Source organism: Emydura macquarii, unplaced genomic scaffold, assembly GCF_026122565.2.
Source record: "Emydura macquarii macquarii isolate MOO-44397 ecotype Brisbane River unplaced genomic scaffold, CSIRO-AGI_Emac_v2 contig_3314, whole genome shotgun sequence".
NCBI lineage: Eukaryota > Metazoa > Chordata > Testudines > Chelidae > Emydura > Emydura macquarii.
Genome location: NW_027133451.1, coordinates 15,374 through 82,221, shown reverse-complemented (window position 1 = coordinate 82,221; position 66,848 = coordinate 15,374). Strand labels below are relative to the sequence as shown.

Here is a 66,848-nt window from a genome sequence, read left to right as displayed (position 1 = left end):
CATAGCAATCCAGGGGGTTTGTGTGTCAGGTTTCTGATCTGGAAGTAGAGCACAAGAAAAGAAAGGCTAAAGAGGTGGAAGGAATTGCTGTGGAGTGTTTGCTGATGGCTTGTAGCACACTTGGGTGGACATTGAATAAGGAAAAAGAGTTACTCAGAAGAGCCCAGCAAACTTTGGAGGAGAAAGAGAAGACTATTCGGAAGATAGTAAATCAGCTAAGTGAGGTTTCAGAGACCAATTGGTGATTGTTAAAAAAGGACAGGAGTTGGAGAAAAAGTTAGAGCGAAGTCAGTATCAGGTGCAGGAAGCAGATGAGAAAACTCGATGTGGGCAGGAACGGGCAGCTGCCAGCGTAGAATCGCTGGAGGGCTATAAATCAGACACGGTCAGTTGTTAGTTCCCATCAGTGAGTTGGAAAGGCTTTGCAGTTGAAGAAGACAACTAAGGTGGGTCCTGTACCAGCGTGGAGACGCCTTAAGCGGGGACGTAGACATTTTATGGAAAGCTACCCTGACCGTCCAAACCTAGAATTGTGTTCAGAGGAAAGTTCTGATGAAAGAAATACTAATCAGGATAGGAGAAGAACCCCATCTCCTGATTTGGGGGAGTCAAACCCCAGAAATCATCAATTCAGATTCAGTCCTGTGGCAGTAGTTACAGATATTAAGACCCTTTATTCGGTAGCTAACCAAGTAGGAATGATGGAGGATTCTTCTGTTGCAATACATGCACAATGTGTACGAGAAATGGCAAAAGTGTTTGGTTTACCAGGGAAGATTGGGTTAAAATCCTACGGTCCACGGTAGATGGAGCGTTATGGAGTATCTTACCCCCTGAGTATAGGGTGGGTGAGAAATCTTTTAAAGAAACGGCAGCTCTATTGGAACGAAATCAGCACTCATGGCAAGCTGGAGTGGCCGTCCTGTCAAATTTAAAGCAAAGATTAATGAGTCTCCACATCAGTTTCATTTGCGGTTAAGTGCAGTTTGGCCCAGTCACATGAGGACGTAGACGGGCCACAATAGGTTAGTTTGTTGATTAATAATTCTCTTCCCCATCTGCAGGAAAAGGTTAACATGCTTGTCAATGATGACACTTCCTTGAAGGACGCATTGGCCTTACTGGATGCAGGGATCCAGATCACCACATTCCCGCCGAAATGAGGACTTGGTCGGGACGATGCTTAAAGCAGCGCAGCAGAATCTGGAAGCTCAACGCCAGGATATCTGGGAATTTCGGGCACGCCTAACAGAGCTGATGTTGGAAAGCCAAGGCCCGGTAACTTGGACCGTCCCATGACTCCGCAGAATACTCAGCATGATGCCATCAGGCCCCGAGTGAAATCCTGGCCCCTTTAGGCAGGGATGCAAGCGGGAGAGCCATCGTATCTGCAGTGGTAGGAGACCACCACATGAATTTTATTATAGATACTGGGGCAGCGATTAGCATTATCGACGTCAAAGACCCTAAATCCTCTCCTCTGTCTTCAGGGCGTACAAAGACACTATCAGTGTCCATCTACTGCTCAACTGGATGAAAGGGGGGAGTTGGAAAAGCTTTACAATACAATATGCAGGTTCCTTCAAGGGGTGCCATTTTTTGTAGATGGCTCTAATTACTGTCATGAAGGGAAACCTTATATTGGGTTTGGAATCTATACAGTTCCACTGGAAGAAGAAGGAGAACCTTGGGAGAAAGCAATTCATGCACCCCACATTCAGCCCAATTTGCTAAATTAGCAGCAGTAGCTTGTGTATTGCAGTACAGCGTGCAGTTTTCCATCACCACTGCAAATCAAAATATCTCTCTGTTTTCAGATGCATCATGGGTATGCAGTTCTCTTACAGAGCTTCTACCATGTTAGGAAACTAATGGGTGCCCATCTTTGGACGGGTCACCTACTAAGTATGCAATGCTCTTAAAATACATCCAATGGTTAGCAGCAAAACTCACCACTCCAGGAAGGCCAATTAGAGAGAAAAAGATACGGGCCCACTGTAAATTAGAACCCTTTGCTATGGAAAATGGGAAGGCCGACAAATTGGCCCGAGAAGGAGCCCGATCAGGGAAATCCTGGAGTGAAAAAGACCAGGAGTATCCCGGTACTATCTCTGGTCCAGTGTGCCCAATTACCAGAACTAAGGTTGCAAAGACTAAGATACCTGACTTAAGAGAGATGCAGAAATCAGCTGAGGACAGAGTGTGAGTAACCCAAGAGCTTTCCAGAGCAGAAGGAGAATGGTCACTCACAGATTCCTTATATCCCGCATCTAGCGGCTGGTGAATCGTTCGAGCGGGCAGCTCCCTTTCGTTAGGGGCAGCACGTGTAAGCTGGTGGCACAGTCCAGCTGGGGTGTCGCGACCCCTCCTTGGGCCCAGCTCCGAGGAAGGCCACACTTGATCTAGGGAAATAAGTTCCCGGCTTAGGAGTCTTTAGCCCCGTCCCCCAGGCGGGGCAGGCTTTCCTGGCAGTCTGTATCCCTCTGGCCCTGACGTAGGGCAGGGCTGGTACGGCACCCACGACCCGCGGTCTTCCAACAGGCAGGGCGGGTGAGCAGTCTATGGCCCCCAGTCCTCAGGCAGGGCGGGGAAGGCAGAGTGGTCTTTAGCTCCCGGCTCTCAAGCGGGGCTAGCAAGCACACACAGTCAATAGCCCCCGGCCCTCAAGCCGGGCGGGGCAGACAAGCAGTCTGTTGCACTCGACCCTCAAGCAGTCAGGCAAGGTACACAGTTTACAGACCTCGAGCCGGGCAGGGCTGGTGCAATAGTCAATAGCCCCCGGCCCTCAAAGGGGCGGGGCAGGAAGGATAATCTAGAGCCCCCGACCTTGTAGGCAGGCAGGGCCAGTAAAAGTCGAGGTCCTCTGGGAATGCTCAGAGGAGCCAAGCACTGCCGGGGTGTCTAGGGAAGGCGGCGGGGGACGCAGGCCCACCCGACTCCACTGCGTCCCAGCCCAGGGCCCTAGCAGTGGCAGACTGGTTTGTCACTGGGTCAGCGGAGCTCCAGCTGCGACAGGCTGACTGGTTCCACTGCAGAGTCAGCCACTCTCTATCAGCTGTCCCTGCGCGACTTCCTCCCACCAGCACCGGGTACCCGCGGCCAGTCGTCTCCCTCTGGGTCGTGGGGGTAGATGGCGAGCGGGAGTCCCACGAGTCCCTCACCATCGACTGGCGGCAGGTCCGGAAACTCCTCGGGCTCGTCAGCGCAGGGCAGCTCCTCCAGGTCCCAGAGTCCCAGGGGTCCCCCCGGCACACCAGGCTCCGGCAGCTCCAGGGGGTCCCCGACGTCGGGCAGCTCCTCGAGGTCAAGACCAGCCCCAGGGGGTTTCTCCCACCCAGCAGTCTCAGGTAGCTTTTCTCAGTCGCTCGGGTCCGGCAGTCCAGGCAGGTTTGGAGGCTCTGGTCTGTGGGGCGGTTGCTCTGAGCAGCCGCAGGGCCTGGGGCAGGCCTAGACCGCAGCCTCTGGGAAGACACGTCTGCCTCCGGCGGCAGCTTCCCCCCGACTGAGCTGTGGGGCCGGCCTTTTATACTTCCCTCCCCTGACCCGGCTCTGCCCCTCTGCTTCCGGTGGTTTGGCCTGCAGGGCCTGGTTCTGTCCGGCCAGGGCGTCGTGACCCTTCCTTGGAGCCCAGCGAGGAAGGCCACAGCGCCTTGTTACAGTCAGAGCCGATGACTAGGTCTGCTCTGGTCCCAAGCACCACGAGTCTCTTGATCTTACACCGTTATCTCCATTTACAGCTGGTCTGGGAAAGACAGAGCCTGGCACGGCTGCAGGAAAGGCTCAGTGGTCTCAGGGCTGAACTACGGCTCTGCTATGTCGGAGATCTGGGCCCTGTTTCCAGCTCCAACCCCATCTTCCCGAAGCATGCCCAGCCAGCCCTGTGCCCCTGTCACTTAGGGCTGGTCTACACTAGAGAGTTTTGTCGACAAAGCGGTGTGAGTGTGCACACTGCAGTCACCCCGGACCGAGAAAACCGCCCTGTTATTTCGACAGAATACAGCCAGCTCGACGAGAGGTGCAGGGCTGTTGTCAGCTTAGTCAGGGCAATGCAGCGTCAGTGCAGACACTCTGTCCCCTTCGACTGGTGGTGGGGCCGTCATCTCCATTGCACCCCCAGCTGACAAGGCCAAGGCCTGGCTGCTGCAAGTTCTCCGCTCCGCTCGCACCCCGCCAGGAGCCGGCCCGGGCTCTCAGCTCGCACACGGCCCCTCTCAGGCCAGTGGAAGTGCGCCTGGTGAGGACACGCTCCACTCACCTCATGAGTGCGGTGCCTGTAAGTCGATATATCTGATTGTCGACTTATTGCTTTAGTGTAGACAAGGCCTTACAGCGTCTGGAAAAGGCTGTGTAGGCGGGACACGTGGGGGGCGGGGACAGGCCATTGCACCCCCCAATTTCCTTTCACTTTGCAAAGGAGCCCTGGCCACTTCAGAAGTTGCCGATGGAAATATTCTGCATCAGCAGGTTCTTTTCTCCACCAGCGTCCCAGAAAGGGACGTGTGTCGAGGATTCAGGGGGTGTCAGTGTCGTGTGTAAGCAAGGTCTGAGTGGGCCTCCCCTGCTCAGCGTCTGAAAAGGGGGGGCACTTGATTTGCATGGGCTCGGTATTTGTGTGAGTACACCTAGGCGCTGAGCATGATGGGAAACCATCCGTCTGGCTGGTGCTGGGCACACATCACCTGAGTGGTAATTGCAGGGCAATGAAATGTTGTCCCGCTGTGTGAACAAACGGCAGCAGAGCTGTGCTGAGCCCGGCTGATGAACGATTCACTCTCCTGCCAACAGACTGAACAACGGAGGCGTTCGGGTGCCAGAGCGCGGTGAGGGCAGCGGTGAGGGGGGGGTGTCTTCCTGCTGAGGCTGCACCAGCTCTGAGCGAGGGCTGCCCTCAGGCATGGATTGAGCATCTCCCCCCCCTTACCAGGTAGAATGAACGATTGCTCTTGGAGTCGTTTGTTTTGTTAAAAGCAGGGACAGTGCTCCTGTGTGGGCCGGGGGCACTTCCCATGGACTGAGAGCTGAAACTCCCTAGAACTGACCTCGCTGGGGGGACTGGGAAACTTGAAGGGACTGACAGCCGGGGGGCAGATGAGCCCACATCTGGCAGGAGGCGGAAGGCAGCAGAGGGGACTGGCTGAGCCCCACAACCAAGAGGTGGCTAGTGGTTCTACGATGCTCAGTAGGGCAGGGGACAGCGAGCAGGGAGAGGCGAAGGACACGCCCCATGTGCTCTGGGATGGGGTGGGTTCTGCTCCTTGTTTTATGAAATCTCTTTGCACTGTTTCCCCAAACCAGTGCTGTGTAACTTCCTGCCTTTTATTAAAAGGTTTATTTTCTACCCACAGACGGTGGGAAATTCGCTACCGTCAGATCGATTTTCCAGATCAATTGAGCGGCAGTCACAACCTCTCAATCAATCCGGCAGTCGATCTCGTGAAACCACCTCCAAAAGAAGTGTAGCGCTGCATCGCCGGGAAGGCATTTCTGCTCGGCGCAGTGCCGTGCAGATGGCGTGTTAAAGGGAAGTAACAAAGTCAACAGGAGTTACACAAACTACTCTGCAGAGCTTGCATAACTCCTGTCGACTGCTGCCAATCCTTGCTGTCAATGTAGACCTGCCCTAGGACTCTGTGCTTGCGAGAGGGGCAGTATTGCCCTTTGGGTGCACACAGCGGACAGTGTGTGATTTCCCAGGTGCCTGAGTGGGGGCTCAAGCCAGTTTGGTGTTGTATCAATGACAGGAACCCCTAAATCTAGAACCCGGACCTCGCTGGCGCCCGGTTCAGGAAGGGCGTGTTCCTGACTCGTCTTACAGAGCAGCTCCCACAGCTCGGTGGCAGGGCCGGGCTGAAGGTCTCTGGGTCACTCCCTGTTGCTGGCTGGCCCATGGCCAGGGAGTCATGGCACAGCACCTGAGGGTGGGGGTGGGTCCCCGTGTATGGCTGTGTGGGGTGCTGGGTGCACGTGGATGTTACCGTGGGGCTGGAAGGTCCCTGTGCTCGTGCTCTGAGGGACGGGCGGACTGTGGTGTCTGTTGTCCCGCTCTGTCTGTCCCGGCAATGCTGTGTCGCTCTTGCTCTGCCCTGTTGCTAGTGTGGGAGCAGTTGCTCCAGGTGTGCACAGAAGAGGGGCAGGTAACAGACCCATCACCCAGCAGGCCTGTGCCCGGGCTGTGGGGACGGGGCAAGGCCGTCGGCCGGGATCTCAGCTCGGAGCCACGGAAGGTTCCTCTCCACATGGAGCCGGGAGAGGGGAAACCCCCTTAGCAGGGCGTGTCTGGCTGGGCAGGCAGCTGACCCAGAGACAGCGCCTCCCCAGGGCAGCTGTTATGCTGAACCCCGGCTGCGTCTCCATCTGAAGCTGGCCTGGAAGGAGGGACAGTCAGAAACCTTCTAGCTTTCCTGCGAGTCTCCCTGTGCGAGGCAGGCTTTCCCGACCTCGGGTCGATCTTGGAGCTCCTTTCTGCCCCTCTCCAATTTGCCATCGTCCTGTCCAAGGAGTGGGCCCCAGAACAGGACACGGTGCCAGTGCTGGTCTCACGAATGCCGTGTACACACGCATCACCACCTCCCTGCTCCGCGCCGATAGTCCGAGGGTTGCACATTCTCAGCCAGGATGCCACGTGGACAAGCCCCCGAGCGCCTTCCACAGCCCAAGCCACTTGGCTCAGCACAGTGACCTTTGTCAGCCACGCCGGGATGACCGGACAGCACGTGGGGAAAACCTGGACAGGGTGGGGGAAGACGGAGGGAGGCAGTTCTACCCACTCCCTCATTGGTGCTGGGGGTGGGAGGAGGCGCTGACCCGGGACCTGTCTTCACAGCCCTTGCTGCCGGGGGAGGCAGCGTACAGAGCAGGGCTGGACTGTCTCCCGTTGCAATGGGGTAACTGGCTTGTCTCTTCTTGTCCCAGGCTGAGTGCCAGCACCACGGGCATGGGGCCCATCTCGCCTCCATTCACAGTGCTGGAGAAAATGATATTCTGGCCCGTTATGTCAAGTGGCAACACAAGAAGCGCAGTCACGTCTGAATCAGACTCTGGGATCCTGAGGAGGTGAGTGCCCCGAGCCCGCTCTGCTCTGCGCCTGGCAGCCGCTTCTCCCCACACCCCTGGATTCTGTTTCTCTGCTCGGTGCTGTTCTGTGGGCGCGGGGCCACAAGAGAGGATTTCCATTGCACGGGGGTGAGAACGGGCTACAACCGTCCGTGTGTCCGTCCCAGGATCAGCCCCACACGCCCGGGGCAGGGCACAAACCGCTATTATTAATGTGCGTGTTTGTTCTGCTAGCGACACGCGACCCACCCAACCGGCCCCTGTGCTCAGACCGGGCAGGCCCAGTACTAGAGCCGGCACCGGCCCCACGCAGAACAGACACCCTTTGATAGAGAGGAGAGACCCAGGCCCTGCACAATAAGGGGACGCTCGGAGAGAGGCTGTCTGAGGGCGGGGGGCAGAGAACACCCTGCGAGTCAGTGACAGATATAAACACAAGGAAGAGAAGAAGAGATGTTCCTGGCTGATGCAGGAAAACTCCAGCAGAGCTGGGAATGAACCCAGGAGTCCTGGCTCAGTCTGTTTTGTTTTCTGCTCTTGTTCTACAAGGTGTGCGTGGTGCATTGCAGGCAGGTTGGACACGTCCCTCCCTGGAGTGCTGGGATGGGGACAGGAGGGGGCAGCGCACAGGGAGAGGCAGAGGGAGCCGTATGAACGGGCCCTGCCTCGGGTACCAGTTCCCCCTGCTATTACCAGAAGGCCAGGCCCTCCTCATTCCTCGTTTGTTCCCTTTCCTCCCCCTGGAGGTGCTGAGGCCGGAGTCAGGCGACCCATGGACCTGTCCCTGCCAGAGTCAGGAACAAGAGAGAGGAGACACACACAGAGCTGAATGCTGCAGGGAAAGTTTATTGTCAGGTCACTGTGCTGGGATGGATGAGAAGAGGAGAGGGTGGGTGCGACAGAGAGCGACAGGGGTGGAGCGGAGCGGCAGTGACAGGGATTAACACAGCGATGCTTTGCAGAATGGACTTTGCACCCGGGGACACAGGAGCTGGTCTGCCAGGGAGCTGGCAGGACCCGATTCACTCACAGCCCAGGCGCTGGGAGCCGCCAGGTGCGGGCGAGCTGCCTTTCCTAGGGGCTGTGCTTACAAAGGAAAGAGAACTTGTCTTCACAGGGATAATCGTGCCATTTCTGGAAACCTAGAAAGAAAACCAGAAAAGACCCGTGGGGTGGGGCAGGCTGGGCTGTTCCTGCCATGCAGTGACCCCTCCCCTGCCCCGTTCCAGCCCCTCGGAGAAGATCCCAGCTCTGGTGCAGGGCCCCGAGGCAGAGGAGGGTGGGTTGAGCCCTGAGCACCCCAGGTGGGGGCAGCCCCATCCTGCAAAGAGACGCCGAGGCTCAGTGTGAAAGGGGAGACGGCTGGTCCATGTGCTACTGCTCTTACCTCCCCCGCCTCACATGCCCCCCACACCAGCCAGCGGGCAGAGGAGAGCAAGAACCCGGGACCGGGGGCACCCGCTCAGGAACTGGGCTGCTGCCTCCCTCCGTGCTGAGTGAGCTGGTCCCACAGCCAGGCACCCCTCCAGGTCCTGCACGCCGGGGTCTGGCTACATCCACAGCAAAATCTGTCCCGGGCAGGCTCAGCCGCCAGTCACAGTGTGTGTGAATGCTTGTGAGTAACACAACCCCGTGAGAGGGAGCAAATGCAGCTCCAGTCCCCAAATCAGTGTGTGGATCCCTGTTTGCACAGTTCTGCCTGCTCGACACCCTGCTGCCGTGGAGTTGGGGTGCAACAGCCGCTCAGATCTGTTCAAAGCTCAGCAGAGCCCCCATCTGGGCCAGGGTGTGCGTGTGTGTGAGTGTGTTTGTGTGTGTGACTGTCTGTTCTGCCTGTCACTGGGGCAGGCACAGACTGAGCCAGGATCTGGGAAGCAGGACGTTTCCCAGCTGAGAGAAGGGGTTCTCTCCTGACTGCCCCCCCAGGATGGGGCTGGGGAGAGGGAGGAGCAAGGATCTGCACTGCAGAGCGCGCTGGGGCCAGCCCGGATCAGTATCTCAGCCCCTGTGAGGTCGGAGGCTGCCAGGGACCCCCTGGAAGGAACATGTGGGGCTGAGCTGCCTGGTTACCTGGATCTTGAGATAACCCTACGCAGTGCTCCTTTTTCGTCAGATTGTTAGGCTGTCCTTTATCCCAAGCAATGAAGCTCATCTGGGATTCATCTGTCCATGTCCAGGTTAGATTCTGCAGAGACAAGGAGAGGAGAGACCCTGTAAACCCCAGATTACACAGCTCGAGAGATGCGCTGGAGACAGAGGGGCCATGGGCAGGGCCTGGGGAGAGGCTGGCCCAGCTCACACTGACCAGAGCGGGCACCGGGTGCTCACCTTGTTAGTATACTTGAGTCCGATCCAGACAGGACGGCTCTTCTTGTGGTGCCTCTTGATATAATGGGCCAGAATATCATTTTCTTCAGCGCTGTGAATGGAGGCGAGATGGGCCCCATGCCCCTGGTGCCGGCACTCAGCCTGGGACAAGAAGAGACAAGCCATTTACCCCATTGCTCCACTGCAGGGAGCAGCAGGAGAGAGTCCAGCCCTGCTCTGGGGCGCTGCCTCCCCCGGCAGCAAGGGCTGTGAGGACAGGACCCCGGTTCAGCGCCTCTCCTCACCCCCAGCACAAATGGGGGAGTGGGTAAAGCTGCCTCCCTCCCTCTGCACCGCCACGCGCCCCACTGCACCCGGCCCAGACACACACACACCCTGGGCCCTGCTGGGTGATGGGTCTGTTACCTGCCCCTCTTCTATGCACACCTGGAGCAACTGCTCCCACACTAGCGACAGGGCAGAGCAAGAGCGACACAGCATTGCAGGGACAGACAGAGCGGGAGAACAGAAACCACAGTCCACCCGACCCCAGAGCACGAGCACAGGGACCTCCCAGCCCCACGGTTACATCCACGTGCACCCAGCACCCCACACAGCAATACACGGGGACCCCCCACCCTCAGGTGCTGTGCCATGACGCCCTGGCCACGGGCCAGCCAGCATCAGGGAGCGACCCAGAGACCTTCGGCCCGGCCCTGCCACCGGAGCTGTGGGAGCTGCTCTGTAAGACGAGTCAGGAACACGCCCTTCCTGAGCCGGCGCCAGAGGGAGACGTGACCCCACCTTGGCCAGGCCGTCCCTGCTGGCGTCCCAGTGAGACCCGGCTCGTGCCAAGCGTGTCAGGTCCAGAGGAGATCGTGCCCGCACTGATGTAGGCGAGGTTTGATTGGCTCCCCCTGCTCAGGGCACGTGATTTGCACAGGCTCCGTATCTGCAGGAGCACACCTAGGTGCTGAGCATGATGGGAAACCATCCGTCTGGCTGGTGCTGGGCACACATCACCTGAGTGGTAATTGTAGGGCAATGAAATGTTGTCCCGCTGTGTGAACAAACGGCAGCAGAGCTGTGCTGAGCCTGGCTGATGAAAGATTCACTCTCCTGCCAACAGACTGAACAACGGAGGCGTTTGTCTGCTAGACGCTGGCAGAGCTGGGCCGGGGGGTCTCCTGGTCAGGCTGCACCAGCTGGGACGGGGCTGCTCTCCAGCCTGGCTTGACTGACTGAGAGCTGAAAACTCAGTGCCTGCGAGAGGGGCAGTGTTGCCTTTGGGGCGCCCAGGGACAGTGTGTGATTTCCCAGCTGACTGAGGGGGCTCGAGCCGGTTTGGTTGCAGCAATGACAGGAACCCCTAGACCTAGAACCCGGCCCTGGCTGCTGCCGGCTCTGTCTGGCAGAGGGTGACATTTACATTATATTCTGCCCTGCAGCCTGGCCAGGGCAGGGCCGTGCCCTCAGCAGCTGGTTCCCAGGGCTCTGCCCGGGGCAGGGTTAAATGTGCCAGCGCTCGGCTCCAGCCCAGCCCAGCCCAGCTCACTTACTCCCATAGTCAGCCTAAACCTCCCCATCCCACAGCCTCCAGCTGCAGCCAGAGCCCCTGAGCCCCGCTGCCCCCAGCCTCTCACCTCAGCATCCCTCCAGGTTTTCTCTTGGGAGAAGTATCCATGGAAGCTGCCTTGGAAGGAGAGCCATTCCCTGGGACAGGACGCCACTTGTGCCTGGACTGAGAGAGCAGGTGCTAGGGGGCAATGGTGGGGACCGGCCGGCGCGGTTAGCGGCTGTTTCAGAAGCACAGCCTTGGCTTTCCCATTAGGATTAATAACACGGTGGCCCGTTTGGGGCTGTGTCTCGCTGGCAAGACCCTCCAGACGCTAGTGATGCAGGCTAAAGCTGGGTTTCCCCAGGTATCCCATCAGTACCACATCAGCAGAACGAAGCCCCCAGAATCCAGCCCTGAGCCGGAGATCCCAGCAGGGCAGGGCCTCTGGGTTTGAATGGGGCATGGGCTCCTTTCCCCATGGCGCCCAGGGCCAGGGCAGGAGCCAGTGCACTGGAAGGGACCTCAGGAAGTATCTAGTCCAACCCCCTGCTCAGAGCAGGACCAACCCTAACTAAATCATCCCAGCCAGGGCTTTGTCAAGCTGAGCCTTAAATAACTCTAAGGATGAAGATCTCTTCATCAGTGATTTAGAGTGTGGCATAAATAGTACACTTAAAACGTTTGCAGATGATACCGAGCTGGGAGGACAGGATTAAAATTCAAAATGATCTGGACACACTGGAGAAATGGTCTGAAGTAAATAGGATGAAATTCAAAACGGGCAAATGCAAAATCCTCCACTTAGGAAGGAACAACCAGCTGCACACACACTGCGTGGGACATGACTGCCGAGGAAGGAGATCTGTGGAAAGGGATCTGGGGTTAGTGGATCACAAGCTAAATACGAGTCAAGAGTGTAAAACTACTGCATAAAAAGCAGACATCCTTCTGGGATGTATGAGCTGGAGTGTTGTACGCAAGACACCAGAAATAATTCTTCCGCTCTGCTCTGCACTGATTAGGCCTCAGCTGGAGTTTTGTGTCCAGTGCTGGAGCCACATTTCAGGAAAGATGTGGAGAAACTGGAAATAGTCCAGAGAAGAGCAACGAGAATGATTAAAGGTCTAGAAAACACGGCCCGTGAGGGAAGATTGAAAAAATTGGCTTTGTTTGGTCTGGAGAAGAGAAGACGGGCGGAGGTGGGGCCATGAGAACAGTTTCCAAGGACATAAGAAGTGGTTACAAGGAGGAGGGAGAAGAATTGTCTGCTTAACCTCTACAGGACAAGAAGCAATGGGCTTAAACTGCAGCAAGGGCGGTTTGGGCTGGGCATTAGGAGAAACTTCCTACCTGTCAGGCAGTGAAGCGCTGGAACAAATTGCTGGGGAGGTTGTGGAATCTCTGTCCCGGGGGTTTAAGAGCAGCTTAGACAAACCCCTGCCAGGGCTGGGCTAGTTATCACTAAGACCTGCCTCATCTGCAGGGGCCTGGACTAGACGAGCTAACGAGGTCCCTTCCAGCCCTACAGCTCTGTGATGCTCAGGGCAGGGGCACAGCGAGTCGGGCTCCCCCCAGGGCAGTGACCCCAGCAGCAGGAGATGTGCCGTGACTCTGGGAGTGCTGAGGGAAATGAATTCACTTCCCAATTCCCACCACGGCCAACAGCGCCCGGGGCTCCAGCTCCGAGGGGCCGGGCAGGGACTCACCTGTCAGCGAGGGGTTAAAGATCAGGCAGCCGAGGAGGCAGAGGCTGACGTAGGCGACTGGCCCCATCTCGCTTCTCCTGGAGGGAAACACACACGGGAGATGGGGCCAGGAGAGCCAGAACGACCCCCAGAGCGACCCCCCCATCACCCCAGGGGGCATTTCCCAGGGGAGGAGCTTCAGAGCTGGGCTGGTTGCTAAGGGGCCTAGCTCAGCTGGAAAGGCCCCGAGAGGGATCCTGTCCCCCAGCTCAGAGCCCCTGTGGGGCAGGGGAGCTGCCCGAGGAAGGACTGGGACAGAGATGGCCCCAGGGACTCACACAGGGCAAGGCCGGCCATGGGTCCCGTCCCAGGGCTGGGCTGCCCCCGAGTGCCCAGCACCCAGCACAGAGGGAGGAATGTGGGGCGGGGACAGGAACTCACATGTCTGTCTGTGTCTGTCTGTCTGTGTCTGTCTATGTGTCTGTGTCTGTGTGTCTGGGCGGCTGATCCAAAGCGCTGGGGATTGCAGTTCAGCCTGTGCTGGGAGCTGGTCCCCGGAGGGGGTTTATAGCCCTGCAGTGGGAGGGGTCGGGGGAGGAAGAAGGCGGAGGGTGAATGTGGAAATGGGACCCCATGTGACAATTCAGTCCCATGCTGACACAGCACAGAGATGCAATCTGCCCCCTGCTTCTGCACAGCTTCCTGCTGCCCCTGAGCTCCCTGGGGGGTGGCCGGGCGAGCGTCACTGCTGCAGAGTCCCAGCCTGGCTCTGGGGAGGGGGGGGCTGGGGCAGGCGCTGGGGCAGACGGACGGCCCAGAGGGCACATGGGGCAGGGTTCCTGCAGACAGGGCGTGAGGGGGGGTCACAGCAACGGTTTAACTCCCTGCCAGTGACACCCCAGCACCACCCATCTCTCTGCCTGAGCAGCCAGCCAGCTGTGAGCAACCTGCACCCCCAGCCCTGCCCTGGGCCCCTGCCCCGAGTGCTCCTGCGACAGGAATCGGTCTGACGCCATGTGCTGTAAATTGGGGTCTCTCCCCGTTCACTTGACTTCGCTGACGACGGCAGGTGGGGAGTGGGCGGGTGACCCAAACCGTGCAGTAATGGCACCAGGCAGCCCCTGGGTGCCAACGGGCCGTGAGCCAGGGCTGCTGTTACAGACCGTGCTGGGAAGAGGCCTGTGGACTCAGGGTCTGTTACCCAGGGACTCGCACACCAGGCTCAATGGCGCTGAGCCAAAGGCCTGCCAGGGGCTGGGGCACGCGGGGAGCTGGGTTTTCACAGCGTCACAGCAGGTAAAGCCAGAAGGACCATGGTGATCATCTAGTCTGACCCCTGCGTCACGTGGGGCAGAGACCCACCCAGGGAGATCTGAGTGCGCGCCCCCGTTGGGGTTCAATGACCTCTCTTCCAGCACGCCCAGAGCTTCTGGATTCACTAGAGCAGAGCTGTAGAATGGAGCAGCCCCACCGTCACTGACCTGCCACCAATTCTTCTGCCACTGCTAACGTCTCTGGCAATGGTTTTAGATTTTCTTCCAGATCAGTGATAAAGACACTGGCTGTCATTGGGCTGAGAACTGATGGGAAGCCCCCGTAGAAACACCCTGCAGGAGGCTGATTCCCCTTGACAATTCCCTTGTGAGATCTACCAGTGAACCAGTTCTTGCTGTGTTCAGTGTGGGCTGCATGGACGGTTTGATGTTGTGGGAGGTTTTCAATGAGAACGTCCAGCAGGACTGAGCCGATCGCCGTACACAGTCTGAGTCCAGCACGTCAGTGCAGTTACCATTATCAACCACACCTGTCGTCTTAGCAACACCCCAGGGCTGAGCGCCAGGAATTGTGCTGCCAGGCCTTGCTTGGTTACCAATGGCAACCCAGACCAGCCTTTCCATGATGTGCCCATGACCAGTGTCAGGCTCACTGGTGTCTAGTTACCCAGGGCACCCATCTCCCTCCCTAAATATTGGTACAACCTTCGCTTTCCTCCAGGAGGTTTCCCAGTGTTTCAACATTTCTTAAAAATCAACGTTAATGCTTCAGACAGCTCCTCGGCCATGTCTTTTAGTACTCTTGGGTGCCAATTATCCAGCCCTGCTGGATTAGAAACGATTCTCGTTCACAGCTGCGATTGAACACTGTATCCAGTAACTGCTGGAATAGAAGCATTTCAACAGCACTGTGAGATGTGAGTATATCTGGGCTCTGACTGGCTGAGACATTCCACCCGCAGGCTGGCTCATGACCGCAGTGTGGTGCCTACGGCTCACAAAGGGGACGTGGGAAAGTTCCCGTCCCAGGGGTCAGCTGCTGTAACATCCTGCTGCCCCAGGGGTGCTGCTGAAAACCTTTTCCTCCCCACACACTCGCCCTGGCTCTGGCTCTGCTCCGCGTGGAGCTGTGGTTCCTTTGCCGGCTGTGTGGCGCTCAGGTCTCCTTGCACTGCGTTGGCAATTCCCCGTCCCCACGTTGTGTTACAGAGCAAGTGTCACCCACCCTCCTCACCCGTAACACCAGGGATCCATTCCCGGCACAGCCACTCTGTGAGCTGCTGAGGCGACTGGAGGGTCCCGGTTACTGATGGGAACAACCCAGCCCCCAGAAGTCAGGGGCTGATTGAATTATCCAGACAGGCCAGGCCCTGCCGCGTGGCACTGGGGGCTCTGAGGGCCGATCTCTGGGGCAGGCTCAAGGGCCGGCCAGCCACACTCAGGCTGCTGAAAAGCACCAGGTACGACTGACCACAGGGTCCTACTGTCCCAGCTCCCAGACGTAGCAGGGGGCAGGGGATTGCGTCAGGCTTGGCCGACGGCTGCTGTGTGGGGTGAGGCTGCTGCTGGCTTCTGCCTTTATGTGTAGTTGTGCAGTTAAACAATTCTGCAAGGCACCCAGGGTTTAGGAAAAGCAAATATTCTGCTAAGGGTTGTGATGCTGGCAGAGCAGGTGCCAGCCCGTGCCAAGGCCCCAGGCCTCACTGGACACTGAGAAATGCAGAGCTGGAACCGTCAGGTTCACCGTGTCTCAGTGTTGTTAACGTAAGTGTTAGATGTATAAGAATGTGTTCAGTGTTTAGACTTCATGAGATGCTGGGAGGATGCTGCATAGATTAATCTTACCTCCAGCACCGGAACCCCATGGGACCAGCCTGTATAAATTGTTCGCACTGTAATCCTCTGTGATTGCATAAGGGCCAGTCTACACTACAAAATTAAGTCGACCTAAATTACATCGACATCGACAGTGGGAGCTGACCTGGTGTGTGAAGACAGAGGCAAAAAAGCATTGAATACTTCAGCTTTTTCCACCTCATCTGTCTCCAGGTTGTCTCCCCCATTCTGTAAGGGGCCCACACTTTCCATGACTTTCTTCTTGTTCCTAACATACCTGCAGAAACCCTTCACGTCCCTTGCTAGCTGCAACTCCAATTGTGCCTTGGCCTTCCTGATTTCACTTCTGCATGGTCGAATGGTATTTTTATTCTCCTCCCTAGTCATCTGACCAAGCTTCCACTTCTTGTAAGCTTCCTTTTTGTCTTTAAGTTCACTGAAGACTTCTTTGTGAAGCCAAGCTGGTCGCCTCCCATATTTGCTATTCTTTCTGCACATCGGGATGGTTTGTTCCTGCGTCCTCAATAAGATTTCTTTAAAATACAGCCAGCTCTCTTAGATTCCTTTCCCCCTCATATTAGCCTCTCAGGGGATCCTGCCCATCAGCTCCCTGAGAGAGTCAAAGTCTGCTTTTCTGAAGTCCATGGTCCGTATCCTGCTGTTCTCCTTCCTTCCTTTTGTCAGGATCCTGAACTCGACCATCTCATGGTCACTGCTGCCTAGGTTGCCACCCACTTCTACTTCCCCTACCAAATCTTCCCTGTTTGTGAGCAGCAGGTCAAGAGAAGCACGGCCCCTAGTTGGTTGCTCCAGCACTTGCACCAGGAAGTTGTCTGCAACACTATCCAAAAACTTCCTGGATTGTTTGTGCTCGGCTGTATTGCTCTTCCAGCAGATGTCTGGGTGATTGAAGTCCCCCATGAGAACCAGGTCCTGTGAACTGGAAACTTTCCCTAGTTGACTGACTTTTGGCCCAATCCTCCAGTTTGTTTATGTCCTTCTGTATCCTATCCCTACCTTCCAGGGTATCTACCACTTAGTGTCATCTGCAAACTTGCTGAGGGTGCAATCTACGCCATCCTCCAGATCATTGATGAAGATGTTGAACAAAACCGGCCCCAGCACTGTGACCCCTGGGCACTCCGCTTGTGACCGGCTGCCAACTAGACATGGAGCCATTGATCACTACTCGTTGAGCCCTATGCTCTAGCCAGTTCTCTCTCCATTTCATAGTCCATTCATCCAACCCATACTTCCTTAACTTGCTGATAAGAATACTGTGAGAGACCGTATCAAAAGCTTTGCTAAAGTCAAGGTATATCACATCCACCGCCTTCTCTACATCCACAGAGCCAGTCACCTCATCATAGAAAGCAATCAGGTTGGTCAGGCATGACTTTCCCTTGGTGAATCCATGTTGACTGTTCCTGATCACCTTCCTCTCTTCCAAGTGCCTTAAAATGGATTCCTTGTGGACCTGCTCCAAGATTTTTGCAGGGAATGAGGTGAGGCTGATCGGTCTGTAGTTCCCCGGATCCTCTTTCCTCCCTTTCTTGAAGATGGGCACTAGATTTGCTTTTTTCCAGTGCTCAGGGACCTCCCCCTGTTGCCACGAGCTTTCAAAGATAATAGCCAATGGCTCTGGAATCACATCAGGCAACTCCCTCAGCACCCTCGGGTGCATTGCATGCGACCACATGGACTTGTGTATGTCCAATATTTCTAAATAGTCTTGGAACTGTTCCTTTAGCACTGTGGGATGTTCACCTCCTTCCCATTCTGTGCCACCCAGTACAGTAGTCTGGGAGCTGATCTTGTCTGTCAAGACAGAGGCAAAAAAGGCATTGAGTACCTCAGCTTTCTCCACATCCTCTGTCACTTGGTTGCCTCCCTCATTCTCTAAGGGGCCCACACTTTCCCTAATCTTCTTCATGTTGGTAGCATACCTGTAGAAACCCTTCTTGTTCCCCTTCACATCCCTTGCTAGCTGCAACTCCAATTGTGCTTTGGCCTTCCTGATTTCATTCCTGCATGCTCGAATGGTATTTTTATTCTTCTCCCTCATCATCTGACCAAGCTTCCACTTCTTGTAAGCTTCCTTTTCATCTTTAAGTTCACCAAAGACTTCTTTGTGAAGCCAAGCTGGTTGCCTGCCATATTTGCTATTCTTTCTGCACATCAGGATGGTTTGTTCCTGCGCCCTCAATAAGGTTTCTTTCACATACAGTATATTATATGCAGTGTTGTCGTAGCAGTGTTGTGTCTCTCTAAGTATATTATAACTCCACAGTTACTTGTATCTACCAAACTCGTGATGGAAATCAGTTTTTTGACAGGTACTATTTTTCATAAAATCAGGCTGATTGGCGATGTTTATATTCCTGTCCTTTAATTCTTGTTCAGTTGAATCCTGTATCTGCTTATCCATTATTTCATCTGGCATTGCTGTCAGACTCACTGGGCTATAGTTATCTGGGTCATCTTGCTTGCCCTTTTTAAATATTGGGACAACATTCGCATCCAGTTTTCTGGAACATCCATGATATTCCAAGTTGAAGTGAACATTAACATGAATGTGCAAGAGAACTCCTCAGCCAACTCTTTTAGAACTCTTGTGTAGAAGTTATCTGGCCTTGCTGATTTAAAAATGGACTGGAAAATACTTCATCCTCCTCCTGTGATATGAGTACATCTTCCTGCATCTTTACTGATACAGAGCAGTAATATTTATCCACCGCTGCTGTCTTTTCTGCACCATTAGTAACGATGTTACCATCTCCATGTCGGAAAGGGCCTGTACCCTCTGACCAGATGCCCATCTGACACCTGAGTCCCAGTATGGTCCTCAAACTGGGTGAAGATCAGCTGAATTCTCTGTCCACACTTACTAATTTGGAGCCACTGATGACCCTGCTGGTCTTTTTCAGAGGGTTAAAGGACGTAGTTCCTTGCTTGCTACTAAAAGGTGCCCAGCAGGTGTGTCCCCTGTAGCTGTCTGTCCACTCCTCCACAGGCAGGTTCCTTGGTAGCTGGCTCGCTGAGTACGATGATAATTTGCTACGTCTAGCTGAGCTGAATGTCTCCTGGCTCTTTCCCCTCGTGGTCACTACTCACCAGTCTACGTCTTCAGTGTCTACTCTCTCCAGTTCCCGTATAGACGATCCTTCCTCGTGCGGTGTCTGTGACAGGCATTTCTGAAGGTGGGTAGCCAACACGTCTCCATTTTCTCAGACGAGGCGCAGAGCTGAAACTCGCACTTCTAGAGCACGTCTCTTCTCCTGCTGGCTGGCCAGAAAACTGTCTTCCAGCATAAAGAAAAGCCTAGCGCAGCCAAGGCAGATCTCAGCAGTTGTTGCCTTGTCGTCCATGTCTGCTCCCCGGTGAGAGCCGTACCTACAGCAGAAGGAATCACACTCCCTCTGAAATTCCCGTTTGCTGCTCCTGCTCATATGACACCTGTCTGCTCAGCTCCACCCCTGGCTAATGCGAGGGATCAGCCACTCGCAGCCTTCCAACACTGCTGCTGTTCAAAGACCTGCAGACCCCCCAGGTGGCCCTCACTGAGACACACGCACACAGATCTGTCTCATGGGGCCTGAGCAGAGCTCCCCAGCCCAGCCTCACAACTCTCACGGAGAACAAACAAACAACAGAGAAACCAAATACACCGTGCCCGAGAATCTCTGGATGCCAGCTGGCAGAGGGCTCTGGGCACACAGGGATACGGTGCTCCCTTGGGTTACCAACAGAGCATCGTGTAAGGTCTGTACTGCCAGCCTGTGTCACGCTGGTCGTCATAACCATAGCGAGATGTATGTACAGAGGATGGGTGAGGAGTTCTGTGTCTATATTGAAAATGATGTTCCCGAGCGCTGTAGTTAAAAGCGGGTCACTCCTGGGTACAATATCTGGAGACAAACTCCTCCAGACCGGGGGTGAGAGCCTCCCATCTCAGCGTGGGCTATTGCAGCGGTTCCCCACCTGTGGTCCGCGGACCCTGGTTGTTCGCGAAGCTCCTACAGGGAGTCCATGGAAAAGAAAAATAAGAACATCCTCAGCAAGGAAATGTACAATTTCAAATAAAACTAGTAGCATGTGGTGGGCCGCGAAACGTTTGGAGGATGGAAAGGGGTCCGCACACACGAGCAGGCTGGGAACCGCTGGACTATCGTGTGGTGTATGTCATACACCGGGACTCTCTTAGCATCCAGACCCGTGGTAAGGAAGAACTGGTGAAGGGCGCAGAAGGAAATTAACAGGGCTTTTCAGACCTGGATGTTAGCTTCCCAGGCAGGTTGGCTGAGGGGACTCACCCTGTGCCCCTCGCTGCCCAGCCAGGCTCTGAGCTGGTTGTGAGCCATGGGCAGGTGGCTGGAAGGGCTGACCCGTTACATCTAGGACTCCCTTCCCAGCGGACTGAGCTGGGACCAGCCGCTCCCTGAGATTGCCCAGGCTCAGCGCTGTGTGCGACCTCTGGCCGAGCTCTTGGGGCGACGTGGTCACGTCCCAGGTGAATCCACACAGTCACTGGGTCCCCTCTGGGGCTGGCGTTGGAGGTTGCAGCTCGAAACGCCTCTTGCAGGGTCTGAGCGTCCCCTGCTGTGAGTTGGGAGCAGGCTGCACCTCCACTCCCACTCAGGGCAGTGGGCGCGCTGCAGTGATCTGCCCACAATTTATTAAGCACTAATCAATAAAAGTAAAGAAAAGATGAGAGAGGTAAAAGGAAAACACCCAACGCCACCCCCTGGCCTGGAGACTCCACACAGCGTCTCTGGGGTGTCAGGGACGTTCACAGTCTGCGTCTTGTAGCCTATAGGACTAGCCTGCTTGCTTGCACAGATCTACCTTTCCTTATAGATTGAAGTGTTGTTGTTTTATTGTAATACAGTCCTAGATGCAGACTGAAGTGTTATAGCTGCAATGCAGGTACCTCAGAGGCCACACCCTGTGTGAACGCGAAGGCAGTTAGCATACATACGTTCGGGACCTGTGGCCCAGCTAAGTAACGATGAGTTAAAGGATAAGACACAGATGGTTATAGCCTTTACCCTAGATACGTCAGGAGGTATCAAGACGGGGGAGGGGGGCCTGTCTCAGGTTACGCCCCGAGTAAACGTCACAGATACACCACAGAACCCACAAAAAGGGCCAGAAATAACAGAGGTGAGATAAGCGAACCCTCTGGAACCGTCTGCAAAGGACGTGGATCTGTCATTAATAGGCACACACCTGCCAGCCTATTGAATAAATGCACCCTGATAATTTGGGGGTGAAGAAGCCAAGCTTGGACGTCGAAGGACCCATATTGGTCAGGGTATAAAAAGGGGCAAATCGTGTTACTTGGGCGTGATCACCAGCTCCTGCTGCTGTTAGCTAGTGTTTGTGAAAATCTTTTGTTCTTCGTTTATACGGAGTGTTCTTTGTGTTCTTAGTCTTAGCCTTGTAGCTCTTCGCCCTCGAGCACAGCCCGGCTCTGCACCCCTCCACTCGAGAGCTGAGCAACCACACATCTCTCTCAGCCAGGTCAGCAGGGAAGGGGGTGAGTGTATTAATGCAAAGCATCCCATAGATCTATATCTATATCACAGGCGTCTCTGGAATCAGACTGTAATCCTAGCCATTAGCCATTTGATTATTCATTTGCTTTTAATCCGTCATTTCATGTTATCGCAATAAAAGCTCATAGAATTGTACAGATTCGGCTGTCAGTGTGAGCGTTCCAGGTCCGTCTATCACCAGCCTACCCCGGCTGTTTAGTAGGTCCCTACTGGGTAAGGCCTCTCGATCAGCTAAGAGCACATTAGCCATCGAGGGAAGAGAAGGGAACTCGCCCCCACCCTTCTGCTGGTTTTTATGGGACTTGTCTGAAGTAACTGAAGTAAATTGTTGACACCGGGCAGGGGTGTTATTTCTACTTTTGTTATCAAAGGGAACCCTTCACATTTAGAGCTGGGGATTTTAAAGTTTAGAATAGAGTGGTTATTACTATAGTGTTGGAAATTAGGCTAGCCAGTAGAGCTTTATAAAGTTTAAGGTTTACGTCTATGTTTAAGTTTTAGAGTTTAAATTAAGTTTTTTATTTTGGATTTTGAGTAAGTTTATTTAGTGTTAAGATGAGTGAAGCAAGAGCCGTAGAGTCTGTGGGCGTTGCCCACTGTACGGCTTTGGAAAACTTTACCAGAAAATACATTAAGGAACACATAAGAGGCTTAGGACATCCAAGAGACAGTGAAATTCTCTCTGAACATAGCAATCCAGGGGGTTTGTGTGTCAGGTTTCTGATCTGGAAGTAGAGCAAAGAAAAGAAAGGCTGAAGAGGTGGAAGGAATTGCTGTCGAGTGTTTGCTGACGGCTTGTAGCACACTTGGGCGGACATTGAATAAGGAAAAAGACTTACTTAGAAGAGCCCAGCAAACTTTGGAGGAGAAAGAGAAGACTATTCGGAAGATAGTAAATCAGCTAAGTGAGGTTTCAGAGACCAATTGGTGATTGTTAAAAAAGGACAGGAGTTGGAGAAAAAGTTAGAGCGAAGTCAGTATCAGGTGCAGGAAGCAGATAAGAAAACTCGATGTGGGCAGGAACGGGCAGCTGCCAGCGGAGAATCGCTGGAGGGCTATAAATCAGACGCGGTCAGTTGTTAGATCCCATCAGTGAGTTGGAAAGGCTTTGCCAGGTTAGAGAGAAGATGAATCAGCTCCCAGCATGGCCGGAGTACAGCAGGGCTGCAGAGATACCAGCTGCAGGTTCCTTGAGGGAGAGAGCATGCAGAGAGGTGCGGACGGTGACACAAATTGAGAGAGAGAGAGAGGGGACGAGCTGGAGGACGATGGAGCATCAGTTCCTGTCCCCACTGGTATGGTAGAACGGATGGAGGTAGACCAACTTGCAGCACCAATGACTAGAAATAGGGCGAGAGAGTTAGTTCAGTCTGACACGGTACCTTTAGAAGCGAAGTCAGAGGTTAAGTCTCAGGAGTCGCTAGAAGAGGAAGCTGGCAGTAAAGCAGTTGTGAGCAGTCTGTCAGCAGAAAAGGGAAGTCCTAGAATGGCACAGCAGGAGGAGGAGGAGGAGGACTTCACCTTAGAGGAGGTGACGGGTGATGTTCAGGACCAGACGAGCGGAGCTAAAGGGAAGGCGATATCTTTTCTGTTATCATCTGCCCTCGCTAGAGAAGAGGGAGTGCCTCTGGAGTCTGTGATTGTGCAGGGATTGGAAGATGTAGTTTCACAAGTGGCACAAGCAGCTAGTGCCTGTGATATAGCAATCTCTAGATTACAACAGGAAGAACACAACAGCCCAGGGATGCTGTCCCTGTGCCCCCACCTAATGTTACATTGGCACCATAGAGCTCAAGAGATCTAGCCCCTTCGGATGGTCACTTGGTGTCATTTGAACAATCATCACGAGCACTACAAGATCCCTTGAATTTCATGGACCGAGATCACCCCCTTGGTATATGCTGGTATTACCTGGTGTACTTGTAGAGCACCCAATACACCTCTTCAGGAACTAAGGTGGGTCCTGTACCAGCGTGGAGACGCCTTAAGCGGGGACGTAGACATTTTATGGAAAGCTACCCTGACCGTCCAAACCTAGAATTGTGTTCAGAGGAAAGTTCTGATGAAAGAAATACTAATCAGGATAGGAGAAGAACCCCATCTCCTGATTTGGGGGAGTCAAACCCCAGAAATCATCAATTCAGATTCAGTCCTGTGGCAGTAGTTACAGATATTAAGACCCTTTATTCGGTAGCTAACCAAGTAGGAATGATGAAGGATTCTTCTGTTGCAGTACATGCACAATGTGTACGAGAAATGGCAAAAGTGTTTGGCTTACCAGGGAAGATTGTGTTATAATCCTACGGCTCACGGTAGATCGAGTGTTATGGAGTATCTTACCCCCTGAGTACAGGGTGAGTGAGAAATCTTTTAAAGAAACGGCAGCTCTATTGGAACGAAATCAGCACTCATGGCAAGCTGGAGTGGCCGTCCTGTCAAATTTAAAGCAAAGATTAATGAGTCTCCACATCAACTTCATTTGCGGTTATGTGCTGTTTGGCCCAGTCACATGAGAGAGGACATAGATGGGCCACAATAGGTTAGTTTCTTGATTAATAATTCTCTTCCCCATCTGCAGGAAAAGGTTAACATGCTTGTCAATGATGACACTTCCTTGAAGGATGCATTGGCCTTACTGGATGCAGGGATCCAGATCACCACATTCCCACCGAAATGAGGACTTGGTCGGGACGATGCTTAAAGCAGCACAGCAGACTCTGGAAACTCAACGCCAGGATATCTGGGAATTTCGGGCACACCTAACAGAGCTGACGTTGGAAGGCCAAGGCCCGGTAACTTGGAGCGTCCCATGACTCCGCAGAATACTCAGCATGATGCCATCAGGCCCCAAGTGAAGTCCTGGCCCCTTTAGGCAGGGAGGAAAGCGGGAGACCCACCGTATCTGCAGTGGTAGGAGACCACCACATGAATTTTATTATAGATACTGGGGCAGCGATTAGCATTATCCACGTCAAAGACCCTAAATCCTCTCCTCTGTCTTCAGGGCATACAAAGACACTATCAGTGTCCATGTACTGCTCAACTGGATGAAAGGGGGGAGGTGAGAAAGCTTTTTCTACCCTTGATACAATATGCAGGTTCCTTCAAGGGGTGCCATTTTTTGTAGATGGCTCTAATTACTATCATGAAAGGAAACCTTATACTGGGTTCGGAATCTATGCGGTTCCACTGGAAGAAGAAGGAGAACCTTGGGAGAAATCATGTTCATGCACCCCACATTCGGCCCAATTTGCTAAATTAGCAGCAGTAGCTTGTGTAGTGCAGTACGGCGTGCAGTTTTCCATCACCACTGCAAATCAAAATATCTGTCTATTTTCAGATGCAGCATGGGTATGCAGTTCTCTTACAGAGCTTCTACCGTGCTGGGAAACTAATGGGTTCCCATCTTCGGACGGGTCACCTATTAAGTATGCAATGCTCTTAAAATACATCCAATGGTTAGCATCAAAACTCACCACTCCAGGAAGGCCAATTAGAGAGAAAAAGATACGGGCCCACTGTAAATTAGAACCCTTTGCTATGGAAAATGGGAAGGCCGACAAATTGGCCCGAGAAGGAGCCTGATAAGGGAAATCATGGGGTGAAAAAGTGCAGGAGTATCCCGGTACTATCTCTGGTCCAGTGTGCCCAATTACCACAACTAAGGGTGCAAAGACTAAGATACCTGACTTAAGAGAGATGCAGAAATCAGCTGAGGACAGAGTGTGAGTAACCCAAGAGCTTTCCAGAGCAGAAGGAGAGTGGTCACTCACAGATCCCTTATATCCCGCATCTAGCGGCTGGTGAATCGTTCGAGCGGGCAGCCCCCTTTTGTTAGGGGCAGCACGTGTAAGCTGGCGGCATAGTACAACTGGGACATCGCGACCCTTCCTCAGACCCAGGCTCCGAGGAAGGCCACACTTGATCTAGGGAAATAAGTTCCCAAATTAGGAGTCTTTAGCCCCGTCCCCCAGGCGGGGCAGGCTTTCCTGGCAATCTGTAGCCCTCTGGCCCTGACGTAGGGCAGGGCTGGTACGGTACCCACGACCCCCGGCCTTCCAACATGCAGGGCGGGCGAGCCGTCTATGGCCCCCGGTCCTCAGGCAGGGCGGGGAAGGCAGAGTGGTCTTTAGCCCCCAGCTCTCAAGCGGGGCTAGCAAGCACACACAGTCTATAGCCCCCGGCCCTCAAGCCGGGTGGGGCAGACAAGCAGTCTGTTGCACTCGACCCTCAAGCAGGCAGGCAAGGTACACAGTTTACAGACCTTAAGCCGGGCGGCGCTGGTGCAATAGTCAATAGCCCCCGGCCCTCTAAGGGGCGGGGCAGGAAAGATAGTCTAGAGCCTCCGGCCTTGTGGGCAGGCGGAGCCAGTAAAATTTGGGGTCCTCTGGGAATACTCAGAGGAGCCAAGCACTGCCGGGGTGTCTAGGGAAGGGGGTGGGGGACGCAGGCCCATCCGACTCCACTGCGTCCCAGCCCAGGGCCCTAGCAGTGGCAGACTGGTTTGCCAGTGGGTCAGCGGAGCTCCAGCTGTGACACGCTGACTGGTTCCACTGCAGACTCAGCCACTCTCTATCAGCTGTCCCTGCGCGACTTCCTCCCACCAGCACCGGGTACCCGCGGCCAGTCGTCTCCCTCCAGGTCGTGGGGGTAGATGGCGAGCGGGAGTCCCACGAGTCCCTCACCATCGACTGGCGGCAGGTTGGGAAACTCCTCGGGCTCGTCAGCGCAGGGCAGTTCCTCCAGGTCCCAGAGTCCCAGGGGGTCCCCGGCACACCAGGCTCCGGCAGCTCCAGGGGGTCCCTAACATCAGGCAGCTCCTCAAGGTCAGGACCAGCCCCAGGGGGTTTCTCCCACCCAGCAGTCTCAGGTAGCTTTTCTCAGTCGCTCGGGCTCAGCGGCCCGATCCAGTCGCTCGAGCCCGGCAGTCCAGGCAGGTTTGGAGGCTCTGGTCTGTGGGTCGGTTGCTCTGAGCAGCCGCAGGGCCTGGGGCAGGCCTAGACCGCAGCCTCTGGGAAGACACGTCTGCCTCCGGCGGCAGCTTCCCCCCGACTGAGCTGTGGGGCCGGATTTTATACTTCCCTCCCCTGCCCTGGCTCTGGGAAGAGACCCAGGCCCTGCACAATAAGGGGACGCTCGGAGAGAGGCTGTCTGATGGCGGGGGGCAGAGAACACCCTGCGAGTCACTGACAGATATAAATACAAGGAAGAGAAGAAGGGATGTTCCTGGCTGACGCAGGAGGCCTCCAGCAGAGCTGGGAATGAACCCAGGAGTCCTGGTTCAGTCTGTTTTGTTTTCTGCTCTTGTTCTGCAAGGTGTGCGCGGTGCATTGCAGGCTGGATACGTCCCTCCTTGGAGCGCTGGGATGGGGACAGGAGGGGGCAGCGCACAGGGAGAGGCAGAGGGAGCGGTATGAACGGGCCCTGCCTCGGGTACCAGTTCCCCCTGCTATTACCAGAAGGCCAGGCCCTCCTCATTCCTCGTTTGTTCCCTTTCCTCCCCCTGGAGGTGCTGAGGCCGGAATCAGGCGACCCATGGACCTGTCCCTGACAGAGTCAGGAACAAGAGAGAGGAGACACACACAGAGCTGAATGCTGCAGGGAAAGTTTATTGTCAGGTCACTGTGCTGGGACGGATGAGAAGAGGAGAGGGTGGGTGCGACAGAGAGCGATGGGGCAGAGCGGAGCAGCAATGACAGGGATTGACACAGCGATGCTGTGCAGAATGGACTTTACACCCAGGGACACAGGAGCTGGTCTGCCAGGGAGCTGGCAGGACCCGATTCACTCACAGCCCAGGTGCTGGGAGCCGCCAGGTGTGGACGAGCTGCCTTTCCTAGGGGCTGTGCTCACAAACGAAAGAGTATTTGTTTTCACAGGAATAATCGTGCCATTTCTGGAAACCTAGAAAGAAAACCAGAAAAGACTCGTGGGGTGGGGCAGGCTGGGCTGTGTCTGCCATGCAGTGACCTCTCCCCTGCCCCGTTCCAGCTCCTTGGAGAAGAACCCAGCTCTGGTGCAGGGCCCTGAGGCAGAGGAGGGTGGGTGGATCCCTGAGCAGCCCCAGATGGAGGCAGCCCCATCCTGCAAAGAGACGCCAGGCTCAGTGTGAAAGGGGAGACGGCTGGTCCATGTGCTACTGCTCTTACCTCCCCCGCCTCAGTGCCCCCCACACCAGCCAGCGGGCCGAGGAGAGCGAGAGCCCTGCCCCGGGACCGGGGGCACCCGCTCAGGAACTGGGATGCTGCCTCCCTCTGTGCTGAGTGAGCTGGCCCCACAGCCAGGCACCCCTCCAGGTCCTGCATGCCGGGGTCTGGCTACACCCATAGCAACATCTGTCCCCGGGTGGGCTCAGCTGCCAGTCACAGGGGACGTGTCCCTGCCCCAGGAGTCGCTGCTAACGGCCTGCTGGGTGCAGAGCAGCACGTTCCTCCCCAGACACCGAGACCCTCTGCCCTGGGGCTGTCTGGGCCCGTGCCCCGGGGCTGCCCTGCAATAGTATCCCTGCTTCGTCAGGCCAGAGAACGCTGGGGCAGGGCAGGCCTGGGGATGGGTGGGATGGGCTTGGCCCACTCAGCCGTACCCCAGGCTCAGCAGGGAGCTCCGCGGGGTGCACGGGCCGTTCTCAGAGCCCCGGGCCCTGGGGTGTGGATTTCTGCTGCTGTCTGACTGTCCCGGCCAGCGAATGCAGCCCTGGCTGCCCCCATCTGCCGGCACCTGGCCTGAGGGGCAGTGAGCCTGGGACTGACGCCTGTGTCAGGACACATCCGCACCAGGGACTGAGTTAAGGTTACCTGGGCAGCCTCGGTCTGGCATGGCCTCGACTATGGGACCTTCATGTTCCTTTACGGCAGTTTTTGGGTGTAATTTACAGCTTAGCAGAGTAACAGATCGTTCACGTTCTGTGGCCTGGCGGGAGCTCTAGGTGTAACTAGCAGCGTGTCCCCAGGCTGCGGAGCAGGCCTGGCCTGGGCAGAATAGCAGCACAGCCCTCTGCTGTTCACAGCCCGTCTGCACCCGACCCTCGTCAGCCACCAGCACTGGCTAGTGCCTGTTGCCGTCTGGGCCATTCAGAACATCTGCCCGCCCCGCCGGCGCCGTGAGAGCCGTTCACTGACGCCAGCCCTGCAGCTTCTGCTCCTGGCTGAGCTGTTGCTAACAATCCCCTCCTGGAGCCACTTTCCACAGGAACCGTCACTCGTGCTACATCAGTGAACGTTCTGAGAGTGAGCAGCACTTTCACACGCAGCAGGTGTGTGTGCGAACACTTGTGAGTAACACGATCTCACGAGGGGGAGCAAATGCAGCTCCGGTCCCCAAATCAGTGTGTGGATCCCTGTTTGCACAGTTCTGCCTGCTCGACACCCTGCTGCCCTGGAGTTGGGGTGCAACAGCCACTCAGAGATGATAAAAGCTCCGCAGAGCCCCCCTCTGGGCCAGGGGTGTGCGTGTGTGTGTGTGTTTGCGTGTGCAACTGTCTATTCTTCCTGTCACTGGGGCAGGCACAGACTGAGCCAGGATCTGGGAGGCAGGACGTTTCCCAGCTGAGAGAAGGGGTTCTCTCCTGACTGTCCCCCCAGGATGGGGCTGGGGAGAGGGAGGAGCAAGGATCTGCACTGCAGAGCGCGCTGGGGCCAGCCCGGATCAGTATCTCAGCCGCTGTGTGGTCGGAGGCTGCCAGGGACCCCCTGGAAGAAGCACGTGGGGCTGAGCTGCCTGGTTACCTGCTTTCTGAAATAACCCTACACAGTGCTCCTTTTTTGTCAGATCGTCAGGCTGCTCGTTTTCCCAAGCACAGAAGTTCATCTGGGATTCATCTGCCCATCTCCAGGTTAGATTCTGCAGAGACAAGGAGAGGAGAGACCCTGTAAACCCCAGATAACACAGCTTGAGAGATGCGCCGGAGACAGAGGGGCCATGGGCAGGGCCTGGGGAGAGGCTGGCCCAGCTCACACTGACCAGAGCGGGCACCGGGTGCTCACCTTGTTAGTATCCCTGAGTCCGATCCAGACAGGATGGCTCTCGTTGTACTGACTCTTGACATAACGGGCCAGAATATCATTTTCTTCAGCGCTGTGAATGGAGGCGAGATGGGCCCCACTCCCGTGGTCCTGGCACTCAGCCTGGGACAAGAAGAGACAAGCCAGTTACCCCATTGCTCCACTGCAGGGAGCAGCAGGAGAGAGTCCAGCCCTGCTCTGGGGCGCTGCCTCCCCCGGCAGCAAGGGCTGTGAGGACAGGACCCCGGTTCAGCGCCTCTCCCCACCCCCAGCAGCAATGGGGGGAGTGGTAGAACTGCCTCCCTCCCTCTGCACCTCCACGCCCCCCACTGCACCCGGCCCAGACACACACACACCCTGGCCCTGCTGGCATCACCGAATCCCTGGGGTGCCAGACCCTGGCTCTACGCTGGGCCCTGGCCTGCCCTGGGCCATGGGGCTGTCAGACACACCTGCTGTCATGCTGTGATGAGATCACAGGTGTGGCTAGGGCGACCAGCTGTGCCAAGCTGATAGCAGTCCCGAAGTTTGATCAGGCGTCTGTTACAGTCCCGGTACCCCCGGCGTGGCTGACAAAGGTCACTGTGCTGAGCCAAGGGACTTGGGCTGTGGAAGGCGCTCGGGGGCTTGTCCACGTGGCATCCTGGCTGAGAATGTGCAACCCTCGGACTATCGGCGCGGAGCAGGGAGGTGGTGATAGGTGTGTACACGGCATTTGTGAGACCAGCACTTGCACCGTGTCCTGTTCTGGGGCCCACTCCTTGGACAGGACGATGGCAAACTGGAGAGGGCCAGAAAGGAGCTCCAAGATCGACCCGAGGTCGGGAAAGCCTGCCTTGCACAGGGAGACTCGCAGGAAAGCTAGAAGGTTTCTGACTGTCCCTCCTTCCAGACCAGCTTCAGATGGAGACGCAGCCAGGGTTTAGCATAACAGCTGCCCTGGGGAGGCGCTGTCTCTGGGCCAGCTGCCTGCCCAGCCAGACACGCCCTGCTAAGGGGGTTTCCCCTCTCCCGGCTCCATGTGGAGAGGAACCTTCCGTGGCTCCGAGCTGAGGTCCCGGCCGACAGCCTTGCCCCGTCCCCACAGCCCGGACACAGGCCTGCTGGGTGATGGGTCTGTTACCTGCCCCTCTTCTGTGCACACCTGGAGCAACTGCTCCCACACTAGCGACAGGGCAGAGCAAGAGCGACACAGCATTGCAGGGACAGACAGAGCGGGAGAACAGAAACCACAGTCCGCCCGTCCCCCAGAGCACAAGCACAGGGACCTCCCAGAGCCACGGTTACATCCACGTGCACCCAGCACCCCACACAGCCATACACGGGGACCCCCCCACCCTCAGGTGCTGTGCCATGACTCCTTGGCCACGGGCCAGCCAGCAACAGGGAGCGACCCAGAGACCTTCGGCCTGGCCCTGCCACCGAGCTGTGGGAGCTGCTCTGTAAGACGAGTCAGGAACACGCCCTTCCTGAGCCGGGCGCCAGAGGGAGACGTGACCCCACCTTGGCCAGGCCGTCCCTGCTGGCGTCCCAGTGAGACCCGGCTCGTGCCAAGCGTGTCAGGTCCAGAGGAGATCGTGTCCGCACTGATGTAGGCGAGGTTTGATTGGCTCCCCCTGCTCAGGATACGTGATTTGCACAGGCTCCGTATCTGCAGGAGCACACCTAGGTGCTGAGCATGATGGGAAACCATCCGTCTGGCTGGTGCTGGGCACACATCACCAGAGTGGTAATTGCAGGGCAGTGAAATGTTGTCCCGCTGTGTGAACAAACGGCAGCAGAGCTGTGCTGAGCCTGGCTGATGAAAGATTCACTCTCCTGCCAACAGACTGAACATCGGAGGTGTTTGTCTGCTAGACGCTGGCAGAGCTGGGCCGGGGGGTCTCCTGCTCAGGCTGCACCAGCTGGGAAGGGGGCTGCTCTCCAGCCTGAATTGACTGACTGAGAGCTGAAAACTCAGTGCCTGCGAGATGGGCAGTGTTGCCTTTGGGGCGCCCAGGGACAGTGTGTGATTTCCCAGCTGACTGGGGGGGCTCGAGCCGGTTTGGTTGCAGCAGTGACAGGAACCCCTAGACCTAGAACCCGGCCCTGGCTGCTGCCGGCTCTGCCTGGCAGAAGGTGACATTTACATTATATTCTGCCCCGCAGCCTGGCCAGGGCAGGGCCGTGCCCTCAGCAGCTGGTTCCCAGGGCTCTGCCCGGGGCAGGGTTAAATGTGCCAGCGCTCGGCTCCCAGCATAGCACAGCCCAGCTTACTTACTCCCATAGTCAGCCTAAACCTCCCCATCCCACAGCCTCCAGCTGCAGCCAGAGCCCCTGAGCCCCGCTGCCCCCAGCCTCTCACCTCAGCCTCCATCCAGGTTTTCTCTTGGGAGAAGTATCCATAGAAGCTGCCTTGGAAGGAGAGCCATTCCCTGGGACAGGACGCCTCTTGTGCCTGGACTGAGAGAGCAGGTGCTAGGGGGCAATGGTGGGGATCGGCCGACGCGGTTAGCGGCTGTTTCAGAAGCACAGCCTTGGCTTTCCCATTAGGACGAATAACACGGGGCCATTTTGGGGCTGTGTCTCGCTGGCAAGACCCTCCAGACGCTTGTGATGCAGGCTAAAGCTGGGTTTCCCCAGGTATCCCATCAGTACCACATCAGCAGAACGAAGCCCCCAGAATCCAGCCCTGAGCCGGAGAACCCAGCAGGGTAGGGCCTCTGGGTTTGAATGGGGCATGGGCTCCTTTACCCATGGTGCCCAGGGGCAGGGTAGGAGCCAGTGCACTGGAAGGGACCTCAGGAGGTATCTAGTCCAACCCCTACTCAGAGCAGGACCAACCCCAACTAAACCATCCCAGCCAGTGCTTTGTCAAGCTGAGCCTTAAATAACTCTAAGGATGAAGATATCTTTATCCGTGATTTAGAGTGTGGCATAAAGAGTACACTTAAAACGTTTGCAGATGATACCGAGCTGGGAGGACAGGATTAAAATTCAAAATGATCTGGACACACTGGAGAAATGGTCTGAAGTAAATAGGATGAAATTCAAAACGGGCAAATGCAAAGTGCTGCACTTAGGAAGGAACAACCAGCTGCACACACACTGCATGGGACATGACTGCCGAGGAAGGACGACTGTGCAAAGGGATCTGGGGTTAGTGGATCACAAGCTAAATACGAGTCAAGAGTGTAAAACTACTGCATAAAAAGCAGACATCCTTCTGGGATGTATGAGCAGGAGTGTTGTAATCAAGACACCAGAAATAATTCTTCCGCTCTGCTCTGCACTGATTTGGCCTCAGCTGGAGTTTTGAGTCCAGTGCTGGAGCCACATTTCAGGAAAGATGTGGAGAAACTGGAAATAGTCCAGAGAAGAGCAACGAGAATGATTAAAGGTCTAGAAAACACGACCCGTGAGGGAAGATGGAAAAACTGGGTGTGTTTGGTCTGGAGAAGAGAAGACGGGCGGAGGTGGGGCCATGAGAACAGTTTCCTAGGTCATAAGAAGTGATTACAAGGAGGAGGGAGAAGAATTGTCTGCTTAACCTCTACAGAACAAGAGGCAATGGGCTTAAACTGCAGCAAGGGCGGTGTGGGCTGGGCATTAGGAGAAACTTCCTACCTGTCAGGCAGTGAAGTGCTAGAACAAATTACTGGGGAGGTTGTGGAATCTCTGTCCCAGGGGTTTAAGAGCAGCTCAGATAAACCCCTGCCAGGGCTGGGCTAGTTATCACTGAGACCTGCCTCATCTGCAGGGGCCTGGACTAGACAAGCTAACGAGGTCCCTTCCAGCCTTACAGCTCTGTGATGCTCAGGGCAGGGGCACAGCGGGTCGGGGTCCCCCCAGGGCAGTGACCCCAGCAGCAGGAGACGGGCCGTGACTCTGGGAGCGCCGAGGAAAATGAATTCACTTCCCAATTCCCACCACGGCCAACAGCGCCCGGGGCTCCAGCTCCGAAGGGCCGGGCAGGGACTCACCTGTCAGCGAGGGGTTAAAGACCAGGCAGCCGAGGAGGCAGAGGCTGATGTAGGCGACTGGCCCCATCTCGCTTCTCCTGGGGAGAAACACACAAGGGAGATGGGGCCAGGAGAGCCAGAGCGACCCTCAGAGTGACACCCCCATCACCCCAGGGGGCATTTCCCAGGAGAGGAGCTTCGGAGCTGGGCTGGTTGGTAAGGGGCCTGGCTCGGCTGGAAAGGCCCCGAGAGGGATCCTGTCCCCCAGCTCAGAGCCCCTGTGGGGCAGGGGAGCTGCCCGAGGAAGGACTGGAATGGAGACGGCCCCAGGGACTCACACAGGGCAAGGCCAGCCATGGGTCCCGTCCCAGGGCTGGGCTGCCCCCCCAGTGCCCAGCACCCAGTGCGGAGGGAGGAATGTGGGGAGGGGGCAGGAACTCACATGTCCATCTGTGTCTGTCTGTGTGTCTGGGTGGCTGGTCCAGAGCGCTGGGGATTGCAGTTCAGCCTGTGCTGGGAGCTGGTCCCCGGAGGAGGTTTATAGCCCTGCAGCGGGAGGGGCCGGAGGAGGAAGAAGGAGAAGGGTGAATTTGGAAATGGGACCGGATGTCACAGTTCTGTCCAGTGGTGACACAGCGCAGAGATGCAATCTGCCACCTGCTTCTGCACAGCTTCCTGCTGACCCTGAGCTTCCTGGGGAGTGGCGGGGCGAGCGTCACTGCTGCAGAGTCCCAGCCTGGCTCTGGGGAGGGGACGCTGGGGCAGGCGCTGGGGCAGACGGACGGCCCAGAGGCACATGGGGCAGGGTTCCTGCAGACAGGGCATGAGGGAGGTCACAGCAACGGGTTAACTCCCTGCCAGTGACACCCCAGCACCACCCATCCCTCTGCCTGAGCAGCCAGCCAGCTGTGAGCAACCTGCACCCCCAGCCCTGCCCTGAGCCCCCGGCCCCGAGTGGCTCCTGCGGCAGGAATCTGTCTGCAGCTTCCTCCGTCCCTGTGTAGGAGGAAGCTGCAGGGTGATATGACCAGCCGCTCCCTGAGATTGCCCAGGCTCAGCGCTGTGTGCGACCTCTGGCCGAGCTCTTGGGGCGACGTGGTCATGTCCCAGGTGAATCCACACAATCACTGGGTCCCCTCTGGGGCTGGCGTTGGAGGGCGCAGCTTGAAACGCCTCTTGCAGGGTCTGAACGTCCCCTCCTGTGGGCTGGGAGCAGGCTGCACCTCCGCTCCCACTCAGGGCAATGGGTATGCTGCAGTGATCTGACCACAATTTATTAAGCAGTAATCAATAAAAATAAAGAAAAGATGAGAGAGGTAAAAGGAAAACACCCAACGCCACCCCCTGGCCCGCAGACTCCACACAGCGTCTCTGGGGTGTCGGGGATGTTCACAGCCTGCATCTTGTAGCCTATAGGACTAGCCTGCTTCCTTGCACAGATCTACCTTTCCTTATAGATTGAAGTGTTGTTGTTTTATTGTAATACAGACCTAGATTCAGACTGAAGTGTTATAGCTGCAATGCCAGGTACCTCACAGGCCACATTCTGTGTGAACGCGAAGGCAGGTAGCATACATACGTTTGGGACCTGTGGCCCAGCTAAGTAAGGATGAGTTAAAGGATAAGACACAGATGGTTATAGCCTTTACCCTAGATACGTCAGGAGGTATCAAGATGGGGGGGCTGTCTCAGGTTACGCCCCGAGTAAACGTCAAAGATACACCACAGAGCCCACAAAAAGGGCCAGAAATAACAGAGGTGGGATAAGCGAACCCTTTGGATCCATCTGCAAAGGACGTGGATCTGTCATTAATAGGCACACACCTGCCAGCCTATTGAATAAATGCACCCTGATAATTTGGGGGTGAAGAAGCCAAGCTTGGACGTCGAAGGACCCATATTGGTCAGGGTATAAAAAGGGGCAAATCGTGTTACTTGGGCGTGATCACCAGCTCCTGCTGCTGTTAGCTGGTGTTTGTGAAAATCTTTTGTTCTTCGTTTATACGGAGTCTTCTTTGTGTTCTTAGTCTTAGCCTTGTAGCTCTTCGCCCTCGAGCACTGCCCGGCTCTGCACCCCTCCACTCCAACCGCACATCTCTCTCAGCCAGGGAAGGGGGTGAGTGTATTAATGCAAAGCATCCTGTAGATCTATATCTATATCAGAGGCGTCTCTGGAATCAGACTGTAATCCTACCCATTAGCCATTTGATTATTCATTTTCTTTTAATCCATCATTTCTCTGTCATTTCATGTTATCTCAATAAAATCTCTTAGAATTGTACAGTTTCAGCTGTCAGTGTGAGCGTTCCTGTCGTGCACCCCAAGGGGTCCCTGTAAAACTCTTCTGGAGCCTGATTCTGGGACTAGAACCTCGTTATCTTCTGATCAGAGCAGACTGGCGGCCCAACAACCCCATTCAAATGACTAAACGTCCCAAAATCAGGGAACAGACTGGCGAGCCAGGCAGGAGACTCTGGGAGTGTGTGACAGGAATTCTTTTAGGAATTCTAGGTGTTTCCAGGCACTTGAGAGACTCTCCTGAGGTAAATTGAGCTGGAAAGCAAACAAGAGAGCAAAAAGGCTGTGTGTGTATGAGTGTGGGAGGCTGCCTTAAACACCGGAACCTTGATTTCCTGTGACTGTTTTTTGGCAGTGGTCCCAGAAGTGTTTCCTGTTCTTCACTGCACTGTAGCATCTGTTTATTAGCAGCAATTCATCTTGCAAGAGAAAGTTGTACTGTTTAAAGTGATACGCAAGTGTAAGGGGCTTTGGAGTGTAGAAGGAGTATTGATATTGAGGTCCCAGAAGTATAAGTAATTGCAGCAGCACCAGGGCCCAGTGACCCACACTTTGAGATGGCGGAGGAGTTGATTTTCGTTTTGCTTAAGCTGCCAGAAAGATCGCAGTATTTTCAGTCCCTAGAACTCTCCCGGGCTGTGCCCAGCTTACCCCGGCTGTTTGGTAGGTCCCAACTGGGTAAGGCCTCTCTACCAGCTAAGAGCACATTAGTCATCAAGGGAAGAGAAGGGAACTCGCCTCCCCCACTTCTGTTGGTTTTTATGGGACTTGTCTGAAGTAACTGAAGTAAATTGTTGACACCGGATAGGGGTGTTATTTCTGCTTTTGTTATCATAGAATCATAGAGTTGGAAGGGACCTCAGGAGGTCATCTAGTCCAACCCCCTGCTCAAAGCAGGACTAACCTCTGCTATATCATCCCAACCAGGGCTTTGTCAAGCCTCAGCTTAAAAACCTCTAAGGATGGAGATTCCACCACCTCCCTAGGTAACCCATTCCAGTGCTTCACCACCCTCCTAGTAAAAAACTTTTTCCTAATGTCCAACCTAGACCTCCCTCCCTGCAACTTGAGACCGTTGCTCCTTGTTCTGTCATCTGCCACCACCGAGAACAGCCTAGCCCCATCCTCCCTAGAACCCCCTTTCAGGTAGTTAAAGGCTGCTATCAAATCCCCCCTCACTCTTCTCTTCTGCAGAGTAAATAAGCCCTGTTCCCTCAGCCTCTCCTCATAAGTCCTGTGCTCCAGCCCCCTAATCATTTTTGTTGTCCTCCGCTGAACTCTCTCCAACTTGTCCACATCCTTTTTGTAGTGGGGGGCCCAAAACTAGACACAATATTCTAAATGTAGCCTCATCAATGCCGAATAGAGGGGAATAATCACTTCCCATGATCTGCTGGCAATGCTCCTCCTAATGCAGCCCAATATGCTATTAGCCTTCATGACAACCAGGGCACACTGCTGACTCATATCTAGCTTCTTATCCACTGTTTCCCGCAGGTCCTTTTCTGCAGAACTGCTGCCTAGCTCGTCGGTCCCCAGTCTGTAGCTGTGCATGGGATTCTTCCTTCCTAAATGCAGGACTCTGCACTTGTCCTTGGTGAACCTCATCAGATTTCTTTTGGCTCAATCCTCCAGTTTGTTTAGGTCCTTCTGTATCCTATCCCTACCTTCCAGGGTATCTACCACTCCCCACAGCTTAGTGTCATCTGCAAACTTGCTGAGGGTGCAATCTACCCCATCCTCTAGATCATTGATGAAGATGTTGAACAAAACCGGCCCCAGGACCGTCCTCTGGGGCACTCCACTTCTGACCAGTTGCCAGCTAGACATGGACCCATTGATCACTTCTAGTTGAGCCCTATGCTCTAGCCAGTTCTCTATCCATTTTATAGTCCATTCATCCAACCCATACTTCTTTAACTTGCTGATAAGAATACTGTGAGAGACAGTAACAAAAGCTTTGCTAAAGTCAAGGTATATCACATCCACCGCCTTCTCTACATCCACAGAGCCAGTCACCTCATCATAGAAAGCAATCAGGTTGGTCAGGCATGACTTTCCCTTGGTGAATCCGTGTTGACTGTTCCTGATCACCTTCCTCTCTTCCAAGTGCCTTAAAATGGATTCCTTAAGGACTTGCTCCATGATTTTTCCAGGGATTGAAGTGAGGCTGACCGGTCTGTAGTTCCCTGGATCCTCTTTCCTCCCTTTCTTGAAGATGGGCACTATATTTGCTTTTTTCCAGTCCTCAGGGACCTCCCCCTGTTGCCACGAGCTTTCAAAGATAATAGCCAATGGCTCTGAAATCACCTCAGCCAACTCCCTCAGCACCCTCGGGTGCATTGCATCCAGCCCCATGGATTTGTGTATGTCCAATTCTTCTAAATAGTCTTGGACCTGTTCCTTCAGCACTTCAGGATGTTCACCTCCTTCCCATTCTGTGCCACCCAGTGAAGCAGTCTGGGAGCTGACCTTGTCTTTGAAGACAGAGGCAAAAAAGGCATTGAGTACCTCAGCTTTCTCTACATCCTCTGTCACTAGGTTGCCTCCCTCATTCTCTAAGGGGCCCACACTTTCCCTAATCTTCCTCTTGTTGGTAACATACCTGTAAAAACCCTTCTTGTTCCCCTTTACGTCCATTGCTAGCTGCAACTCCAGTTGTGCTTTGGCCTTCCAATATTTGCAGTGTATTGTTTATGGCCAGACCATACCCACCTTGTCAAGGGGTGGATTGTAGCGAAAATCGTGGAAGATTTTATGACGTGTTTGAAATAGTGATGCGGTGGGTCTGGTTAGGACCAGTTGGATAGTAAGAGGGTTGTGTGATCTGTTTTGTTTTGCTATCCGGTTTCGTTTTATGCCAAGAGCAGCAGGGGTGCTAGCAAGGTCATGTGCTGTAAATTTGCCAATGTTTGCTGTTCCCTATGCTGTTGCTGCCCTGTTGTTGAAAACCAAGACACAGCATTTATCAAATGCTCACTTAAAAAAATATGAAATTCTTTTGTTGTCTGCAGGTCATATTACACTCACCCGGTGTCCAGTCCTTACCCACCCCTCTGGAGGGTAAACCCCATGATTGCTTAATTGTGACCGCACACCTCACCATGCCTTGAATTGATCTTAAAGATACCCCGTACAGAACCCGGATTGGGTATTTTATGTTGATGGCTCTTGTAAAAAAAAACTCTAAAAGTAATCTTGTGTTTGGCTATGCTGTCTGTTCCCAGCACAAGGTCATTGAAAGTAATCCTCTCCCTTCTGTATATTCTGCCCAAGTAGCTGAATTTTTTGCTGTAACTAGAGCTTGTATCCTGGCCAAAGGTAAATCTGTTAACGTTTTCACTGACTCCCGTTATGCCTTCAGTGTCGTCCATAATTATGGTCAACTCTGGAAACAAAGAGGCTTCCTCACTTCGGAAGGCTCACATATTAAAAATGAATCTTATGTTGCTGCTTTATTAGATGCTTTATAGTTACCTTCTACCATTGCTGTTGTTAAATGTCGAGCTCACCAAATTCCTTATAATAAAGTTACTTGTGGAAATGCTTTGGCAAACTCTGCTGCTAAGGCTGCGGCCCTTTCCACACCTCAGGCTACATCCATGTTTTTGTTCACATCAGTCCAGTCTCCTATGGCTACTACTGAGGATGTTGCCCTCCTCCAGGATCAGGCCTCAGAAAGTGAAAATAAGCATTGGAGACTGGCAGGGTGCCTTTTACACTGAGACCATTCGTGGCACTCCCCAGACGGCCGCCTGGTGGCGCCCATGGTCCTTTTTCCTTACTTTGCTCAAGTGCATTACGGGGTAGCCCACTTGCGCAAAGGGGGGATGATAGAAGCAGTAAAATGGAATTGGTATGCCCCTACTTTCCCCACTGTCACTCATGAATATTGTCAAACCTGCCCTATTTGTCAGGCTCACAATGTGGGTAAACTGGTAAAAACAAAAAGGGCAGAACATCCCCCACCATGGGGACCATTTGTAAATATTCAGATTAATTTCATTCAAATGCCAAAATGTGTTTCATATAAATATGTACTGGTAATTGTATGTTTGTTTTCAAAATGGGTAAAAGCTTATCCACGTGCAAAGGCTGACACTATTACAGTCAACAAAAGACTTGTGAAAAAATGTATCCCTCGCTTTGGGATCCCTCTGTCTATCAACAGCGACAGAGGCACTCATTTCACAGGCCAAGTTATAAAAAAAGTTTGCAAGGCCTTGGTATCCAACAAAACTTTCATTGTCCATATCACCCTCAGTCTGCAGGGGCAGTGAAGAGACAAAACGGCGTCCTAAAAAATAAAATAGCCAAAATTTGCAATGAAACCAACCTCAAATGGCCAGATGCCCTGCCCTTAGCCCTTATAAGTATGAGGTCATCATGTAACAGAAAGACTGGACTATCACCACACGAGATCCTAATGGGTTGACCCATGAGGCTCCCTAGTTCTCCACCAGTATCAACTCATCTGATGGATATTAATTTAGCTGATGAAACTGTTTTGGCTTATTGTCAGGCATTAATGAAGTGTGTTAAGGCTTTTCGTTCACAGATACAAAAAGCCTTTCCCCAAGAACCTCAAGAAGCATGTCACAATCTACAGCCAGGTGATTGGATCCATGTAAAAGTCCACCAGAAAAAGACAGCCCTGGAACCACGTTGGAAAAGCCCACTCCAGGTACTCCTCACCACCAACACTGCTGTGAAGTGCCGAGGTCACCAATCCTGGATACACGCCTCACATTATAAAAGAACCTCTGCACCTGTAGAAATAAGGTCAGAGGAGCAGGGTGCAAGTGCTTGTAACCTCACCCATGCTCTAGAAAAGGATTTGCCACTCCAAAGCGAAAAGGATGTGTCATGACATCATCCCTACCACCTCAGGGAAAAGACTTAAAATTCCTCCAAGTCACTGGTTCCCTAAATGGGTATGGCTAGTGATTTTCTGGATGTTCTGTATTGGCATTATCTGGATGGCTCTCTTTTGGTCTAAGCAGAAAAAAAAATGGTTCCTGATTGCCAGCACACCTGTCGAGGAAATCCCCAAGGTCCATGGGGTAAAAGACTGACAACCTAATGACTCTGAGGTACAATTAAAAACTAAGCGACTGAACCATAAAAAAAACACTCCTTGGACTGTACTAACACATTTTTACAAGTAATTGACCAACTACGAAAAAACTTAAATGTGTCTAACTGTTGGATTTGCAGTCATGTTCGCTTGCATTCTGGAAAAGATATACCCATGGCTCTGATTGTGTTAAACACCACACAAATAGTACAAGGGGTTACTATTCCTTTCCCTGGAAAGATTCAAACTTGGGCTAATGTAGGCTGGAATAAAACAAAATACATCCGCCTAGCTTATGAGGCCCAAGGGAAATACTGCTTTAAGTCCAACCGATCCATGTGGGGGAAAAATGCACTCCACAAAAGTATAAAGGTTGGTTATAGTATTTGTAACTATACCTTTACTATCAACTCTACAAGGTATGTAGCCCTAAATGGGAGCTCTTTTAAGCTGGGACTAACAAATTTAATATTTGTAGACATAAGCTTTCGAGAGACTTAGCTCTCTTCTTCAGATGCAGCTTATAGGAATCCAGGTGCATTGAGAACAATGGGGAAGAGTTTTAAGACCTAATGACGACCATTGAGTAGGAGGTGAGAATGGGTGAGCAAAGTAATTTATCTTCGGTAGTGTTGCTTTTAAAGGCTCTTTTCCCTACCCCTGAACATCAGTTATTATGGCAAAGACAACGAGAGTTCTGTGGCACTTTAAAGACTAACAAATTTAATATTTGTAGACATAAGCTTTCGAGAGACTTAGCTCTCTTCTTCAGATGCAGCAATACAGAAAATAGGTAACACAGAGGTATCTTATAGGAATCCAGGTGCATTGAGAACAATGGGGGAGGTGGAGTCCGGTACTTAAGACCTAATGACGACCATTGAGTAGGAGGTGAGAATGGGTGAGCAAAGTAATTTATCTTCGGTAGTGTTGCAAAGCTCTGTAGCTTACTCACAAAAACACATAGGTTTAGTGGGTCATTATTTTATTTGTGAAAAAAAGGCCCATAAAAGATTACCCCTGTGGTGGAAAAGCTCCTGCTACATCGGAGCTATCATCCCTGCCACAAGAGCTCCCGATGTGCAGAAGCTCTCCATGCTATGATTCTATGATTCTATGATTACCCCTAGGCACACACCCACACTACCCCAGGGCAGACTCCGGAACTGAAAAGCAATCACTGAGGCCCAACGATATTGGGGTATCACCTTGCTTCACCTTGGAGTTGCATAAGATGTCAAGGAAATAAGGCACGTTGCTGGGGTACTTGAAAAACTGGCCATTACCACTACCCAGGGCTTTGAACACAGAATCACTGAAATGGGTAGTATACGACAAATGGTTCTGCAGAACTGAATGGCCTAGACTTCACCCTAGCAAGCAAGGGAAGAGTGCGTGCCCTGATCGGACCTGAATGTTGTGTTTACATACCAAATAACATCTTCACACAAGCTGAGCATATTAGAAAAAAAGTAGCAAAGCTCCATGAAACAAATCAATGGAGCCTGTGGTTTTGGCTCGAAGAATGGGGGTCCAAAATCTTCTACATCGTGTTACTTGTATTTGGGGGTAACATTGGCATTTTTGTGTATTCAGGTATTCATAATGCTAATAAAATGTTGCTTCAAATGTACTGCAAAGAAAATGCAAAAAGGTATGCTAAACCCAAAACAAAAAAACAGCAGTATATAATATGTATGCTAAAATAAAGGAACGGGACAAGCAAGTACAAAAAAAAGTTAAAGACTTAATAAATGTGAAAGTTTAAGGCAGTGTGGTGCTTTGAAGCACCAAAGGGGGAAATGTTGAAGTAAACTGCTGAGGCCTTAAACTTTAGTCAGGAAAAGTATGTATTATGGGTAAAGGGAGGAGGTAAAACAGAGAGTGAGACAGTGCAGAAGAAAAGAATGTAAACAGTGCTAAAAATATCAACTGTCTTAGCTGAAAATGCTTGTACAGCAGTTTGCCTACGTCTGTAACCTTGACTAATGATAAGAAAAATGAATGCTGTGATTCTAACACTGTTATAAATATATGTTAAAATCAGCCTGAAGGGGGAAACCCTTTACTGACCAGAAACAACCCTGTCAGTGGCTCTCCCCTTGCATATGCTTGTGCTTTTGTGATGAGGCTCAACTAAAACACAGAGTGAAGCCTTGTTTCTTCCACACTGTTCATCTATGATGGGGTCTGGAACCTTCCCCAATGTTAGAGCTTGCTATGTATCTGTGATGGTATTTATAACAGAGTCTCCATACGCCGAGCAAAGCATTTCCTTTCCTAAGCATTGGTCCTTTTGCTGATCATTGTTTAAAGTGACCAGTTGGTGAAGGAAAATAATTGTTTGCTTTACCACAGTTACTCTATTTTAGTTGTTTTTAGTGTTCTGCTTTCTGTAGAAATCACCCACCCCATCCTCTTTTCTTTGTTTATGGTGCTTATCTCTGCCAAGGTCAGAGAGAGAGATTAACAGGAGAAATGAGGAGTCAGCCTTAAGTAGTTTTTGCTTTCTCTTCAGTCTTGGGAAATAGACCAGACAATTTTGATAGATAAGTTGAAATCTTCTGCCCTTATCTTTTATGTTATGCATATGTTTACAATTAGAAAAGGTAGAAAGTGTAAAGCCAATAGCAATAATAATAATAATTTGAGTGTACCAATAAGCATTAAGAATTTATGCATATGTAATTTCTTTGTTTGTGTTTGTATATGCAAGAGAGCATACCTTCGGGGGTCTCACACTGACCACTTGCTGGGAACTATCCGACCTCTGCAGAAATAAAACTTGGAGACTGCCCAACTACCTGCGTGGATCTCTTTTCTATCTGGTGCAGGGCAAACGAACCTCATTTGGAATCTTTTTCCAACATTGGTTAATTGTAAGTTGGGTTTCATTAAAGGTACAAAGTACATTCATACAAGGGAAAGGAATGAGTCCATAGAAGCATTTTTCACTGGTTTGGTATCCATTTCTAAGCTAAGCTTACGGCCTGCATCGATCATAAGAGTTTGTTCCACTCCTTTCTTAGGTGCATTTTGCTTCAAATGTCCAATCAATTGAGCACGTACATGTTGCCGTGTTTCATGGCCTTGGGTAATTTGTTGTATCTTTTCCAATATTTTAGTCCCAAATTCCTGATTTTGGCTCAGTGGTACCCTTACAGCGATGACAAGGGTGTAGTAAATTAGGAATACCAGTGTCCATTTCATGGTGCTTGGCTGCGGGGTTTCAGCGGCAATGATTCCGAATGTTGCTCACCTAGCTCCTGAGGAGGAAGCTGCTCCTGGGAACTGGACAATCGATACAGCTTTCACTGATTAGCGGGGTAAATTTTGTCTTTATTATGCTTGCCTCCTGTTACCCTAATTTTATACATTGCTGTACTGAGTTTATCGATGACTCAGAAGGGTCCGCTCCATTGGTTACACAGTCCATGCTCTGGTGCTTTGTGCGTTAACAGCATTACTTGGTCGCCAACCTCCCAAGTATTCTCTCTCTTTTTTTGTCGAAAAAGGCCTTTGCCTTTCGTCTGGATTTTCCCAATTTAACAGCTACCTGCGTGTGGACCTGATTCAAACGGTGTTGCAGATTTTGCAGGTCTATATCCATTTTTATTCTCTCCAGTTGAGTGCCACTGGTGTGCAAGATCAAATCTTCTGGTAATCGCATATTTCGGCCTGTCATCACCTCACAGGTTGTTTTATCAGTAGACACAACAGGTGTCGCCTTCAATGCCACTAGAATTAGAGGCATGAGGGTGTCCTAGTTATGCCCGTTGGCATCAACCAGTTTCCTCAACATTATCTTTATAGTCCGATTGGTTCAGTCCACCGTCCCAGATGACTGGGGTCTATATGGGATGTGTACATGGACAAATGGATCAGGAGACTGCTGAATTAGAAGGGGCGATAGATGCAATGCATCGTCATTTAACAGGAAATTTTGATAAAGCAAGAGTAGGTATGGGACCCCAAGATATAATAGCTTCTGGGGGCATAGATAGGAATGAGGGTCGACCTAGACCGAGCAGGCTGCCACCTCGCACAGGAGCACTGAAAATTAATGAGTTAACCGATCTGGTAGGAGCTGTGGGATCCCCGCCAACAGACAGCTTCAATCATTTCATGAGGTAGTTAAGTAAATCCTCTCAGCTAGTGCAAGCTGTGGGAATAACATTAAAGGAAGAGCCGCTACTATTTAAAACTCTGCTAGGCTCTTTGAGTGCACACACTGTTGGATTTGATGACGGAATTGAACAAATGATTAAACGTGTGGTACAAAAACATTTTAAGTTACCATCACAATTTGCAACGCTGAGAGCAATAGGCAGAATACCAGGAGAAGCCCCAGCACTGTTAGCCGAAAGAATTTAGGCATATTTTGAGTTAACTGAGGATACATTAGATCAGCCAAGCTTAAAAGAGATTATCTTACAGGCACTCCCAACAGGAGAAGCTGAATCGATGAAAGCCTGGTGCGAAGATGAGGGGGCACACATACCCATGCCAGAATGGTTAGAAAAAATAGAAACAGCTGTTAGACAATGTGAGGGAACTCCAGTAAGTGAATTACGAATGCAGTTAGGGCAGTGGAGAACGGAAGGACCAGGGTATTTTCCCCGTGGTCGAGGCTGTGGCTGGAGAGGCCAAGGAACAGAGAAAAATAGAGAAATAAGAAGAAAAGGGGAATGGAAATCCGCAGGACAATTAGTGCAGGAAAACAGAGAGTTAAAAGATGAAATTGGCAAACTGCAGACACAGCTACAAGTATGTAAAATCAGTAATGAAAGCAGACGGGGAGATAAGGAAAAGAAGCAAGGAACACCTGTTGCGTTTGTCTCTGGAGTAAATAAGCCAGTGGACATAGAATATAAAGCATAGGCCAGCCCACCCCAAGACTCGAAATGTATTTTTCAGCAACCCATGACTTTAGATGTCTGGGGGCGCCCCCATTTAGACATCCGAGTCGGGGACGGGCTTGTTAACTTTTTATTGGATACGGGGGCAGGGATTACTATAGTAAAAGACATGCACCAAAATTATCCTGTCTTAGAGACAACATGCATACAGGGAATATCGGTAAAATCTCAAAATTATAAAGTTAAAGAACTACTCCTTCAGTTTGGAACACACACTATTCAGGAAAAATGTGCAATTGATGGAAATGAAAATTTAATTGGAGTAACTACAATTGGGCAATTAGGAATAATTATAGATTTTCCAAACATGTGCATTTGGCAAACCCGCACTGTAACCACAGGGAGAGAAAATATTACTCTTGTCCCTATGGGGTTAGCCACGCAAACTGTTAAATCAATAAAGTCCAAAGATCCACCCAAAGCACCCGTGGGTTGGGAGACCTGGTGGCCGAAACTGAAAAATGTATGGGCTAAAGATTCCTTAGATGCTGGAAAAATAGAAATAGAAGTTTAATTGGAGGGAGAAATTCCCCCTTACATTAAGCAATACCCGATACCACAGGAAGCTAAAGACTCACTTAGGCAAGTAATAAAGGAATTGGAAAAACGACAATTAATCTGAAGGTGTGCAGCGCCTAACGCGGCACCAATTTGGCCAGTAAAAAAGCCAGATGGAACCTGGAGACTGACCATTGACTACAGAGGGTTAAATAAAACGGCGAAACGAGGAGCCCCCGTGGTAGCTGCGTATCCAGAGTTACTGGAGGTGGTGTCTCCGGAAATGAAATGGTTTTCTGTATTTGAGATTGCAAACGGCTTTTGGAGCTTGCCATTGAGCTCAGAATCTCAGTATAGAACAGCTTTTGTGTTCCAAGGGACCCAATATTGCTGGCGTGTCTTACCTATGGGATATTGCGATGCACCTACGATATTTCACACTGCAGTGCGAGAAATGCTAGAAAAGGAAGGATTATTGCAAACAGGGAAGATAGTGCAATATGTGGATGATATTTTGATTGTAAGTACAACTGAGGAGGAACATGAGAAGTTGGTTAAGCAAGTGCTGCTCTGCTGCCAAACCTACGGCTTGAAACTTAACCCCTCTAAATGCCAGATCAAACAGAGCGAGGTGCAATACCTGGGAATTAGGCTTAGTGCGGGAGGAAGATCAGTAGATGCCAAAAGGGTTAAATGTATTACTAGCCTACCCATGCCAACGGACACTAAATCTTTGCAATCTTTTTTGGGACTTACTAATTTCTGCAGAGAGTTTATGGTAGGATATGCAGAAAAAGCAGGACCTTTATATGAGCTACTTAAAAGACCTCAATGGACCTGGACCGAGGAAGCAACACATGCCTGGGAAAGTTTAAAAAACGGATTAATGGAGGCTCCAACCTTAGCCACCCCCGATAATGAATTTACCTTTATGCTGTACCCTAGTGTTAAAAATTTCTGTATTGTGAGCATGATCACACAGGATTCCGGAGTGGGGGAGAGACCGGTGGCATATTACAACCGAGCCTTGACAGCTCTGGAAAGTAAACTGGGAGCTTGCGAACAAACGGCTTTTGCAGCATACTGGACCCTGCAAAAAGCACAGGCCATTGTAGGGGTAAGCAAGGTGATTGTTAAAAGCCACCATGTCCTGGGAAAACTATTGAGTCAGGAGAATTTGTCTAAAGGCAATGTAAGGGTTGACAAAGCTATTCAATGGGTTTTTGCTCTCATGACAGAGAATGTTCAATTAGTTGTCCTAAAAGAGCCTGAAATATCTGTTTGGGGGTCTAACCATAACAGGTCAGGAACATATCTGTGAACCCCAAACAAACTCTAAAGCTCACCCCATTTTTAAAGCAACCCCGATAGACCAAGTGCTGGGAGAAACAATTTGGTTTGTAGATAGAAGCTCATATTATGAAGAAGGTACATGAGCCACAGAATTTGCCGGAGTTTGTTTGACAGGGAGCATGCAAGCTGTGGACTCCTTCCAATATAAATTGACAAGGGGAGGTACTCAAGCAGCAAAGGTATCAGCAGTTGTTGAGGTATTAAAAAAAAATGGAAAACAAACAGTCTGAAATAGTGATTGGTACTGATTTGGATTATGTGTATAAAGGCACCACTGTTTATTTGCCATGGTGGGCTACCATGCATTTTGTGGGCACAGATGGATCTGACATCAAACACAAAGCCCTCTGGAAACAAATGGAGGAGTTGTCAACAAAATTTGAAAAAATCAGAATGGTTAAAATGAAATCACATAAGGGAAAAGGACTACTGCAGTGGGAAAATGAACAAACCGATAAATTGGCTAAAAAGGCAGCAATAACTGGCATCCTTTGGGAAATTCTGCCCGTGGTGATAACTACCCGGGCATAGATGAAACAAGAACAAGTTAAAACTGAAAAATTACAAATGTTACAGGAGATACAGGGAAAGGATGAGTTCATCCAGCAGTAGATTGTGGAATGCCCTTCTTCTTGGCAAGGAGTCTCTCTCTCTCAAAGAAAAGGGCTTGATCGTAGCCAAATCTGATAGTGAATGGGTGTTAGTAATACTGCAGCAGGTGGATACATGGCTCTGCTGTGGGGGGGCACCCAAAACTGGAAGAAGCATTAGAAAAGCTTAAAAAGATAGGTTGGTGGCCGGGAATGAGAGAGGATTTAGATATTCATATCCACCAATGCCTCACTTGTGCCAGACAGGAAGAGAAGGGGTGAATTAATGCATCAGAGTTTAAAGGGACCCTTCCAACGATTGCAGGTAGATTTTGTAGGACCATTACCCACTACGTCCAAAAACAATCGATTTCTGTTTGTAATTGTGGATAGCTTTAGTAAATGGGTGGAGGCTTTCCCCACCAAAAAAGAAGACAGTCGCACTGCTGCGAGAACACTTGTGACTGAGATATTCCCTAGATGGGGCCTCCCGCTTAGCATTGATTCAGATAACGGACCCGCCTTTATTGGAAAGATGTACCGAGAAATGGGAACTTGGGCAGGAATTCCATTACCATTACACATCCCCTACCACCCTCAAGCTGGGGGACACGTGGAGAGAATGAATAAATCTCTAAAGGTTGAACTGTCTAAGGTATGTAATGAATTGGGAACAAATTGGGATGCAGTACTCCCATGGGTACTTATGAGAATCCGAAGTCGGCCAAATCGTATGATAAAATTCAGCCCTTTTGAAATTGTGTTTGGGAGACCAATGCCAGGTTGGGAAAATCTAATGTGCCCGCCAGAGTGGGACACATGACACGAATTAGCAAAAACTACCTGGAAGAATAGCCTTAAGTATTGGCTGGGAACTATTCAAGGAGCTGGTGCAGCACAGCAAGCTCTGGAACAACAGAAAATGGATCAAGCCTTTGATGAGGCTAGTGATCATACACAGTGGCGAATAGGGCAAGCAGTAATGGTAAAAACTGAACCACAGCCAAAGAAAAGATTTCCCAAAAAAGAATGGCATGGCCCCTGGCCAATTATAGATAAATTGGGAGCCTCCATATATCTGGTAGAAATAGAAAAACAACCTCAGTGGAAACATGCAATGCAGTTGAAAAAGTATACAAAATAAAAGATATGGGGCTATAATTTTTCTTACAGAAATGCAGCATGGGGAAATAATAAAAAATATACTGATGGAAATATCCTCGCTGGTCACATTCCAATTAAAGGATGGAGGTTCATTGATTTTAGATCTCCGTGTTACATCTGCACCCCTGACCCTTATCTATGTGGCTTGGGCACAGCTACAAAGATTTGAAATCTGCAAGCCCTATGCAGTCAGACAATTGAGTGCAAGGGGACAATTTGACTGGGGATTCTGCAATAAAATTACCATTTGGTGGAATGATAAAAATACATCGGTATGGAAATTGGAGCAAGGAGGGACAAACCAGTCTGGGTTATTGGGCCAAAAATTGGCTGGATTAATTTGAAACCCAGTGTTCCCTCGCTTGCCCGATTCAAATTACCGGACCATTAATTGAGGCCACGATTTTGGAAATATTGGACAGAGATTATAAATAGGAAGAAATGATGGGTGGAAAAAGACCCAGACAGGAGTGAAAGGGGAAGTTGCTGGAAACACTGCCCTTAGGAATCCGGAAAAAAAAAAAAAGGGAGCCGCGAGTGTTGTGTTTTTATAGAGTATGAATCCAAACCTGATCTGGATATGGAAATTGCTGCTTGTGGCAGTCCTGATCCACGGAGTAATCGGGCTATCTAATACCAAAAACTTAAATCAAACTCATATCGTGGTAAGAAGTTTGTGGACCGAAATTTCCAGTGATCCCCTTGAGACTCTGAATGCAAGAAGTCAAAGCCATCCTGATGGGACTGTTGTAAAACTGGTATGCCAAACAGAGGGAAGACAACAAACAGGACATACCGTCAGGGTTTCACCATTTCTTATAAAGATGGCATGGGGATGGACTGTTGCAGGAATAAGCCAGGCTGAACACGTCCGTGTGGAGAAGATGAGGACTGTCGAGGAAAAATCACTCTGCTATACTTTAGAGTTGGATTGAATGCAGCTTTAATTGTGACACACACACATATACAAAGTACTTTAGCTAAAGAGAAGCCCAGGCAGCATGTCTGGATTCTGGACACTGGAACTTCACCTGGCTACCAGATACAAAAGGCTTATATAGGGCTTGCTTAGATTCAGTTACATGTTGATCGCATAGAGGAATTTGATTAACGGTTTATACTTAATCACAATGCACAGTGGGGCACACCAGACGCCCTCCCAGGAACGCCCAATGAGTCACTTGAGTATACAATGTAGTTTTCACAAGTTCTGTCTAACACCCGAAGATGGGTGGTGACACAATACCTGTTCAAAAAAGCTAATTTGTATGGAGTGAGTTTCTATGGGGCCGGTAAGACAAAGGGGGGCAGGTACTGGTACTTATTGAAACAGGTGAAGTCTGTTCACAGACTTCAATAAGGCTTAAGGCTCATAACAGAGAACTTGCATCTGGGGTGTGGTTCAGAGACCTCTTGTGGGATTTTAGCATCTTTATCATAATTTCAGTTATATTCTGTTAATGGTTTAGCCTGGGGCTTCTATTTCAGTTTCAGGCTACATATCAGGCCAGGCCTTCTATGACCAGATTCAGGCCAGGCATTCTATTAATAAATTTTATGATTAATTCTTTGATTCCACAGAACGAATCGACAAAGAATTGAAAAGACATTAACATTAACCAAAGACACAGAGGGGGAGTATGCTTGTTGTTGGAAAGTGGGTGAGGTTATTAATTGTGACCAAGTTATTGCTTTTATTGTTCCTTCTAGTGTCAGTTCCAGTAGCAAGAAGGTGATATCAGTGGAGAATAAGACCAGGATAATCAGGGACCAAGAACAGGTACTGGACCGACCGCAAGTTCTGTCCAATACCCAACAAATAATGGAACACCATATAACAGCATTAGAAGGAGAAAATTTGGCCCTGCAATGTAACATTCACCCATACCCTAAAGAAAAAATAGAAGTTTGGATTGATTGGTTTAAAGGAGGGGAAACAGTAATTAGTTACATCAAAGGAGTGCCCAGATTTACAGCCTTGGCCTACATTAGGAATATTTTTGCATCCTACTATAGAATATATGGTAGAAAATGTCGGTTGGATATACGTAGCCCTGAAGTTAAATGTTTCTGGTATGACCATGCCAAAACAATGCCCTCCACAGTATAAAGATTGGTTTAATTTAGAATTGGAAATGCAATTAGAATTTTGGAAAGGGTCACAAAATCCCTTATGGGAACAGCAAAAGAGAGAAAAGAGGAATTGCAGAAACTATGCTGGGAGGCTCAGATCTTGGCATTTCCATGGAATTCAGCAGATATTGAACATCTTAATTTAAAAATAAATAGTATTGTGAGTGGAATAGGAAAGGCAGTGAAAATAGGGGGAGATATCAGTAGCCTACTGTTGGACCAACATGCAATCACTGTTGATAATATGCATCTCATAGCCCAAGGGTTTGAACATCTTAATGCAACTATACTTACAATAATTAATAGCATAGAACAAAATGATGCATCCCTGGCCATGGCTTGTGTGGCTTATGGAAATCGTGTGCTAGAAATAATTCAGCAAAGTCTATTACAACTAAAATTGCAGGAATGGCCGCGATTATTAAGTCACACAACCATTCTAAAACAAATACAGAAACAAGGAGTGGAGCACATCAATCCAGTATTTTTACAGTTTGCTAAGTTTGATAGAGTGCCAACTCGGGATCATGAGGATAGAAAAGCCTTGAGCATCATGATGGCCATCCCAAGATGGATGCAGGCCCCAGTCAAGGTATATTATGCCAACAGTGTGGGAACATTGATAAACAATACATATATACAATATTACCCTACTGTAAGATTGGTAACTGACACAGGTCTATAAATTAACCAGGCGTGTTGTACCAAACATAATGGCTGGTGGCTCTGTGAATGTTATGCCACAGTTGACACCAATAACACCAAAAAAGGCTGGGCCCGATTGGTACAAAAGGAATTGGTTAATGAAGTAGTGCGAATACATGATGTGGTTTGTGTTTTGGGGTATTCCAATTTCACTATACATGGGTACTCGTGCCCTGGAAAGGAGACAGGATTCTGTGTGCCAATAACCAGCACTATCCAAATTGGAACTCATGCTTTTTGGTCCACCAGCAGTGTGAACACTCTTACTGAAATTGTTCCTCCTCCTGGACAAATCCAAAGCTTATTAATTGAAATGTTCCCTCCAATAGAACATTTGAAATTAGATATACATGATTTGGTGGCAAGAAGTAAGGAGTCTCTAATACCAATAGCCAATCTTATTCAACAACAGATGGATGAGATAGATAGTGTACAAAACACATTACAGACACCTTAGTGGACAATCTCAGAAGACATTACCCTACACCCAATAGTCAGAACACTCAGTGTATTATTAATGATAATACAGGGATTAACAGTGATTGCTCTGATGGGCATGTGTTGCTATATGTGACACCAAACAAGAAGAGCCATCCTCCAAAATCATGTGGAAAGAGGTATGGAACTCACTATCAACACTGCCATAGCAACATTACCATATCAAATGCAATAAGGTTTATAATAATATATTATCACATATATTATATATATTCATATTTATTATAGTATTCAATATATTGACTAGAGGTATATTTTATAACACAAAGTATCAGCGCTATAACAACAGTGTGAACTACTGAACCCCACTAAATAAAAATGGTCTCGGACCTAACATTCCCAGGCCCACCATAAAGGACCAAGAACAGCTGGGAATCAAATCTGTCCATCAGTCATACGAGGGAATGTGCAGACTAAGGGACAGATGGGGCATGAATGTATGGATAGTAACAAAAGAGGTGACCACATAACAGTGTTTAGCCCACTGGGTTACCTTTAAGTCCATGCATTATGCTTTTCCAGGATGATGGGTAAACATCCTCCACATAAAAAGACAAAAAGCGGGGGAATGTAGTAAGAAGTAAGAGATTAAGGCCTGTAAAACAGGCTAAGGCCTAAGTGAAAAAAGCCAAGTGAACAGGAGTATAAGTGGAAAAAACCAAGCTAACTGAAACTGGCACAGAAAAGTGCTGATACTGCAAAATGTATATATTGCCAAAATGTTATTAAAATGCAAATTACGTAGTAGGTGCAGGAAGCACCAAGATACCAAAGAGAACTAACTCCCTAAAATGAAACTTTGATGAATAGAAATGACTAAAAGGAGATAAATGGAGTTGTTTTGCCCAAATCAGCCAATTAACGGGAAAAGGTGGTATTAGGCTATGTCAAGAGGGTGGCAACTACCTACGTCAAAGGGAGCAGAACGAAATTGTATGAAACAATGTATAAAAGAGGGTGTCAGAGGGAATAATGTCATCTGATCTAGGGGATAACGGAAAGTCCTGCTTTTGGGCCGTGGCCATTGTAATGCCACCTAAACGAAAGTGACCAGAGATACTCTGTAGGTCATTTCTCACTGAGCCACACGCAATAAACCTGGCCTGGGTGCCTTAGTTGCTCAGCTAATCAGTGGTCATGTCGATTCATTTGATCGTGAGAGCCATCTCGGGTACCTGCGCAGAGCTGGGACAGCATCTCCATGGGGACACACACATGCAGCCTACACTGATAAACATCGGTGGCCAACACACCGTACCACATGTGGGATTCCCCAGGCAGTCCTTAAAGAACTGTCCAGTAAAGTGTGGTCCCTGATCTGATTCCACCTTTGCAGGGATCCGCCATCGAGAGAAGACGTTCTACCAGGACCCTGGTTGTGGCTTTTGCAGTATCGGCTTTTAGAGGAAATGCCTCTACCCATTTTGAAAAAGGATCGACAAATACCAACAGATATTGATTGCCTCTCTGTGTCCTTGGCAAAGAACGTATGAAGTCAATCTGCAAAGCCATCCATGGGCCTTCATATTCCTGGGATTTTAATGGTGCATCTCTTTTGGATGGAGTAGGATTGGCTTGAGCACATACAAATAGTTGTCTCAGTATTGTTGCACATCCATCCTCAGAATCGGCCACCATCCCACAGATGTAAGATGTTGGACAGTTTTGTCCGTTCCCTGACGTCCTCCTGTTGGAGTGTCATGAACCATATACATCATTTCCCTCTATAAGTGCGTTGGAACTACCCACACAGGGAAATGGTCTCCTGTATACATCAGAACTCCATCCACTACCTGCAAATTCTGTCCGTATCTTCTTTATAAGGAATCTGTGAGTGACCACTCTCCTTCTGCTCTGGAAAGCTCTTGGGTTACTCACACTATGTCCTTATCTGATTTCTGCATCTCTCTTAAGTCAGGTATCTTAGTCTTTGCACCCTTAGTTGTGGTAATTGGGCACACTGGACCAGAGATAGTACTGGGATACTCCTGGTCTTTTTCACTCCAGGATTTCCCTGATCTGGCTCCTTCTTGGGCCAATTTGTTGGCCTTCCCATTTTCCATAGCAAAGGGTTCTAATTTACAGTGGGCCCGTATCTTTTTCTCTCTAATTGGCCTTCCTGGAGTGGTGAGTTTTGCTGCTAACCATTGGATGTATTTTAAGAGCATTGCATACTTAGTAGGTGACTCATCCGAAGATGGGAACCCATTAGTTTCCCAACACGGTAGAAGCTCTGTAAGAGAACTGCATACCCATGCTGCATCTGAAAACAGACAGATATTTTGATTTGCAGTGGTGATGGAAAACTGCACGCCATACTGCAATACACAAGCTACTGCTGCTAATTTAGGAAATTGGGCTGAATGTGGGGTGCATGAATATGCTTTCTCCCAAGGTTCTCCTTCTTCTTCCAGTGGAACCACATAGATTCTGAACCCAGTATGAGGTTTCCCTTCATGACAGTAATTAGAGCCGTCTACAAAAAATGGCACCCCTTGAAGGAACCTGCATATTGTATCAAGGGTAGAAAAAGCTTTCTCACCTCCCCCTTTCATTCAGTTGAGCAGTACATGGACACTGATAGTGTCTTTGTACGCCCTGAAGACAGAGGAGAGGATTTAGGGTCTTTGACGTGGATAATGCTAATCGCTGCCCCAGTATCTATAATAAAATTCATGTGGTGGTCTCCTACCACTGCAGATACTGTGGGTCGCCCGCTTGCATCCCTGCCTAAAGGGGCTAGGACTTCACTCGGGGCCTGATGGCATCATATTGAGTATTCTGCAGACAAGTAGTCCACGGGCTCTCCGTCCATCTCTTCGGGGGCAGCCGACCCTGTAGGAGGGGAAGCTGTTCATGGGAGAGAAGAAACTGAGTCAACGGAGTCATGGGATGGTCCAAGTTACCGGGCCTTGGCCTTCCAACATCAGCTCAGTTAGGCGTTCCGAAGTTCCCAGATATCCTGGCGTTGAGCTTCCAGATTCTGCTGCGCTACTTTAAGCATCGTCCCGACCAAGTCCTCATTTCAGCGGGGAGGTGGTGAACTGGATCCCTGCATCCAGTAAGGCCAATGCGTCCTTCAAGGAAGTGTCATCATTGACAAGCATGTTAACCTTTTCCTGCAAATGGGGAAGAGAATTATTAATCAACAAACTAACCTATTGTGGCCCGTCTACGTCCTCTCTCATGTGACTGGGCCAAACTGCACATAACTGCAAATGAAATTGATGTGGAGACTCATTAATCTTTGCTTTAAATTTGACAGGACGGCCACTCCAGCTTCCCCTGAGTGCTGATTTTGTTCCAACAGAGCTACTGTTCTTTAAAAGATTTCTCACCCACCCTATACTCAGGGGGTAAGATACTCCATAACGCTCGATCTACCGTGAGCTGTAGGATTTTAACCCAATCTTCCCTGGTAAGCCAAACACTTTTGCCATTTCTTGTACATGTTGTGCATGTATTGCAACAGAAGAATCCTCCATCATTCCTACTTGCTTAGCCACCAGATAAAGGGTCTTAATATCTGTAACCAGTGCCACAGGACTGAATCTGAATCTGAATTGATGATTTCTGGGGTTTGACTCCCCCAAATCAGGAGATGGGATTCTTCTCCTATCCTGATTAGTATTTCTTTCATCAGAACTTTCCTCTGAATGCAATTCTAGGTTTGGACGGTCAGGGTAGCTTTCCATAAAAGTCTACATCCCCGCTTAAGGCATCTCCAGACTGGTACAGGAGACAATTAAAGTCTCTAAATGCATGTTAGGAGCTGCAGAGGTGTCATACCTGGGACACAGAGTGGGCAATGGGATGATACGCCCTGACCCTTTGAAGGTGGAAGCCATAAGGGGCTGGCCTGAGCCTAAGACAAAGAAGCAGGTCCAATCCTTCATTGGGCTGGCCAACTACTATCGCAGGTTTATAAAGGGGTTCAGTGACATCGTGGCTCCCATAACAGACCTTACCAAAAAGGGAAAACCAGACATGGTGAAGTGGACTGAGGCCTGTGAGCAGGGCTTCCAAAAGATAAAAGAAGCCTTGTCTAGAGAGCCTGTTTTAGCCAGCCCTGACTTTGAAAAAACGTTCTTCCTATGCACAGATGCTTCTAATATTGGGTTAGGAGCTGTGCTCATGCAGGACGGGGATGTGGGTAAGAGGCACCCCATTGCATACCTGATCAAAAAACTGACACCTGCTGAACAGCATTACGCTACTATAGAAAAGGAATGCTATGCAATTGTCTGGGCCATAAAACAACTTCAACCCTATCTGTGTAACAGGAGATTTACGGTGCTCAGTGACTACGCTCCATTGGTATGGTTACACAAAGCCAAAGGAACCATCTCCAGGCTGCTCCGCTGGAGTCTGGCCTTATAAGAGTGTGATATGAACATAGTTCACATCAAGGGTAAAGAGAATCTGGTTGCTGATGCACTGTCAAGACTGGGGGGCCCTTAAGGTGTATCCAGGAGCTCCGATTACTCCCTTCTACACCAGTCTTGCATTGGGGGTGTCATGTGGGCTGGCTTGAGAGGGGGGGCAGTTAGTATATTGTGTGACATCTGGGTGGCGGAAACATAATAATCCATGTGGGATATGCCATGTCAGGTACTGTTAGGAAGGTTATGATATGCTAAGTAAGATGATAATACTTATGTTCATGTGTAATATGTGAAATGGAAGTTATAGATGTATTGGAGATATCTGTGTTTCAAGTTGTGCTGCCTGGGCTACACCCCAGATAGGAAGGCTGCAGAACAATGGCCAGCTTAATGGCCTATTAAAGCATTCCCAGATGCACGGGGCCCAGGGAGAGAAGCCAGCATCACCAGTGAGTCACCAGAACCTGCTTACCTGACTGGACCCCAGGCACACCTGAAGAGCCACCAGGATCGGCCCATGTGACTCTGGACCCCAGTTTGATTCTTGTGACTGTCCGCAGGCCGCATGGCCGGAGGAGGGGGTTTATAAGATCAAACCACAGTATCCATCTTGGTCTATGATCCTGTCCAGCTGCAGACATACACCTATCTCTGGATCTATTCATCTTGCAACTGGACCGAAGGACTTAGACCCATCCAGGTACTGGATGTGAACCAGAGAGAACTACACAAGCCTGCAAATCCACATTTCTTCCAGAAACCTGATGTATATGGACTTTTAATCATTTGTATATCTGTGATTTACTTTAACCCTTTAACATTTCTCTCATGGTTTATTTCTTTCCTTTTACAATAAACTTTTAGTTTAGACACTAAAGGATTGGCTGCCAGCGTGGGATTTTAGGTAAGATCCAAACTTATATTGATCTGGTGCTGTGGCTGACCCTTTGGGGTCAGAGGGAACCTTTTTAGTAAAGAGCAGAGAGTTCTAGTAACTGGTCTCTTTGCTGGACCTAGTGCTGATTTGAGAGCCTGGAGCTGAAATGCAGTAAAGGGGGCTGTGGGCATTTGTGGACTGGCTTCTTGATATCCAGTGTGGGGTAATCAGAAGCAGTTTGTGGCTGGTTGGGAAGCCGGGCTTCAGTGTCACCCACCAGCGTGGGGAGAATCTGCTCTCCTTTTGCAGCCTGCCCTGAAGACAGTTTTCTGGCCAGCCAGCAGGAGAAGAGACATGCTCTAGAAGTGCGAGTTTCAGCTCTGCGCCTCGTCTGAGAAAATGGAGACGTGTTGGCTACCCACCTTCAGAAATGCCTGTCACAGACACTGCACGAGGAAGGATCGTCTATACGGGAACTGGAGAGAGTAGACACTGAAGACGTAGACTGGTGAGTAGTGACCACGAGGGGAAAGAGCCAGGAGACATTCAGCTCAGCTAGACGTACCAAATTATCATCATACTCCGTGAGCCAGCTACCAAGGAACCTGCCTGTGGAGGAGTGGACAGACAGCTACAGGGGATACACCTGCTGGGCACCTTTAGGTAGCAAGCAAGGAGCTACGTCCTTTAACCCTCTGAAAAAGACCAGCAGGGTCATCAGTGGCTCCAAATTAGTAAGTGCAGAAAGAATAGCCAATATGGCAGGCAACCAGCTTGGCTTCACAAAGAAGTCTTTGGTGAACTTAAAGACAAAGAGGAAGCTTACAAGAAGTGGAATCTTGGTCAGATGACGAGGGAGGAGAATAAAAATACCATTCGACCATGCAGAAGTGAAATCAGGAAGGCCAAGGCACAATTGGAGTTGCAGCTAGCAAGGGACATGAAGGGTTTCTGCAGGTATGTTAGGAACAAGAAGAAAGTCATGGAAAGTGTGGGCCCCTTACAGAATGGGGGAGACAACCTAGAGACAGATGAGGTGGAAAAAGCTGAAGTATTCAATGCTTTTTTGCCTCTGTCTTCACACACCAGGTCAGCTCCCACTGTCGATGTCGATGTAATTTAGGCCGACTTAATTTTGTAGTGTAGACTGGCCCTTATGCAATCACAGAGGATTACAGTGCGAACAATTTATACAGGCTGGTCCTATGGGGTTCCAGTGCTGGAGGTAAGATTAATCTATGCAGCATCCTCCCAGCATCTCATGAAGTCTAAACACTGAACACATTCTTATACATCTAACACTTACGTTAACAACACTGAGACACGGTGAACCTGACGGTTCCAGCTCTGCATTTCTCAGTGTCCAGTGAGGCCTGTGGCCTTGGCACGGGCTGGCACCTGCTCTGCCAGCATCACAACCCTTAGCAGAATATTTGCTTTTCCTAAACCCTGGGTGCCTTGCAGAATTGTTTAACTGCACAACTACACATAAAGGCAGAAGCCAGCAGCAGCCTCACCCCACACAGCAGCCGTCGGCCAAGCCTGACGCAATCCCCTGCCCCCTGCTACGTCTGGGAGGTGGGACAGCAGGACCCTGTGGTCAGTCGTACCTGGTGCTGTGCAGCAGCCTGAGTGAGGCTGGCCGGCCCTTGAGCCTGCCCCAGAGATCGGCCCTCACAGCCCCCAGTGCCATGCGGCAGGGCCTGGCCTGTCTGGATAATTCAATCAGCCCCTGACCTCTGGGGGCTGGGCTGTTTCCATCACTAGCCGGGACCCTCCGGTTGCCTCAGCAGCTCACAGAGTGGCTGTGCCGGGAATGGATCCCTGGGGTTATGGGTGAGGAGGGTGGGTGACACTTGCTCTGTAACACAATGTGGGGACGGGGAATTGCCAACGCAGTGCAAGGAGATCTGAGCGCCGCACAGCCGGCAAAGGAACCACAGCTCCACGCGGAGCAGAGCCAGAGCCAGCGCGAGTGTGTGGGGAGGAAAAGGTTTTCAGCAGCACCCCTGGGGCAGCAGGATGTTACAGCAGCTGACCCCTGGGACGGGAACTTTCCCACGTCCCCTTTGTTAGCTGTAGGCACCACACTGCGGTCATGAGCCAGCCTGCGGGTGGAATGTCTCAGCCAGTCAGAGCCCAGATATACTCACATCTCACAGTGCTGTTGAAATGCTTCTATTCCAGCAGTTACTGGATACAGTGTTCAACCGCAGCTGTGAACGAGAATCGTTTCCAATCCAGCAGGGCTGGATAATTGGCACCCAAAAGTACTAAAAGACATGGCCGAGGAGCTGTCTGAAGCACTAACGCTGATTTTTAAGAATTGTTGAAACACTGGGGAACCTCCTGGAGGAAAGCGAAGGTTGTGCCAATATTTAAGGAGGGAGATGGGTGCCCTGGGTAACTAGACACCAGTGAGCCTGACACTGGTCATGGGAACATCATGGAAAGGCTGGTCTGGGTTGCCATTGTTAACCAAGGAAGGCCTGGCAGCACAATTCCTGGCGCTCAGCCCGGGGTGTTGCTAAGATGACAGGTGTGGTTGATAACGGTAACTGCACTGACATGCTGTACTCAGACTGTGTACGGCGATCGGCTCAGTCCTGCTGGACATTCTCATTGAAAACCTCCCACAACATCAAACCGTCCATGCAGCCCACACTGAACACAGCAAGAACTGGTTCACTGGTAGATCTCACAAGGGAACGGTCAAGGGGAATCTTCACAGCACGGTCTGTAACAGCAGCCCTGGCTCACGGCCGTTGGCACCCAGGGGCTGCCTGGTGCCATTACTGCACGGTTTGGGTCACCTCTTCTCCCCCCTCCCCACTTGCCGTCATCAGCAAAGTCAAGTTGTTACCCAAATAACAAATATCACAGGATCTTTTTAGGGGATAAGGCAACAAGCCACGTTTATTGTGAACACAGAAACTTGGGAAATAGTATCAAAGAAAAGTATCAACACTGTAACAACATCAATATTGTGCTTTAATGAGTGAAATAGCATTAATAATAATGTAAACACTAGGAAAACAGTATTAACATTATATCAATACTACAATTACAGAGACATGTTTCAACTGATGCTTTCATTCACACTCACACACACTGACAGGGACAGACAAACATACACAGGGGTCGGTCCCACAGATGTCATAGTTACCAGCCTCTTGGTACTCGTGGTAATCACTGGCCAGGTGACTAGAGCACGAGGTTGAGGAGCAAGGTCCTGCCGATGCACACCGGTTCTCCTGGCTGATGTGATGTCGTAGACCCGAACCTCCAGCCTTCATCTTCTTGTCTCATTTTATAGGGAGAGGACCCCATGTAAGTCTATGGGTTTTGCACTGTCCTGCTGCATCTGCATTTGGTGTGATCCTTAATCACCCACATTCTTGCAAGCCTGATCAGATTTTGTCCTTTGAAATGGGCTGGCTCCAAAGTCATCAGGGTGGGCTCCTCTTCGGCCATTTGATCATCTTCGCTCCTTTCTTCTTTCCTCAAGCATTTTAGGTGAGGCTGGTGTTTTCTTCATGTCTGTTTGGATATCCCTCACTCAGACCAATTGTTCAATCAGTCTCCCTGTCTACACCCAACTCAATTGCTCAGCCATTCACACTTCAATCACTCAGGGCCAACTCCTAGCTGGAGAACCTACATTGAAACGTTTTATTAGCGGAAATGTTTAAGCAAAAAACAATAAAGCAACGGTCAAGGTTTAAAAAGGCACAGTAATACAGCATCCAGGGATGATATGCAGTGGGGGGGATGGGGGGTGATCGGGGATCAGGGGGTGGCAACAGCAGGATGAGCTGTGGCCCTGTAGGAGGGGCTGGAGGTGTGGGGCTTGAGGGTTACAGGGGGGTATGCTGGGAGAGGGGGACGCTATCCAGCGTGGAGGGAGGGTCCCTGGGAGGCATTTGCCAGGGAAGGCAAGTGAGTCCATGTGTGGGGATGGAGGTCTGGGGAGTACAGTGGCGTGCAGGGGGATATGTGGGGAGGGGGGGACGCTAACCATTGTGGGGAGGATCCCTTGGAGGTCGAGGAGGGAGGGTCCCTGGTAGGCATTTGCCGGGGAAGGCAAGTGAATCCATGCATTATTCTTAAAGCAAACCTTATTTCATTTTTGACAGTGTCTTTCACAATTAGATAGATACATTACATTACACTGTGTGGCTTTTTGTACTTAGAATAGGATTTTTACAAATATATTGGAAGCAGGTAAAATTAACAGATAAACTGGCCAGTGGACGTAATACAGACATCTAAAAAAAATCTTAAAATTATACAAAGAGCAGACAGACTTGAATTAACATTTTAAAAGGGTAGAACAGAAAGAGTCAGTTTGTGGTTTTAGCTTTTGATTCAGACTGAAGTGCCTTTTGGTAGGAAGGGGGGGAGGTGTTTGTGGCTCTGTTCTTACATATATTTCAAAAACAAGATTTTGGCCAACAAAGTGAACGAGGGGAGAGAGACCCCAATTTACAGCACACGGCGTCAGACCGATTCCTGCCGCAGGAGCACTCGGGGCCGGGGGCTCAGGGCAGGGCTGGGGGTGCAGGTTGCTCACAGCTGGCTGGCTGCTCAGGCAGAGGGATGGGTGGTGCTGGGGGTGTCACTGGCAGGGAGTTAACCCGTTGCTGTGACCCCCCCCTCACGCCCTGTCTGCAGGAACCCTGCCCCATGTGCCCTCTGGGCCGTCCGTCTGCCCCAGCGCCCCCTCCCCAGAGCCAGGCTGGGACTCTGCAGCAGTGACGCTCGCCCCGCCACCCCCCAGGGAGCTCAGGGGCAGCAGGAAGCTGTGCGGAAGCAGGGGGCAGATTGCATCTCTGTGCTGTGTCAGCACTGGACTGAACTGTGACATCTGGTCCCATTTCCACATTCACCCTCCGCCTTCTTCCTCCCCCGACCCCTCCCACTGCAGGGCTATAAACCCCCTCCGGGGACCAGCTCCCAGCACAGGCTGAACTGCAATCCCCAGCGCTCTGGATCAGCCGCCCAGACACAGACAGACACAGACAGACAGACACAGACGGACACGTGAGTTCCTGCCCCCTCCCCACATTCCTCCCTCCACGCTGGGTGCTGGGCACTTGGGGGCAGCCCAGCCCTGGGACGGGACCCATGGCCGGCCTTGCCCTGTGTGAGTCCCTGGGGCCGTCTCTGTCCCAGTCCTTCCTCGGGCAGCTCCCCTGCCCCACAGGGGCTCTGAGCTGGGGGACAGGATCCCTCTCGGGGCCTTTCCAGCTGAGCCAGGCCCCTTAGCAACCAGCCCAGCTCCGAAGCGCCTTCTCTGGGAAATGCCCCCTGGGATGATGGGGGGGTCGCTCTGGGGGTCGTTCTGGCTCTCCTGGCCCCATCTCCCTTGTGTGTTTCTCCCCAGGAGAAGCGAGATGGGGCCAGTCGCCTACGTCAGCCTCTGCCTCCTCGGCTGCCTGATCTTTGACCCCTCGCTGGCAGGTGAGTCCCTGCCCGGCCCCTCGGAGCTGGAGCCCCGGGCGCTGTTGGCCGTGGTGGGAATTGGGAAGTGAATTCATTTTCCTCGGCGCTCCCAGAGTCACGGCCCGTCTCCTGCTGCTGGGGTCACTGCCCTGGGGGGAGCCCCGACACGCTGTGCCCCTGCCCTGAGCATCACAGAGCCGTAGGGCTGGAAGGGACCTCGTTAGCTCATCTAGTCCAGGCCCCTGCAGACGAGGCAGGTCTTAGTGATAACTAGCCCAGCCCTGGCAGGGGTTTGTCTAAGCTGCTCTTAAACCCCCCGGGACAGATTCCACAACCTCCCCAGCAATTTGTTCCAGCGCTTCACTGCCTGACAGGTGGGAAGTTTCTCCTAATGCCCAGCCCACACCGCCCTTCCTGCAATTTAGAATCATAGAATCATAGAATATTAGAGTTGGAAGGGACCTCAGGAGGTATGTAGTCCAACCCCCTGCTCAAAGCAGGACTAACCTCAGCTAAACCATCCCAGCCAGGGCTTTGTCAAGCCACAGCTTAAAAACCTCTAAAGATGGAGATTCCACCACCTCCCTAGGTAACCCATTCCAGTGCTTCACCACCCTCCTAGTGAAAAACTTTTTCCTAATGTCCAACCTAGACCTCCCCAACTGCAACTTGAGACCGTTTCTCCTTGTTCTGTCATCTGCCACCATTGAAAACAGTCTATAGCTGTGCATGGGATTCTTTCTTCCTAAGTGGAGGACTCTGCACTTTTCTTTGTTGAACCTCAGCAGATTTCTTTTGGCCCAATCCTCCAGTTTGTTTAGGTCCTTCTGTATCCTATCCCTACCTTCCAGGGTATCTACCACTCCCCCCAGCTTAGTGTCATCTGCAAAATTGCTGAGGGTGCAATCTACCCCATCCTCCAGATCATTAATGAAGATGTTGAACAAAACCGGCCCCAGGACCGACCTCTGGGGCACTCCGCTTGTGACCGGCTGCCAGCTAGACATGGAGCCATTGAACACTACTCGTTGAGCCCTATGCTCTAGCCAGTTCTCTATCCATTTTATAGTCCATTCATCCAACCCATACTTCTTTAACTTGCTGATAAGAATACTGTGAGAGACAGTATCAAAAGCTTTGCTAAACTCAAGGTATATCACGTCCACCGCTTTCCCCACATCCACAGAGTCAGTCACCTCTTCAGAGAAAGCAATCAGGTTGGTCAGGCATGACTTTCCCTTGGTGAATCCGTGTTGACTATTCCTGATCACCTTCCTCTCTTCCAAGTGCCTTAAAATGGATTCCTTGAGGACCTGCTCCATGATTTTTCCAGGCATTGAGGTGAGGCTGACCGGTCTGTAGTTCTCTGCATCCTCTTTCCTCCCGTTCTTGAAGATGGGCACTAGATTTGCTTTTTTTCCAGTCATCAGGGACCTCCCCCAATTGCCAAGAGCTTTCAAAGACAATAGCCAATGGCTCTGAAATCACCTCAGCCAACTCCCTCAGCACCCTCGGGTGCATTGCACCCGGCCCCATGGACTTGTGTATGTCTAATCCTTCTAAATAGTCTTGGACCTGTTCCTTCAGCTCTGCGGGATGTTCACTCCTTCCCATTCTGTGCCAGTCTATGCCGCCCAGTGCCCATTTCCCCTTGTCCTATAGAGGTTAAGCAGACAATTCTTATCCCTCCTCCTTGTAACCACTTCTTATGTCCTTGAAAACTGTTCTCATGGCCCCACCTCCGCCCCGTTTGCTCTTCTCCAGACCAAACAAACCCAATTTTTTCCATCTTCCCTCACGAGTCGTGTTTTCTAGACCTTTTATCATTTTTGTTGCTCTTCTCTGGACTATTTCCAGTTTCTCCACATCGGTCCTGAAATGTGGCTCCACGACTGGATGCAAAACTCTGAGGCCTAATCAGTACAGAGGAGACTGGAAGAATTATTTCTCGTGTCTTGCTTACAACTCTCCTGCTAATACATCCCAGAATGATATCTGCTTTTTTTGCAGTACTTTTACACTCTTGACTCATATTTAACTTGTGTTCCACTAACCCCAGATCTCTTTGCACACTACTCCTTCTTTGGCAGTCATGTCCCATGTTGTGTGTGTGCAGCTGGTTGTTCCTTCCTAAGTGGAGGACTTTGCATTTGCCCGTTTTGAATTTCATCCTATTTACTTCAGCCCATTTCTCCAGTTTGTCCAGATCATTTTGAATTTTAATCCTGTCCTCCCGGCTTGGTATCATCTGCAAACGTTTTAAGTGTACTCTTTATGTCACACTCTAAATCACTGATGAAGATATCTTCATCCTTAGAGGTTTTTACGGACCGGCTTGACACAGCGCTAGCTAGGACGGTTTAGTCTGGGTTGGTCCTACTTTGAGCAGGGGTTGGACTAGATACCTCCTGATACCTAGATACCCTTCCATCCCTCATCTTCTAGGATTCTATATTGAACAGAACCAGAACCAGAACCGATCCCTATGGGACCCCACTTGATATGCCCTTCCAGCTTGACTGTGAACCACAGATAACTACTCTTTGGGAATGTTTTCCAACCAGTTATACACACACCTTATAGTAGCTCCATCTAGGTTGTATTTCCCTACTTTCTTTATGAGGAGGTCATGTGAGATGGTATCAAAAGCTTTACTAAAGTCACGATACACCAAAACTGCCACTTCCCCCATCCACAAGACTTGTTACCCTGGCAAAGACAGCTAGCGGGTTGGTCTGACATGATTTGTCCTTGACAATCCATGCTGACTGTTACTTATCACCTGATTACCTTCAAGGTGTTTGCACGTTGGTTGCTTAATTATTTGCTCCATTCTTTCTGGCTACTGCAGTGAAGCTGACTGGGCTGTAATTTCCCGGGTGGTCCTTACTCCCTTTCCAGACCCTGGCACTATATTTACCCTTGGCCAGTCCTCTGGAATCTCTCCCGTCTGCCCTGAGTTTTGGAGCTAATGGCTCATGGCTCAGCTCTGTCTGCTCCGTCAGCTCCTTGAGTATTCTCGGCAGTGCTTCATTGGCCATTGTGACATGCAGACATCTGCCTTGTCTGAGTCGTTTTGTTCTCTCCCCCTTTTAGCCTCAGCTCCTGCCTCATTCTCGTTGGCTCTCAGCGTGTTAGACACCCAATTGCTACTAACCTGTTTGGTGGAAACGGAAACAAAAAAGCCTGTTAGCACTTCTGGCATTTCCACCTTTTCTGTTACTGTCTTTCCCACTCACTGAGAACAGAAATCCTGCACCGTGTTCCCCTCCCCTCCCCCCAGCCCACAGATCACTGCTACTGCCCCTCTTTCTGCCCCAGTTGCTGCCCCATCTCCCTGGGACTGGGCACCTCTCTCTCCTTTCCTCCTCTCTGAACCCTCAGCTCCTTCCACCCAGGACTGAATTTCCCTCTCTGCTCCCAGTCTGCGGCGACCCCATTGCTCCCCCATCTTCACCCTATGGCCCTGGGTGCTCCCTTTCCTCCCCCCGCCAGTATCCCTGGTCCCACTGTCCCGCATGGCCCCAGGCGAGAGGGGGAGAGGCTCAGCCTAGCAGGAATTCCCTCTGCTCCAGGACTGCAGCTGAATGCAGGATGGACGGGGTGTCTGACAGCTCCATGTTTCCCCCCTTCCTGCGAGACCATGGGGCTCCTGGGGCAGGTACAGGGAGGGCTGTCACACACCCCACAGAGC

General features: G+C 51.1%; 1 protein-coding gene across 1 annotated transcript; it reads right to left on the bottom strand.

The window, feature by feature from the left end:
* Window positions 1-7,769: 7,769 nt before the first annotated feature.
* Window positions 7,770-33,761, bottom strand: LOC137143313 (uncharacterized). The gene is made up of 12 exons (XM_067533053.1): window positions 33,655-33,761; window positions 33,234-33,310; window positions 31,616-31,713; window positions 29,254-29,394; window positions 28,996-29,110; window positions 27,125-27,175; window positions 12,942-13,098; window positions 12,625-12,701; window positions 11,004-11,101; window positions 9,382-9,522; window positions 9,116-9,238; window positions 7,770-8,195 (listed from the first exon to the last, which is right to left on the bottom strand). Exons 1-12 carry the CDS (start codon window positions 33,660-33,662, stop codon window positions 8,076-8,078), a joined length of 1,206 nt encoding a protein of 401 aa, XP_067389154.1. The 5' UTR covers window positions 33,663-33,761; the 3' UTR covers window positions 7,770-8,075.
* Window positions 33,762-66,848: the final 33,087 nt, after the last annotated feature.

What these genes read in the sequence shown, in the direction of transcription:
- LOC137143313 (XM_067533053.1), bottom strand. An exon ending in AGGGTTATTTCAGAAAGCAG is followed by an intron (nt 27,176 to 28,995) that starts GTAACCAGGCAG and finishes TTTTCTTTCTAG; the next exon opens with GTTTCCAGAAATGGCACGAT. An exon ending in AAACAAATACTCTTTCGTTT is followed by an intron (nt 13,099 to 27,124) that starts GTGAGCACAGCC and finishes TCAGCCGCCCAG; the next exon opens with ACACACAGACACAGACACAT.